Below are 72,089 nucleotides of genomic sequence, written 5' to 3' on the forward strand. Positions count from 1 at the left end.
GAGGATTTGGGCGCTGGTTGCAGATATTTATGAAGGAACATTTAAAAAGAACAGCAGGTCTGAAATATCAGAGTGCAGCTCTAACTCTAAGGTGCAGCTGGGTAGGGTCAAAAAGGCATATTTTTGATGCACTAGGTTGAATTAGGGAGCAAATATCCAAGCAGAAAGGCGCACCTTTGCAAGGCTGGCCTTGAACTTAAGGTTGCCTGAGAAGCCAGAGGAGTGTTTTTCCTCTGGAAACCAATAGCATTTAGCAAGCATCATATACTTAAAAGGAAGATTTCATTCTGGAGTCTGAAATCTGTCCTTAAAGGAGCCACTGGACCCAGAATATGCTGAGTGAAAAAGCTGTTCTTGGATCAAATCCTAACTCTCTAAAACTCTTAGGGCCTTCTGCAGGGTAGCTGTGTGTTGGAAATGCTTGCAGAGAGAACACTCCAGGAGTCCTTAATGCTCACAAAGAGCATTAGAGAACAGGATCCTTCTGGAAAGGGTGCCCCACAGCTGTGTTGTCACTCATGCCACAACAGGTCTCTTGCTCATGGTAACTCTCATCAAACAACCAGGAAAAGCTATGTGCACAAGTCTCAAAGCTGAAATCTACCTGCAATAATAGGAAATATCTCCCAAGGGTTCCTGCATCACTCCTGTGAATGGAAATACCTTTCCATGGCATCATGGAAAGTTGTGGAGACCAAAAGCTGACCTGCTTTGGTGGGAGAAGTGGCATTCCAGCCGTGGGACTGCCAGTCTATTGCTGCTCTGTTATGTAACGTGCACCAGCTTTGGCACGAGGGGTCTGACACTGCAAGAGCACAGATTTCCCACTCTGCCAGGGCTGCAACCCCATCTTGTCTTCCCTGTCTTGATCTTCACAGGGAACTTACACAAAATTTGCTGGCTGGATTTTTAAGCTTCTTGGGTGTTACTAGGTTTTCACTTTATGTGTGTCGATGTTTTGTGCTCTCCAGACACACTTATTTTCTTTCCGTTAGCCTTCACTAGTTTACCCATCTCTGTTGGGGTTCTCTCTGGGATTTTTATTCCTAATCTACAATCAGCCCTCTGGCACACTACATACCATATTTCTGAAGAAATAGGAATAGATATTGTTCTGCTTAGTTTATACCTCTGCTCTTTTGAAGCATGATGTAAAAGCCCTTTGCAAAACTATGAACACTGATTGGAATGATTGTCATTTTTTGGATTTCTGGAGAGTCTCACACTGACAGCTGTTATTTCTGCTGCCAATCCCACCTCCATGTAATAAAACACTTCTCTGTATTATCTCACTGCACAAGTATGATAAATACTTTGTCACAGGCATTTACTTACATCCTAGCCCTCCAGTGATGGTGAGACACAGGTGTTAGCTCAGCTTCTGTGCCTGCATTGTAAATAGCATTAGACTAACTAAGTGATGATATCACGACAATATTTTGCATTTCCATAGAAATATCTCCCTTTTTTTTTTTTTTTTTGAGCATAGACTGTAAAAAAATGCAAAGGGCATCTATCTCATGTTTCCAGAAACACTGAAATACTCGGATGTCCTGTAGCACAAGTTCCTGCCCAAAGCAGGGACGACGATTAATTCAGACCCAGTATGCTTGTTCAGTTGGGTCTTGAAAATATGCAAAGAAAAAAAAAATCCTGGAAACTCTCTGGGCAACCTGTTCAATTCCCTTTGAGTGAAACACTTTTTTCCTTAGTCAGAATCTCCCAGACTTCAAGCAGCAGTGATCTTCCCAGCCAGTCCTTGCCCAGCCATTACTATGGCAAGGTGAATATCTTGCACTGGTCCAGCCCAAGCTGTGATTGTACAGGAATGCTGAAAATGTTGGACCTGCAGTTTCTGGGCTCATCCTTCTTGAAGCTAAGGGAAAAACCATGTGAAAGACATGCAAACAGCTCAGATTACAGTTTCCACCATGTCTCTGAAGCAATTGTTGTTTTTTTGAAAGGATTCTAGGCTGAGGTAGCAGCTTCCAATGAAAACTAAAAAAAAAGGGGGAAAAGAAAGCAAATATAATGTTTAAAGATGTATGGAGGGAGGTTGATTGAAAAGAATAAAGTTTTAATTGTACAAAGAAAACCGAATCAGGCATTTCAAATGCCACTTAATTATAAGCCAAGTCATGCAGTAACTAGGGAAAGAAACAAATTATGTAAGGTAGGTAGAGGATCTTCAGTATTTAGATTTGTTTACGCTAAGCAAAACATTGAATAGAAAAAGCCTCTGTTCCAGGGGACAGTGAGCAGGTTGTTCCTCTGTTTGAAAAAGGCTCTTTGGGTAATCTGGTGTATTTTACAACACTAAGATTTATTTAGGTACATTGGTTGCCTGAATAATTAAAATGGAAACCACTGCAAGAATAACCAACATGAACAAAGAAGTTCCTGCCTCACTCATCTCTCAGAGTTTTTTGAACATGCTAATAAGTGGTAGACAGAGAAGGTCTTGAATATAACCTGACTGAGAAATTTCTGTATTCCTAAGAATATCACATGTCAAGAGATATCATCCACTGGTGCATGAGTTTCCCAAGGATTTTGTCCCCTCACTTTCTGTTTTCATCAGAGAAGGAATCCAGACATGGAAAAAAATGTTATGTGAAAGTATTTATGTAAAGAACACTTGTGCATTTAAACAGCTCTTCCATCAATGGGTTTTACCTCATTTAGGATTTTTATCACATATTATTTTGGCTGTAAGTTGGCTTTGGCAAGTTTAGTAGAAAACTATTGCAGCTCAAGGAGTTTCAACAAGAACTGGCAAAACATTTGAATACAAAAGCTTTTGAAAATCTGATGTATTTGCAGCATCTCACCAACAAGTGCTCCATTATAATTAAAATGATGCCATTAGTCATGAATATTTGCAATCAAGGGCAGATCTGCTGAGGTGGAAGTAACACAAAGGTCATTTTTTGCCTACCATGCACTTTTCTTGCCTCATCTTACCATTACATCTGTACCTCCAATTGATTTTTCCAGATATCTGTTTCAGAACCAGAAAAACAAAGCACAAGTACAAAAGATTATGCGGGAGGGGGTGTAGTTTGAATTTATCACACCAAATCACACACGCAACAAGGAGAAGCAGCCCTTTGCAATGCTTCTTTCTTTGCTCAGTGTATGCACACGGGGCCTGAAATGTTCAATAATTAAGTTTACTGACCCAAAACAACTGTGACAACACTTCCAAGAGTTCAGTGGCAGTGGCTTCCTTTAGTTTAAATTCAATGAACCAAATTTTCCTGGGTGGTTCTTGAAAGCAGACTGCCAGGGTGTTGGGGATTTTTATTGGTACAATTTTAAACAGATCCTTGTGTAAGGTTCCACTGCTCTATGCCAGTGATCTCAAAAGGAGAATCTGGCCTACAGATCAAATTCCCCAGCTCCCAGCTTTCTGTTTTGAGAGGCAAGCAAGCATTCCCTAGTAAAGACAGTTCTTTAAATGCTGTAGAGGCAGGGTGCAGAGCAGGAAGCTCAGCCTCAGCAAAGGAAGTTTTTTATTAAATCCTGGTATCTGATGTGAGTGTATTGACATCATCAATAGACTCACAATGTTCAAAACCACACAAGTTTAAATTTAATAAAAGGTCTGTAAGTTGTGTCCCTGAGGAGCTGGTGACATTTTAGGGAGGCCATAGGTTTCTAAGACATTCCCTCTAACTCTTATAGATATAAATTCTAGAACTTAGGGTTTAAGTGATGTTTGGCTTAGGGACCTTCTTTTTGATGGTTGTTTCTTTTGATAACATCTACAATAAAAGTTACAAGCATCCCATGTACTACCAGCAAGAATAGGGGTTTACTTGCTGGGGAAATGAGAAAGAATGGTGAGAATCTTGAGGGGAAATTGCTTATCAGCTTTACATGGGTATGCTTCAATTCTTGAATATATTAGAAAGACATTTTTCTATTACTGCTGCCCTCTCCTGGGCACAGGGGACCAGCAGGTGCACAATGAATAGGTTTGCTTCTGCTACTGAAACTAGTAACACTGGGTTCCTTATTCACGTCGTTGAGAAACAAATCTCTCACATTTGTGAGAAGAAAACAGATATCCCAAAACCCTGTTCCGAAGAAAAAAAGAACCAGAACAATTTGCTCAAATGATACAGTCTATAGAATTATAGAATCATAGTATGGATTGGGTTGGAAGGGACTTTTAAAGGTCTCTAATCCAAGAGCCCAGCCAAGGACAGTGACACCTTCCACTCGATCAGGTTGCTCTGTGCCCATCCAGCCCGGCCCTGAGCACTTCCAGGGATGGGGCAGCACCAGCTTCTCTGGGCAACCTGTGCCAGTGCCCCACCACCCTCACAGGAAGGAATTTCTTCCTAATACCCAATCAAAACCTGCCCTTTTTCAGTTTGAAGCCATTCCCTGTGTCCTGTAAATAACCTTTCCCCATCTTTCTTGCAGGCTCCCTTCAGGTACTGGCAGGCTGCAGGGAGATCCCCCCAAAGCCTTCTCTTCTCCAGACTGAACAATCCCAATTCTCCCAGCCTTCCCTCACAGGAGAGATGCTCCATCTCTCTGATGGCCTTGGAGGCCTCTCTCTGGACAGGCTCCAGCAGGTCCATGTCCCTGCAGTGCTGGGACCCCAGAGCTGGATGCAGCCCTGCAGGTGGGGGCACTCACTCAGCTCTGCCCACGCTGCTTTTGGTGCAGCCCAGGTGTGACAGAGCCTTTCCTCAGTCACTGTGATAACAAAGAGAAACCAGGCCAAGTTCACCCTGCAGCAATCCTGGTGAAGTCAATGAGCTGTGGTTGCACAAAGGCTCAGTCTGGACTGTGATGTGGATCATTTCTTGTTCAGTTGAAGGGTTGACAGGTGAACTCCTATGGATTTAGAAAGAATGCTTTAGGATGTTACCATCTTCCTGTTGACTTCTCCTCCCAGCTGGGTCACTACCACCAATACTGAGCTGCACAAATCAGGCATAGGAGCATTTCTAATCAGCTGCAGAGCAAAGATTCCTGGACAGAGAAAACCAGCAGAAACTGGGCCTATATGTATTTCTAATCAGCTGCAGAGCAAAGACTGACAGATTCCTGGACAGAGAAAACCAGCAGAAACTGGGCCTATATGACAAATTTCCTAAGTATTTGAGAGAAATCAGATGTAAGAAGCAAGATGCAGTGGTAGTGGTTCACACAGCACCTTACACAATAGCACTTCCATCAGTATTCTGATGCAGTAGTGGGTCTTAACCTCAGAAATCAGCAATCTCCAAAGATCTGTTCAGTCTGGAAACAGACTGTGCCAAACTGTTCCTAAATCAGAACTGTCACATGGTTTTTGTGAAAATATAACTTTTGATACTTTTAAAGTATGCAATTAACAAGCTTTTGAAAATGTTTTTCCTCCACTTTCTTAGGACCTGAGCTATCTAATTTGATCCAATGTAGAAGACTTGAGAGCCACTGATCTATATTAAAGTAATTTTCCCACTTTCTTCTTTATTCCTTTTTAGTTCCAGTATAACAACCATCCCCTAAAACCCAAGGCATGCAGAAAACAAATACCCTGACAGCTTTTTGTTTCCCAATAAGAATAAAATTTTAGTTGCATATCTTTATGCTGGTTTCAGCTGGGGTGGAGTTAATTTTCTTTGCAGTGGCTGCTGTGGGGCTGTGTTTGGATTTGTGCTGAACACAGGGTTGACAATGTATGTTTCTGTTGCTGTTGTTGCACAGAGCCAAGGCCTTCTCTGCTTTTTGTGAGCTCTGCTGCTGAGGGAGCTGGGGGTGCCTGGGAGGGGGCAGGGGACACAGCCAGGACAGGTGACCCCGCTGACCAAAGGGACATTCCAGACCATGCGGTGTCATGGAAAGTGGGGGGAAGAAGGGGGAAAAGGGGAACATTTGGGGTGATGGTGTTTGTCCTTCCCAAGCCACCTTTACTCATGACAGAGTCTTGATCTCCTGGAGAAGGCTGAACTGAACTCCTGCCTGTCCTTGGGAAGCAGGAAATTAATTCCCTGTTTTGCTTTGCTTGTGTGCATGGCTGTTGTTTTCCCCGTTAAACTGTCCTTATCTCAGCCCATGAGTTTTGTAGCTTTTACCCTTCTGATTTCCCCCCACCCAGTCCCACTGGTGTGGGAGTGAGAAAGGAGCTGTGTGGGGCTGGGCTGCCAGCTGGCGTGAAACCACGACAAACTTTTATGTTGATTTCCCTGTGGAGAGCCACATATATCCTCAAGGATATAATTTGATCCCTAGAAAAATCACAGAGTGTCCTGGGTTGGAATGGACGGTAAAGATGATCCAGTTCCCTCCTGTCTGCCATGACCAGGAACATCTTCCACTGGATCAGGTTGCTCAGAGCCCCATCCAGCCTGGTCTTGAACATTTCCAGGGATGAGGCAGCACCAACTTCTCTGGGCTGCCTGTGCCAGTGCCTCACTGCCCCCCCAGCAAGGAATTTCTTTGCAATATGTAATCTAAACCTACTCTCTTTCAGTTTGAAGCCACCCCACCTTGTTCTGTCACCACGTGCTCTTGAAATATTCCCTTGCAATGTCTTGTACTGGAGATCCTTGCTTTCAGTGATCTTCCGGTATCCTTAGAGGTGAGAATATCCTTCAAACCTGGAATTATCCTTCAAGCAGATTTCAACTGCCATCCCAGAAAAGGCTTAAATCTCCTGCAACGTTCAAAGGTAATTTTGTTCTCTGCTGGAATTACAAGGAGTGGGAACAAGTGCATGTTGTGCCGTTTTGTCAGGTGACGTTTGTTCCTAGCACAGGAAGTTAAATCCAGCGTAGCCACATGTCGAGCTACATCTTCAATCCTCTGCAGGTGCTGTGAGCAGGTCACAGCATTTCCAGGCACAAAACCTAAAAGAAAAAGAAATCCATGACCGCTTAGATCTTATCCTCCTTAGCATACTCTTTGGAAGCACTAGCAGTACAAAGTGTAAGGAGTATTTAATAATCAAATTAAGACCTTTTCTACCTTAGGATTACTACGTTACTTTGTGATTGCAGAAAAGGAGATACTGACATCCCAGAGGATGGAAACAAGAGGATCAATAATTCATCCCCCTGGTTTAGAGAAATCTTCAAAACCACCGAGAATTGCTGCATCAGTATCAGTGAGAACACTAAACTTATAAAGCAGACTGTAATGCCATAAAATGTATATCTAAGGCATCTCTGCACAGCTAGGTGAAGCTGCAAAAGCAATTAAAGCTTAATTAAATAATCCAGCTGCTTAATAAAAGAAGCATGGTGAAGGCCTGGTGGCATGAGCCTGACAGCTAAAAAAAAAAAAAAGCTCTCTTCAGATGTTCTTATTGATGCCAGTATGTCTTGAGCCAATCATCTCCAGCTGCTGTGGATGAACCTATCAAGCTGAAATGGCCCTTTCTCTGCCTGGATAGCTGTAGGTAACTGGCTAGTTGCAAACCTCAAACAGCATTGTTTGAGAGGGTTTGTCAATTTGGGAATATTTATTAAAAGTATATTGAACATAATTCTGAAAGCCCCTAGAATTCTGAAGGAAAACCTAATTACCTAAGGGATTGATTGGTATGGTATTGATTATGCTACAGTTTATGTTATTTGCCTCTAGATGGTGCTCTCACTTTGAGATGAAACAGCTTTTTATCACAACTCTCAAAATTAATGACTAATAGCTAAACATTTCTCTCAAAGTCAAAATTGTCAACATTTTCAAAAGAGCAAGGAAAAAAACTTGCTGGATTGCGTACGAGTGTGCCATATGGTAGTTTCAGATAACTGTTGTCCCCCAGACGGCTTGAGGAAGGGATTTTAATTCTAGGAAAATCAGCACTGAAGCTACACAATACTTCAAAAAAGGTAAAAATGCTAAAAAAATTTAAAGCATTTGTCAAATACCTTTATGGTTAAATAACATCATTCCAAATGGGTGATCATCCAGCATTACAAACTGGAAAACAAAGGCAAAGGGATTTAGCAGTGAAGCTCAATGTTTTACTGTAAGGACAAGCCCCACTCTTCCCTGGGTGGTTTGTGCATATTTCTACTCAACAGTCTCCTTCACATGATGCAAGCATTATGCCAGAAGTGATTTATGTGTCTCAGAGATTTCTCACCATGTCCATTGTGCTTGGGCAGGAGGCAAGTTTTTACATCATTTATAAATGATGTGAATTCTTCTGGACCCTTTTCCATTTTCAACAAGCAAGTCACCTTACTCTTACACATTCCTTTCCAGGTGTCCTTCACCAGTAAGAGACTCTCTCAGTCCCACTGTTTGTTCCCTAATTCCTCTGCCACGTGTAGCTGTGACACACACAGGAGCATTTTGGTTAACAGTGAAACAGAGGAACATTTTAGAGACCAGCGCTGTGTGTCTGGTAAGTCTGAAATTGAAATTGACTCTTACAGTGTGAATAGCTCTGCCTACTTTTTGTAGTTACTTAATATCCATCCTAAACTTTTTTTTCCCCCTCTCAGCCCTGTAGAGACAATTGTGCAGGGTTCCTCTGGTTCCTTTCCTTGCAGATTTCATCTGGTTCCTTTCCTTCTAGGCTCCGGTTAGACTGAGCCCTATTGAGAAACACCACTCTTTATTCCTTTCCTTCTTTTCCTGGAGTTTAAGCTGCTGTTCATACCAGCTGTTCCAGTTCTAGGTAAAATGGAACACCCAATTGCTCATGATGAAGACCAGGATGTGGCTGTCACTGTTCCCACACATAAAGAGTCTATTTGTTTTCAGGCAGCACAAGATCAGAGCTGTAAATTATACAAAGCTGGCATTTACTGTGCCCTTTACCTTCAACACACAAATGCATTGAACAAAAGCAACAGTGACTCCAGGCTGTGCTAACCCTGGTTAATAAAGAAAAGAAAGATGAAACCGGGGGATTGTGAGAGATTCTAGAAAAAACTGTATGAAGTGTCATTTCCTTTGTGAAAATTCCAGGCTCAGGAGCTGCTCTTCTTACTCAGGATGGCACTGCTGGTGAATAAAGCTGTACAGAGAGAACACTCAAGAATATTTGTTCCCTATGGCTCTAGGATTTAATTTTTTTCCTAAGTGACTTGATCTTAGGAATAATTTAATTTCTGTTCTGCAGAATCTGCTCCACTAGCCATTTTTCAAATCAATCACTTTACAGAAAATCGTGGAATTATTGTAGGATATCCTGAGCTGGATCAAGATCATCAAGTTCAACCTCTGGGCTTTTGCCTGAAATAATTCAAAACACTAAATCACCTCAACACAGCAGAATTGTAAAAGCATTCCCAGCAAAGCCCCAGACAAAGTTCTGGTGCAAGAAAAAGCTCTATGCTTCTTACAAAGGCAAAAGACATCTTAAATCAACACACCAAATCTTTTTCATCTTTCAGAATTCAAAGGCATCAGGAAAGCGGTGCACACAGAATTGTGAGAATCCATGCTCCAATATTCATATTCAGTAGTGACTTTGCTGCTGGAGCAGCTACTATCCTGAATTCTTTGTTTAAATAGAAAAATCAAATGGAAGGTACAAGTCTATTGAAACATTTCCACTCCTCATATAGACTTATCTGTAGAATTATAGATCTAATTAACTAAGAAGTATTTTTTTTTTATATAAAACTTCTCTAGGAATAAGGGGTACAGATTAGATTTTTTTTTTTTTAATAGGGTTACAATATCCTCCATAACAGAAATTGTCTTTCTCTTTCAGAAATGGTTCAATAGCTTTCTCTACATGTCAAACTGAGGTGGCAGATGCCACTTCTGTGCCGACATTGTGCAGGGGCAGAGAGCAGGGAGAAAGGGAGCAGAGGTGAGAGTGGAATGACAGGAGCAGTCTGAGTGTGCAGCTGCCCTTGCTCTCTCCATTCGCACTGCAGGTAGGAGCTGTGATCCCCTCCCTGTGGCACGGGCGTGGAGCCAGCCCAGAGCTCACACAGACAGGGCGATTAGTGACTTGCAGGTTGAAGTTGCAGCACGCACGGGGTCTGTGCACCCCTGCCACACACGGGCAGAGAGCATTGATGAGCAAAGCTCCGCTGGAGCAGCTCCTTGCCTCGAGGGATCACGTTGTGCAAAATGCGCACCTTTCTCTAGGTCAGGGCGCTGTGCTTGGTGCTGCCAGGGGCAGCTCCTGCTGCTTGGTGCTCTTAGGCTAATGAGGTGGTTTGAAGGCAGTGGGAACGAAGGAGCTGAGGCCTGTAAACCATGTCAAGAGTTGCATGAACATGCTTTATGACATGCATAGTCATTTTCTGAGTCAGCTTTGTGGATTGAAAGATATTTCTTTCCTCCTTTCTAAGAATGAGCTTCATCATTTTCTTGAGAAGCATAACCTTAGTTTAGCATGACTCTGACAAATATTCCTGCATCCATTTCAGTGGATTCTGTTTTCTCGGGTCAGTGCATAGTACAGAGCATCCTTGATCATCATAAACACTGAATCCTTCATCAGTAACAACCCCACACCAACACTTTGCTCTGCTTGTGGGTAGCTATCATGAATAAGACATGACATTCCCTTATGTGGATGGCTTTATTAGGTATACAACTTCTTGCCCACAATAAATTGGATGGAGCAAAATGAATTAAAGAAAACATTTCAGCTACTTTTCTGCCCTCTGGACAAAACCTGGCCAGCACTGTCACTGTTTGCTGAGAGACAGTAAATGTTTTCAAAAAAGAGTCACCTTTCAGATTGAGGAAAACAAAAAATACATGTTTTGTGTGAGAGGACACAAGGTCAGTTTTGATCCCACAGAGCAGAACTAACTCAAGTGCCCCACTATCTCTACAAAAGAGTCCTTAAACTGCTACAATTCTTGAATAAGGATGCTACACACATTACTTTTTTCTAAATGCAACTTCTCTCCAAGGCTGTAGGACTTCCAGCTGCAGCCTTTCCATGTTTTCAGCTCTTCAGGATTCATGGCTACATTTGCCGAAGTCTTTAGGTAAACCTAATGCTATAATATTTTTATATGTAGGACAGAGTCAGATTCAGTTTGGCTTAGAAAGAAGAGCAGCAGCTGTGGGTTTAGCATCCTGAATCTTATTCTTCCCAGGCTGCTTAGTCTTCACCTGTGAAATTTTCTGTACCTTGGCTTCACCACCAGTAAAACTGAAATATGGACCTCATCTTGTTGAGTCCAAGGAACCTAACCTACCAGAAAGGATAAAGATTTGCAAGCAGGTATGTGCTGGCCATTGCAACGAAGTACACTCTCCTCAACCTGTGATCCTCTCTCAGCACGGAGGAGTCCAGCCCATTCCTGCAATGTGAGCAAACCAGTATCCTCAGAAAACGAATTTCATGCTTTTTCACTTGTCTTCTAGTGAGTATTCACTCTTTACTACTGAATGAGCAGAGATGGCAAGTGGGATTGTACATAAACACGAACACACACACATCTGTGGCTGTGGCCTTGTTTGTATCAGCCAGTGCCATGGCACAACAGAAAGGGGTCTGTGAGCAAAAGGGCTCATTCTGGTTTCATTTTATGTGTCTTGGGAATGTAAAAGTCACATGTCATCAGCCTCCAAGTTATGAAATTATGTCTGCAGTTCTTATTAAGAAAATGGGCTTGTAGGCATGAGAAAGCACAGAGCTGAGTTCTAGCACACTGTGAGCAAATCTTAGTGAAGCTCCAAATGCGCAGTTGGCTCTTCAGTTCAGACTGCAACACGGCTTTGGATGAGGCATAGAGGATCCTTTCTGACTCAGATCTGATATTTATCTTTTTCTTCCTGGCAGAAGTAGTCAGCTTACTCGTATTTTCTAACATTTCAAGTCTGCCAGGAAAACAAGGATCTGAGTCCTCCTTAACATTGTCACTTCTTCCCTCACAGAAGGGCTTAAACACAGAGGAAACCTTCTGTGAACCAAAAACTGCCTTATCCGCATAGAACAACTAGAAATACCTAAAAAACCACAAGTTCCAGCAACTTTGTGGGCTCTGTTACTCTTTAGAGCTTTCTGTATCAATTGTTCTCCCCAGAGCACTCTGTGGCAAAGTTACATTTGTACACCTTCCTTCTGTACCTGGCAACACTGAGAATTTCTCTCTAAGTTTTCTTCCTCACACCTACAGGTAACTTCTCTGGATTTCCCTCAGAGTGGACTGTGCTGATTTCATCACACAACCCTTAGCAAGAAAATGCATCCTGACCCACGACATTTTCCTAAGGTCTCCATGGATTTTACAAGAAAATTAGATCAGCTATTTTATTGAGCTTTTTCTTTTGTTTGTTAAGAATTACTAATGAAATGTTTTCCTTCTAGAGAACTCCACTCTGCAGTGATGAATTTTCTTCTGTGTTTTGTGAGATATTTCTATCAGCAAAATTACCTGTTTCACCCAAAATTATCTCTTTAATATTTACCAAAGTGCGCCAAGTAACAACTTTCTGAGGCATCTGTCACATTCAAAGAACAAGATTCTCTGTTTCAAGGCAGTAGTGCTTTATTTAACATCAGCAGCCATCTGCAGTATACCAACAACAATTTTACACTTTCAAATCAAATTTTCACTATTACAATCAGTTTCAAACCACAGCATTTTCATTTCACCCAGGTGAGCCATCACTGTCAAAGTTTTGAAAGAAGAAATCAGAGTAAATATGATCCAGATGGGAGTTTTCTAGACACAATTTTAACAAATGGAGGAATCAGCATAAATGCTTCTCTAATGCATTTTAAAATGTCAGGGAACAAATGAATATTTTATTGCTTGAAATATGAACTCTCCAGCATACAGCTGGGATTTTATAACTTTAAATTGCATCCAAAAACAAGTCTTCCACCTCTGCCTAAGCAGTAGAAAGAGGGGGTAAGAGGGAAAGGCCCTGAATCCCAGAAGCACCCTATTGCCCATCATGAGGAAACCGCAATCAGAAAGGGTTCAGGACCTGCAAATGAAGTGGGTTTATAAACAACACAGTATTGTGGAGAAAGCTCTGCAATAAGCAGCCTCCAGTATGCAAGATTCTGTGAAATTCAGACAGACCCAGCTCTGGAATGACACACCATCCCAGAGAAAGTGGGGATTGCAGCTCAGGAAAGAGCAGAGGATGGTGATGGGTGTGGTGGGATTATTCCAGAGACTGCAGTAAATGAAGTTGTGAGGGTCGGTCATTTGGGTAACCTGGGAAATGCTGCCAAGTGAGGCTGACTTGGTACTAAGGGGCAACTCTGCACTAATCAAACCCAGCAGTATAAAACTCCTAATGCACCAGGACTAACCAAAAGGGTGATTACAGCCGGGCCCAGCAAGGCAGTCCTTCTAAAATGAATGCTCTGCAACAGGGTAAACCCTTACAGAACTTCAAAACCAAATGCATTTGATGAAGAAATAAGCTGTGGCCCTAAACATAAATTATAAACAAGATTAGCCTGCCCAAAAATAACACAATGACAACAAGCAATAGCACCTTAGACTGGATGGCAACACGGAGCACTCATGAAGAAATACTGTGATGGCTGGGATAAAGAGCAACTGCAAGTTGTCCCAAAAGGAGATTAAAGAGCTCCATGAAAGAGAAGATGGATAAAACTGTATGTTGCATATGATAGGTGAAAGCCAAAATGAAAAAAAACCCTAACCAACGCACAAACATTTTTCAGCCTGATGAAGCTGAAGTCATCTAACAGAAACTCAGTATGTTTTGCATTAGAGCAGGGTTAAAAACAAGCTCTATCATGTTGAAAAGATGGTGTCACATGTTTAAATAAGGGAAGAAGAATAAACACAGGTTTTCTCTCTATATCATTGTACAAATTTTGGGTACATGAGACTAGAAATAGGCTTTCATAACTGTTCTGGGCAACAAAAATTAGTCAAAAAATTTAGAAAGAACTGATACACAGGAATGAAAATGTTAAAAAACACATGAGGAAAAAGCCAAGGAGATTATTTCAGAAGTCTTGAAGGTGTGCACTGTGGTGGAGCTCTGAGCTCCTGCCCACTAACTGCACAGACAGAGAAGCTAAAGAGAGCTGCAGTCTCACATCTCTGCTGGTGAGCCCAAAGGCATTCCCATCTACACATGGATGGGAATACTGAAGAGCAGCCAAACCCTCCAGCAGTTTGACCACTGGGGAAAGCTTAGCACTGTTCCTTAGCTCCAGTATGACTAAACTCTTCTTACCTGATTTTTTTTTCTAGATTCTGTCATATTGAAGAGAAAATGCAACTTTGTCTGGAGCACAGGCTTTCAACTCTTGATTGTTTCTGCTGCAGCATTTACAATTAAAAGACAGACCAAAGTGGTTTTTTCAGACTTCCAGAAAAAAAAAGGTGCCCCTTTGAGTTAAAAACTGTGAGGAGAGATAATTAGGCCAGCATCCCTTAGAAGGCACCTGGCTGTGTGTGCTGCAGAGTCTGAGCTATCAGATAGCCCGGCCAGCTGCGCTAACCCCGGGACCGGAGTCGGTGTCGCTGCACCTCGTGGCACTGCACTCAAACTAATTAGCTGGGCGATGAGAGATGGGGCTTCTTCAGCTTGCCAGGTGGTCTAGAACTTATTGCAGCTTAAGCTGCTCTGCTCTGCTCTCTCCTGAGCCTTTCCCCTGCTGGAGCCTGCCCGGGGGTCTCTGTGCGCTGCCTGCCGTGGGTGCAGCCAGGCCCTGAGCAGGCACCACAGGGACAGGGACAGGGACAGGGACAGGGACAGGGACAGGGACAGTCCTGGAGTGGGCAAAGGGCTCTGAGGGGAAGGGCAAGAAGAGCACAGCTCTGCCTGGGCCTCAGGCTGGAGGCACAGTTCCATTTAGTGATATTCCTAAGGGGAAGAAGGGCATTGCTGTGCCTGTGGCTCCCCACACAGCTGGCTGATGCTGCCCTAACTCTGACAAGCATTTGACCCTGGCAACAAAGCCACCAGGTCAGTGCTGCTGTCATGCTTTGAGAACTGGCTGCAGCCTTATCCTCCTCCCATCAGTGATGTAACAGACAGGCATTTCGTGCTACACCATGGAACTTAACCAGACATCCCAAATCCTGAAGTGACTTTACTGCCACTCCCCTGATTTCTGCCTGGTGTCACCACTGACAGACAGAGCTATGTTGCTCCATCCTGACATAGATTGTTTTTTTCTATTTTTCTGAGCTTTCTTGTTTTGTAATGCTTGGATCGAGTATCCATTTCAATATCTCTGTAATACATTTTGTCCTGAATTAGTGCTGCATGCTCTTACCTACATTGTAACATAGGGCTTAGAAATTCCAGAGCCCACAGTGGTGTGGATGTACACGAGCCTGTGCTCACAGAAGCTCATCAGAACTCACCACCTACACACTGAGGCAAAGAACAAAACGAAACACTCAGGCTCTGTGCTTGCAGTGTGCCTAGTTAATGCCCAAACAACTACAGCTCCTCTCTCATGCATTAACATTTACAGAAACAAGAGATGGGATCAGTATAAATCAGAGTAGCAGAAGGAGGGGGGTTTGCAGCCAGAGAAAACAGATTTTTTGAAGTTGGTCAAACCTTGGGGTCGCTTCTGCTTTCCCTGGGGGGGGTCAGACCAGATGAGGTTCCTTCCAATTAAATTTTGTCTGTGATTTTAAAAGATTCCAAAAGGTTGTAGCACCCAGTTTAGTAAGACAAAGAGAAGGGAATGAAGAAATAGGAATGACACATGGAGGAAATGAAAGAAAACCTTCAGCTTTTTTAAGACAATAATCAGACTTGATTTATTTCACATTCTATCTACGAAATGGACTGCTGCTCTTCAGGTAAAATCAGTGAAAGCTATAGCTTTCATTTCTGTGAAACTCTAAGAAATATGAAGATGTTTGTTATGGATATGATGGTAGAATATGATTGTTAGAATAATATAATATAAAGCTTTAAAATCACACCAATCGGGACTGTATATCGGTCGCGAATAAATTTTATCTTTTTATTTTTATTAAAATTGGCTGGATCAATTTTTACCTATAACAATGTTTAACTAATGGAAATAGTTAAGCTAAATGCAGCTGATATCCTGTCACTGAAACCAGGATTTGACAGAAAAAAACAAGTACAAAATAATATTTTATGCCATAAGAGTTTTGGAAAAAAACTGTCCTGAGTTAAGCAGCAATAAAGAAAAAGGAAAAAAAAATCCAGCATGGCCAAAGACCAGAGATCCTGACCCACTGTTGAATAAGAGCAGCTATTAAAGTGTCTCGCAGAAGAAATGCCCAGTTTGATTTCTTCTGCTGCCGATCTGCAAAGCTCACCAAATCGATCTGAATGAGATTTACAGAAGTGTTGCCTTTCAGGCATCTGCCTGCCTCAGCTCCTGACTGCAAGCCCTGCCTCTCTAAGCAATGCACTCAGCTTTAATTCCACCGGCTGGTCCTGCCAAGAGCAGAGATAAACGTAATTGACACCCCAAAGAGCAGAAAGGTGCTTTTCTCCTTGGGAGAGTGGGATTGGTTTTCTCCCCTAGGGGAGAAGGAGAGAAGTGTTTTCTACTCCACATTCCGTCTCTCATCCACATCCCTGCTCTGAAGAATTTATTATAGAGAGCCAAACAAAGAGGTTCCAGAAGCTGGCACTCCGGGTGCATGGCAGCCTACTGTCAAGATCCCTCCCATGCACAATGGGACAAAGAATTAGCACTAAAGCCACTCATCATCCCGACTGAGGACTGAAATCAGGTCTGTCAACACCCCTGTTGGCACTTTAATCACCAGATTACTGGATATTTAGGCTGCTCCAAAATGAGATCATAGCTCAGAGTTACTGCTGAGTCCTTCTCTTGGAGTAAGGACTCTTGCATTTGGGCTGATATTTTAGGTGGGAGATCTTTGGATGCTGTATATAACCACTGAATTGGTGCTTAAACAGAGAGCCTGGCACACTCAGGCTGCAGTACACAACCGCTATGTATTCTTCATGGGCAAACCATTTTTTTTTCTAACTCTAGCACATGGAGGTTGCTGGGTTGTTGAGCATTTGCAAGCGATAGCTGCAGTGAAAGCATGTTAGATTTGACTCTTCTGGGAAGTGCCACAGCTACTGTGGGTTTGTTACAGTGTTCGGGATTTCTGAACACCCTGCTGTCTGCTTAGGACTGAATGCTGGGAGCAGAAACACTTGACAGATGTCCAATATGTCCTTAAATTCTGCCCCAAAAGGTTGTATCCTGGGACCCTGAAGACCTGATAGCTCTGCCTTAGTTGTCAAGCCCCATTGGAGGTTGCAGCAATATTGTAGTGACATTACAGCTGTTATTCAATCACAGACTGTAAATTCAAGTGTCTTAAAAAAATAATTTCATGGCAGTGAGTGCTACAACAGTGCACTTGGCAGAGTTTAAATTTACTGTGTGGCCAAGAATATTATTTTCTGTTCTAATAGGGATAATTCTAAGGTAAATTTAAGCAGCTCTCTAATAGTGGTTCAGCTGAGTGCAACCTATCTGAATAAAGTATTTTTCAGTGCTGGAATTGATACATACATACATACATATATATATATATATATATATATATATAATTAGTGCTGTTCAGAATATGAAATAAATATAGGTTATGCTGTTTTAGAAGGAATATGTGAGATCAAGAGACTGAGGACCATCAGAGAATTGCCTCCAAATGCGGCTATTGCTGTCTGCCCAGAATTGTATTGTAAAACACTACCCGAAGGAAGGAACAACATGCATATGCCCGACCTGTGTTCCTGTCGAGACTATATATGGGTCACAAATGAATCTTATTTTTATTTTTATTAAATTGGCTGTATTGATTTTACCTATAACAGATTTCATATAGTTCATTTGTTGATGAGATACTAATCTTGTCTGGGGTGTCTTGACATCAGTGGCATCTTGCAACCATGCCCCATAAACAGAGTACGTTGCTCAACCTTTGCAGATCTCCTCAGAGATATTAGTGAAGATAATGACTGCCAAATGAGCCAATGTTTTCTTTTCTCAATAGTACCCTAAGTGTGGCCAATAGCAGATGCTTAAGGAAGCAGAGTTTAAGAAACAAAAACAGGGTGTTGCTCTCCTTGATATCCAACTTCTGTCTTCCAGTGCTACTCACGTCACCAATAAATTATCTGGAAACTGCAAATGGCACTAAGGTTGATGGCTCTAAATCAATGTCAAATATTTATTGGAACTGCTGTAGCATCTTAAACCACGTGTGGTCCCTGCTCTGTACAACCAATGGCATAAAGTAAAATGCCACATATGAGTTAATTACAGATACTAATTCTGTTTGTGGGCCTTCACTGTTTTGTTATGCTGTGGCTGGCCTATAGGTCTCTTTAAGTAAATAAGTTACTTAGATGAAGATCCAGAGTTTCTGAGCATAATCTTTCTCCTACTGCTACAACTATTTTACTAATTTTAGATTTCAAATCACATCCCAGGTTATATCCCTCAATGGCTCACATGAGATTCTAGATAATAAATAAAGTAAATAAAGGAAAATAATCTCAGAATGGGTCCTGGGACTGTGCCTAAGAACCAGAAGATAAGCATACACCAGACTGATCCTTCCTTCTTTGTGCTGCTCTCTCTGCTGCACATTTTTAGGGACAGTTTCCAGGCTCTGGCCAGAGATGCTAGCAGAGTCACCTCTCCACAGGCACAGTAGGAATCACATCAGCACAACACTTGCTTTGTCATGATGTAGTTTCCTAAGGCAGGATTTGCATTTTTCCATACTTCAACATTTGTTACAACCAGGTGTCTTCAGCAGGGATCTTGTTCTCATTCACCTTCGAAGCTGCAATTTGCTACGAATGTGAGGCTGTTTCTTACGGGCTGTTTGTGCTATGGCAGCCTGGAAACCTTGATGAAGAATAACAAAACTTTGTTCTGTAGATAACTACATCAATTGATGTTGACAGTGCAGCTATGAAAGATGTATTTTTTCCTTATCCATTCAAGGATTCACACTCAAAATAAAGGAAAGTTTACATGATTCTCCATTTCCATGTCTGTGGGTTTTCTAAACTCTGTCTCCAAAGTCCAAAAAGTCAAAGGCACATCACAAATTGTTTTGAGTCAAGTGTCATTTTTACAACTCCATTTGCTGTTGATGGCCAGTCTTCAGCTATTCCTCATCCACCTACACATCTTTGTGTCTGAAATCCTTCCCTGCCCTACTTTCTGTTGCCTTTCCCCCCTCTCTTTTTTAATTACTTCTCTTTCTTAGCTTTTTATCTACTTGCTTTTGTTATGTTGAGCTATCTTTCCAAGTTCAGAAAACAGAAAAACACAGAAAACTGTGCAAGAGATTTGTCTTTAACTTTCTCCTCACCACAACCATGATCAGCAGCTCCTTGCAACGCCTTAGTAAAACCAAATTAAGTGTAACGCTTTTTGAAATTACTCTAGGTTGGAAAGCATGGGGCAATTAGAAACAGCATGGGGCAACTAGTTCAAGGCTGTGGAGAGGTAACGTTCCTGATGACAAAAGAATGGCTCTCTGAGCTATCCCAGCAGGCAGGGCTCACACAGGCCATAGCATTGCATGAGCAAACTGGTGGCCAGCAATCACAATACACCTTGTCTGCACTCAAAGGCCGCACTCACTCTGTCCCTGGGCTCAGCTGAACAAGCAGGAGTTTCTTCTTCACCCACTTTTCATTCAATGCAGGCTACAAAAAATAAGTGGTCCCAATTCTCTGCTCTCTTTCTCCTTTGCTGGTGTCTCAGATTCTGTATTGCTCTGCTACAGGCATGCACAGGAGGCTTCTAAGCAGTTTCTTGGGTCACTGTGCCAGCCCTGGCACGAAGGTAACTTATCACTGTGACATGGATCATCATCTTCAGAACCTCAGCCCTCTCATCTGATGAAGGCCCACATAACTCTGTGCCAGTTTTTTCAGTACTGCTCCCCATCCTCGAGAGCACGGTCACTGTGGGGATGGAGACCCCAGGCAACAGAACTGTGCCCTGTTCTCACTTGTGCATCTTCTTTGCTGAGGAGGGCCCTCACCACTGACTGCTTCAGGCTTCTGATCTACCACTGTCACACCAAGCTGCCATGAATATAATGCAACATCACCAAAAGGATAAACAGTACAATAACCACCAACAAACTGCAAACTTTTGAAACAGTGATTATGTCTGAAGAAGGGACTGTTTCACATGAAAGCATGGAATGGCTTCCTTTGAACACAGCAAACATGAGAAATACATTAATAAGTCTGAACCCATGAAATCAACAGCTCAAGAGAAAGTCTTTGGAGAAAACACCATTGAGGCAGGATGTTCTGCTTATATGAAAGTATATTATGAAACAGTTTAATAGAACATCAGGAAACATTGTGAAGCAATCACCATGAGCAATAACAAGCTTGTAAAGTTTATGTAGTCACCCAGAGGGAGAAATGATCACCCTTGTTTTTGGGAGCCAGGTGTGATTGTGTGTCATCTTGAGGTGCTGGAGGATAAATCATGCAAATTAGGCAAGAAAAGAGTAACTAAAACAGAAATAGAAGGGAAAGCTGATCATGAACTCAAAAGAATCAGAACTTGGAGTATGTTATGTACTTACTAAGCATAAGAAAGAAGCAGCTTCCAACATTTTGATATGGAAAACTAATACATAGAAAAAAGAGACAAAGTGAAGCATGAAATGAGCTGACATAAAAGGAAATAGCTACAAGTAATGTTGGTGTTGGATACATGATCAGGAAAATTCACTGATAAAGTGAAGAAACACTTGTAACACAAATAATTAACGACTACCAATTAGAATTAATACTAAAAGAAGCTATAGCCTAGACTCTTAGAAATTAGAAGAAATTTTGTTTATATACAAACGTGCAATTTTCTGCTTGGGAACAAATAGCACCACTATATGCTGGAACCTCAGTTTGACATGACAGAAGAGGAACCCAAAATATACTCTTCAAAATCACACTTTTTGTGAACTGCTGGCATGAGGCAGCTATGCCAAAAACAAATATAAGCCCAAGTTGCCATCAAGAGATCTGATTTCAGTAGAGGTATGAAAATATTTTTTGCCATGTAAGATGTCGGTGAAAGTTTATCTGGAATATTGTATAAAATTACAAATTTAATCAGAAAAACATGCAAAGATGGGCACCTGGAATAGATAAGAAAGAGATTCTCTACACAAGAGAAAACCTGCAGATCACGATTCTTCTAGCCCTATAAAATGAAAGCTGAAATGGGATAACATTGCTCCCTACAAATATATCACTGCAGGAGTGGTTTGTTGGCTAAAAAGGCAAGTGCTGGCAGGGAAACAAAGGTGTGTGTTGGCAAACGCATTTAGGCTGCAAACTGAAGGACAATTAAAAGAAGGTTAGAGGCAGCAGAGCACAGCTGTGTTAAAAATCACACACGGTCATTTTACAAAGGGGCTCCTGTGAGCCCGTGCCTGGGGCAGCTGAGCACCACGAGCCCATTCAGTTCCCTTTAATCCTCTGCTCCTCACAGAGATACCTGGCTAATTTTTTTTTCAGCCAGTCTGCTGAAAATAATTGAGCAACAACTTTTGTATCTTCAATACCTCTGAAGGTTCTTTCAAGAAGTCTGTCCTGTACAAAAGTTTGTTCTTTATAAACAAATTTTTGTTCTCTGTTTTATTTTAGTCATATGACCCAGCGAGCCTCATTTTTTAAATTAATTGATGAGCCAAGCCTCACATGATCAAGTTATAACTAAACCTCTGTCATTCCTCTGAAGGATCCCTTCCCCCTGCAGCACTCCTGATGGATGTCAGCCTTTCCTAGCAACTGTTTCTATCACCCACACATTTATCAATATACTCAGTGTACTAAACTATAATTAAGTATATTGATATGCCAAAAGGCAATGAAAAAGAGAGGAAATACCAAACATAAATATCATTCATATTAGGCTGGCAGGGCTTGGCACAGTGGCCAGTACATTTAAGAGGTGTTTTCATTAGTTTTTTCAAAATAAGAAGAATGAAATGAAGTTTCATATTCAGATCTCATGGCAGGTATTTCTGCTGCTTTTAAGTGACGTGGCAAGGACGCAGAAGTAGAAATAATGTTTGTGTTTAGTCATGCAGGAAAAGATAACAATCAGCCATCAGGAAACTTGTAAAGTTCAACAAAGGAAATGCAAAGCCCTGCACTGGGGAGGAAAACCCCAATGCACTGGTACAGACTGGGGATGAAGTGGGTGAAAGCAGCTTTGTGGAAAGGTCCTGGGGATGCAGGTGGGCAGCACACTGACTGAGCTGTGTGAGTAAATACCTGGGCAGGGGACAGCAGAGACACACTTTTCTCAGTAGTGTCCAGTGATAGGAGAGGAGGCTACAAACAGAAATACGTAAATTCCACTTAAACAAAAGAAAACCCTTTTTCTATTATTGCAAAGGAGGTCAAACACTGGCACAGGTTGCCCAGAGTGGGTGTAGAGTTTCTGTCTTTGGATGCTCAATGCCCAGCTGGACACAGCTCTGATGAACCTGCTCCAGGAGGGCAGGGAGGGTGGGCTAGACAATCTGCAGAGGTCCATTCCATTCTGATTCAGTAATCTTTACTGAATGTACATCATAATCCTAACAGCTGTTCCCAAACCCCAAAGAATTAGCACATTACGATGGAAAGCATAGAAAAGGTAGCAGAATGCATTTGATTGTAAATAAGATATTTGTTACCCATCCTGTTTGTACACTGATATCTAACAAGGAGTATATTCAGGGTAGAATTTAAAACCCACTCAGATCACTAAATAAATATCCTCAATCAGTTAATTCATTAGTAAAAGACAAAAGAGGCACTTGACAAAAAACTGTATCAACTCTTTGGGGAGTAAAATCACAAATTTCCTCTCATAAAGTGTTTGTCCTGTTTTGAATGCAAAGATATCTTTAAATGCACTAACTAGCTTTAATCCGCAGCTGAAAATAAGTTCCTGCACTTTTCCTAAACTGGTTTAACTAGTTTTGGTCAGACCCTTATCTTTGAACCACAGTAGCTCAAATTAGAAAACGAACAAGCTTTAACTGTGTTAGTTACTGTTCATACTGAAGCAGGTCCTGAGCTTCTGTAGGACTGTTCCTTTCTCACCTCATCCTGTACAGCAGCAAGTTTGCAAGTTCCAGCCTGTATTACTGTGCCTGGAATGCACTGCAGCTTGAGGACAAGAGCCTGTTAATGCTCATTACACCACAAATGCATCCTCTATAAACCCCTTCTTTCCATGTGGCTCTTAGCCCCTTCCAGTGTGAGCACAAATGAAGCATTACAGGAGTCGAAGCTTGCTGAACAGAACCTGCCTGTGCCCTTTCTTCTGGCAGCACAGAAAGTGACATTTCTCTTGACTAATCTTTTAATTAAATGGGTTGCATTTAGCAGGGAATTGAAGTGAACATCCCTATGGCCTTCACAAGTAGCTAGACCATGGTAAACACGTGCCTTGGTTTATGCAAAACACTTCATGGTGCGTCCACTGGTGACTGAAACAAAGCAACAGGACTGCAGTTTGCATAAAACCAGCTCTGTTCCTGAGGTATACAGTGTATATATAGGCACTTAGTGCATATATTTGTAAAAAGTGAAGTTATGCACAGAGAAACAAAGTTTCCATATGAAGACTGTGCCCCTGTAGCGTGGCTGCAGGTCCAGCTGATGGTGGCTTCTGTCTGGCGCTGATCCTCTCACACCTCTCAGCGCCCAAAGAAAGGACACTGGGGAACCTTGTCCAGTCAGGGGTGCAAAATTAAACGTTTCTATGAGCTGGTGAACAAAAGACACAAAATTGTTACAACTGTTGGCCTTTAAAATTGGAGAGGTCTAATAAAGCAGTCTGCAAAGCTCTGAAAGGTTCCTGTGAATTGAGTAACTTGCTAGCATTGCTTAGAGAAGTGGATCAATTTAAAGATACAATCCAAATCTCTTTTTTTCCCCCTGATAGTGAACGTTTAGGTGTTTGTCTCGCTCTCATGGGTAACAAACCAAGATTTTGCCTTGCAAGCCCTTGCAGTTATTTACCTATGGATTCCCACAACCTTGTGTCACGCTATCTCTGTGCTGGGTAATAGAGTTTCAAATACGGTTGGGTTGGGTGTTTTTTTTAATAATTTATTCAGTGTTCCCAGACTAGGCCACATTGGTGTTGATAACTTCTCTTTCCTCCAATGAAAAATTCACAATGCTACCTTGAATAACCAGTTTGGTAGGTTCTTCGAAAAGTAACCATATGTTACTACACTAAAATGCAAATAAATCATGATGCAATGTCATTATGATGTTTTTCTGATGATAAATAATTTAGGAGGAATAAATGAATTGTGACTTTAAAAGAGTAATCTTGAAAAAATCTGATTTGCTTTATTATTATTATTATTATTATTATTATTATTGATCATTTATACTGTCACTGCATTATAATTTATTAATGGATTACAGTGATCAGAGGATATGGTATTTCTTACAGATAAAGCTTAAACCACCACCATTTTTTAGCTGATTTCAAAAACCAGACTGTTAGCCTCTTCCACTGTTGTTCCCACACTGAAATATTGCTGGGATATTCCCCATGACTTTCATTTGGTGTCACAGACACATTTTACTGAATTACTTCTGAAAAATGTGCCTAAATTTAACTGCTGTAGTAATCTGAGAAACTTTAATTTGCATATACCAACTAGAGTCTTTAATTTTTTTTTTCTTAAGAGCTCATGTGCACTGACTGCAATTCTGTGCTGCAATGGACTCATCTTTTTTTCAGAATCTGAAATTTAAAAGCCTCATCCCACAGTCTGTAGGGCTGCCTACCACAGGTGAAGGTTTCCATACAGCAAAAAAAGGAACCCTTGGTAGCAGGGTACAACAAAATGCTAAAACTTTTTATCAGGACTGTGGGAGATTCAGACTCCAATCTTTGTCTGCCTGAGTTAGTTTTCCTGTGGTTGAATGATTGGATGATGTCCCAGCTTCAGTGAGCAGGTGTTTTCGAAGGGACAGTCTGTGAAAAACTGTCCACTAGACAGTAATGATAAGGAGTTTGCAGTTATGTGATTCTTAGTACTCTGTCAAGAAGTACCTAGGTACCAGGTGTCATTACTACAGAGTGAAAAAATCATGAGACTACATATCTAAAAATAAGTATAAAATAATCATCGAGTTGCTGTAGAGGATGTGAGCAGAGCTCCCATTCTTGTGGCCTGGGTCAAGCACAAACCATTCCAAAAAACCAACCTGCCCTTGCACAAGCCAAGACTGTGCTTACAACAATTATCATATAATACCTTATTTGTACAGTAATCTGAATAATACAGATTGCACAAGTTTCTATAGGGTGTTTCCTAACTTTTAAATACCTCTTCTTTTTTTTGTGTTCAGCTGATGCATGTCCATCTATGCAATATTTAGTTGTGAAACCAATGGCATATGGTGGCAGAGCATGGCAACATGGCAGCGCAGCACCAGGACATCACGTTGCGCTGTTTGGTAACTGTTGGTGAGGCAAGTGGAGCACAGCGACTTTTGCACACAAACACGGTGCCTATCAATAGCAATCTGATGATATCAAAATCGAGCTCAGCGCTTTGGGGGTTGCAGCGCGGGACCGGCGGCTGGGCTTGGTGCTCTCGAAGGTCTCTTCCAGCCTTGGCGGTTCCACGGCTCTAGGATTGTCTGCCACCGGCACGGGCCCTGCCGCCTTTGCTCCGCGGGCTCGGGCTGCCCCGGGGCCGCGGGGCTGCTGCTGCGGCCCGCTGGCTCCGTGCTCTGAGGGCCGGCGTCGCTTCTCCCAGAGCCTCAGCCGGCCTTGGAGCTCCGGGCTGGAGCTTCGGAGCCGGGTTTGGACCCGCTCTGGTGTGTGATGGCAGCGTCCAGCGTTTGGGACAGGGACACACACAGGGGCAGCCAGGGACACTGCGGGGACACACGGGGACACTGCGGGGCCCCTCACGGAACAGCAGCTCTGCACCGCGGAGCCGCGAGCCGGGGGTCTGTGTGTGTGTGTGTGAGGTGTGTGTGTCTGTGTGTGCTCTGTCTGTGTGTCCATGTGTCCGTGTGTCTGTGTGTGTCCGTGTGTCTGTGTGTGCTCTGTGTATGCGACCCTCGGTGTGTGTCTGTGTGTGTGTCTGTGTGTGCTCTGTCTGTGTGTCCATGTGTCCGTGTGTCTGTGTGTATCCGTGTGTCTGTGTGTGCTCTGTGTATGCGACCCTCGGTGTGTGTCTGTGTGTGTCCATGTGTCTGTGTGTGTGACTCTCAGTGTGTGTCTGTGTGTGTCCGTGTGTGCTCTGTCCGTGTGTCTGTCTATGACCCTCGCCGTGTGTGGGTGTGAGGGGGGAGCGCGCGGCCCCCCGCGCGCGGCGCCGCTGGGGGCGGGGCCGACGGGCTCCGGCCAATCCGCGCCGCCCCCGTCCCGCGAGCGGCGGCGCGAGCGGCCAATGGGCGAGCGGGGAGCGCGCGCGCAGCGGCCAACGGGAGCGGCGGTGCGGGGCCGCCGTGCGGGACCCTCGGCCCGGCGGCTCCCCTCGGGCACAGCCCGTGCCGCGGGGCCGGCGCACGGAGCGGGCTCGCAGGGAAGGCCACGAGTTCCTCTGGCGCTCGGAGCAGCGAGCGAGTGCGGGGAGAGCCGGGATGGGCCGTGCCCGCAGCCCCGGCCCCGCGGGTCCGTGCGCCCGGAGCGCTCCATCGGGAGCGGGAGAGCCCTTCCTCCGCCTGTGCCCCGGGGGAGGCTCCCGGTCCTCCTTGGAGCGGGAGCCGCTGGCTCCTCCAGAGCGCTTCTCTGAGTGAAGTTTAAAGTGTGGCTGATTGCAGGGATGCAGTGGTTGGTAGCGAGCTTGTGATCGAAACCAGCTTGATTCCCATGAAAATAGAAACCTTTAATTTCATTTAACCTACTTCAATGCTTTAGCAACTGAAACTTTTAAAAATATTTTAATAACTCTTTCGGTAATAATTAAGAAGTGGAGCCATGTAGGAGTTCTACTATCTGTGGCATCCATCTGTACTGGAGCAGGCTAGAATTTCTTGATCCCCAATTTGTGTATCGTGTCTGTGCTTCTTAAGTGAGATACCATTATTTCAGCAATTTGGAAATTATATACTAAGTGTACAGTAGATTTTTAGGATCTTCACCCTTCAGCTTCTCTACACTGTTTTTTACCCTCCACTCACATATAGATGCCTTAAAATTCAGCCATTTCCCCGTCAAAAACCTATAGATGGATAGGAAAAATTAATTTTACGGGTTATGTTTTTATGGGATTTTTTTTACCTCTACCTGTTGCAGAGCTATAAAGTAATGACAAATTTAGATCTCTAAATTTTGTAACTGCAAGTACTTGGTCTTTATCGCTGGACGGTAGGTATAGTGAAGCTTTACTAGACACAATTTTAACAATGAAAGCACATTGGGGGAGTTGTTCTAAATTAAATGTGCCTGTAGGTTTTGGACAGGATAACTTTTTTTTTCTTACAGTTCCAGAATAATCCAGCCTGTCCACATCTTAGTTATCTATAGCAGCTGATACTTGTCGATAAAATTTAACATCGAAAGCAAAACTGTAACCATCCATACCACCTCTTAGCTCCTGCAAGGCCACACCGAATCTCCTTCTGGCTGCTACAAAGTGAAAGGTTCACTGTCATCTTCCTGTTTCTCAGTTCTAGCTCTTGGAGGAGCTCCCAGTTCCTCACAAGGGCTGTTGTTTCCGGTGCTAGGAGGGGGATGCACGACAAACTGAAATGGTTATACAGCCATTTGGAAGGTTTAAGTGAGTGCCTGACAAGGTCCTGGATGTTGCTGAAGACATGAGTTGTTGCAGTGGCTGCAGGCTTGGTTGGCTTCTTCAGCCAGAAATTGTGTGTGTTTGGTTTTTTGTCACAAAATATTCAGTGTTTGAGGAAGTTCCCTGTAGTTCGCTTGTTACTTGTGTGCAGGAAGAAGAGCTGCAGAGTGGCAAACTGAAAATTCTGAAAAGGAGCCAATATCAGCAAGAACTGTGCTTGGCTAGTTTGGTACGTGTTGTGGAGGACTTGCATCATGTAAGCATTGGGTGCGTGGGCATGGTTAGTACCATCATGCACATCCATGGTGTTTCTCCCTGCTGCTGATCCAAGCCTTGCAGTAATAAGTCTTATTAGAATACACTAGGCATTCCTTTTTTTTTTTTTTCATTTTATTTTTTTTTTTGTCTTGCGAGTGTTTTGTAGTGAGCACTGTTCTTCTGCTGAGCTCTCTCCAGCGGCGGGGGCCCCAGGGGTGCACCCTGTCACTTTGTGCCCTCGCTGTGGTGACAAAGGCTGTGCTTTTAGCAGATGTTGCTGCTGGTTGGTGTTGATATCTGTGTGTGCACAGGACCTCACACCTTTCCCTGCCGGTGTTCAGCGTGATGTTTGTAAATGTGTAGAGCTCCTTGTGCAAGAGGCGTAATTGATAGATCCGGAGAGGACATCCATTAGCATAAATAGGGGTTAAGATTGGAGCCCTTGGCACTACACACGATCAGTATCTGCCATCCTGCCGAATAAGTAACTCTTCTCCTGAGCAGGAGGAGGAGGAGGGAGGCTCCAGCATCCTGTCTGAAAGGCAGGTAGGCAATCTCGGTACAACTTTCTTTGGGTATCTGGTTAACTCACTTTTAAAGATAAGAAAATTGTGGAAATGGGCTTTTATTTTTTTGGCTGTAGTTTGTTGTCGGTGTATTGGAAGAAAGGAAAGGTAAGCCAGTGTGGGTTTTTTTCTTTAGAAGGTTTCAAATACTACTTGGTAGAGCACTTGTCAGATGAATGAGTAATTTGTAGGTTTCAAAAGAATTATTGTGAATTTCTGTAGGAACGTAATAGAAGAGAAAAATACCATTTAACTGTAAGAGATTTGGGGAAGTATGGGAGGAATCTGGAAGTGTTGATTCCTAGGACTTTAAATTAATCGTGTAATGTCTATTGTAAAATGTGATTCAGGCCTTCTATGTAATTTAAAACATGAGAAGAATACGCTGGGCTTTTTGTTCTTGATTAAGTATTCCAATTGTAATTGCTTTGTGAATAATAAGTTTGAACAGAACGTAATTGCAGGTACAGTTTTTCGGTAGTTTTCCTTGTCTTGTCTGATCAATATGAAAAAGGTGAATCTGGGTTTTAATTACCAAGATTAAAAGAGCTAAACCTGAAACTTAAAGTAGAGACTGAAAGTCTCTTATTCCCGAAACTTGACTAACTGATGGGCACTTGAATATTGTGTGTTTCCCCACCCCCTCTATTTACTTGATTTTTGGCTCTCCCCTCCCAGCAAAAAGACAGTATCACAGTAGTAACTGCAGCAATAATCCTGCTGCTGCTAAAGCTTTCCCTGGCGATAATCAGGGCTGGATATCAGCAGGTTCCTGTGAAGGCTGAAGTGATGCCTTTGGCCTGTTCTCCTAAGGCTGTGAATGACAACTGAGTGATGGCGAGTCAGCTGCGAGTGCTGCTCTGCTCATTGTGTTGTAGATGTGTCCTTCACACACGTTCTGTTCTCCTTTCGGGTTAGCTCAAGAGTAATGACTTATGCAAAGTCAAAGCCATGATTTATGCAACTACCCTGGTAAACAGTGAGGCTTTATCTTGTAATCCTTTTCATAACCGAAAGTGCAAATGAGATTTCTAATGCAGATTTCCAATTAAATTAGATAAAATTATCTGGAACTCAGCTTCTGTTCAGCAAATCTTGAATCTGCCTGCCTCTGCATGTGTGTTAAACATGTTTTCACGTTAACTGGAGATGGAGTACAGTTAATGTTCTTATGTGGGTTATGCTTTCCTGGGATAGCTTAATTTCTGACCTGATCTCTGCCTTCCGTGCGATTTTGAGATATAAGCTTAACTGTGCCAAAAGAAACTTTTCCCCCCTTCACTGTGCACTTGATGACTAGGCTCAAACAGTAAGCAGTTTAGAAAAAGTCAACTTATAACCTAATTAGAAAGGGATTGTAAAAAACCTCCTGCTTTGTTCCAATTAATTTTTGGAGGAGGGACTGTCTGTAAAAGAAACGTTTTTACAGCAAAGCAAGGGACTTCCCTAGTATGTACTTTCAAACAGATCACTTACTAAGAAGTAATTACAAAGTCATCTGGTACAGAATCCCTCTGAGTAGAGGCAGAAGTAAGTGGAAATTTGTAGTAAAATCAGAACTTTGGCTGAAGGAAGGTGTGTGAACACATGCTGAAGAAATATCTATGTAACCACATGCATTAAATAGCTCTAATGACAGAGTTCTGCTGAGATCAACTCAACAGTGGCCCACTTTGAAATCAGGTTCTGCTCCATAAGACTAAAGGATTAAAAGAGGCTAAATACCCTATGATTGTGAGGACAGCCCTCATTGCAGAGCATCTTATTTCACAAGGGTGTCTTCAGTGAAGTAGTTGATGAGTTGGGCTGAATTCTGCTAGTAAGTTATTGTGTGGCCATGGGTTGGTTGGTCCCAATTCACCATGTCCCAAAGCAATTGAGTGAATACTGTACTTGGGTTTTGTCTTTGTCATCTAAAAGAAAGTGACAGAACTACTTCTGTGTCTGGTTACAATCTGAATTTTGATATTAATGTGCTGTAGTGTTGTTAAAGAGATCCTATGCAGTAGGATCTAAGTCTCACCTAAATCAATTTAATAGTACTCCTTACCTTGAATGCATGTGCTGCCAGAGGTAGTAATATATCCAGGAAGAATGTAGCTTGAGGAGCACACACTCTAGGGCATGCTTTCAGTATCTAGCATATTTCAGTGGTTAAGAATAGTGAGGAGAACTGTTTGAAAAGCAAGTCTACTTTATTTTTGTACACAGAGCTATACACTCAGCTATGTAAACTTTGACCTAACTAGATTGGTTACTCAAACTGGTATTGTGTTTCATTAGATAAATGATTTAAAGAGGACAAATCTCTTCATTGGTAGTTTCTTTCTAGTCTTCAATCCTGAATATGTTCAACTAGTTTGAAATGCCTTGTTATTTTCCAGAAATTCTCTTAAATCACTGAGTGTCAGCCAGTTTGCCGTAGTCTTTGCATTAGAGTTTTGGGACTTCTGGTGGCATTTACCCCTGTTGCAGTTGTGGGCTTGGTCCTTCAGATTGATTTAGTTTTGTTGTATTTCACATGTAGAGAACACAGTATTACCCTGAATCCATCCCCATTATTGTGTGGAAAGTGTGCAGTGAGGCAGTTGAAGTCTGGCATATTACCTGGGCCAAGCCAAAGACTGGCTAGTTGATGTTGGATTAGTGGGCCCATTTTGATAATTCTTCAAAACTTAGTTGTTCTAATTAGATTTCAAGCCTGCAAGTATGTTTTCCAGCTCCTGGAGGTGTGTTACATTTCCTTGGTCCCTGGCTTGCAGCTAGTGAAGAAAATGAACTTGCAGAGAGTAGATAAGAATGCTGGTAAAATCTAAAACATGGATAAGCCTGTCTTTCTGCTAGCTGAGGGAAGAATCCCAAATCTTCCACGTGATTGGGAGGTTTGGAATAGGTACGCTTTAAGGTTAACTTGCACCCAAAACAGTTTACAGTCTCTACTCATCTTTTAAAGCAGTATCTTTCACAGATAAGGTTTCCCAATGGATATAACCTTGGACCACAAAGACAAACAGACTGTATCCTTTGGAGATACGCTGGCCAGGTATTGGCCACATAGGGTAGGTCATTGGCCCTTGCGGTGCTTGAAAATGTGGGCATTCTGCTGATAGCATTCATTGATTTGCTTTTGTGGAAACAAGGCACAGATGAAATGAGACATGATGATACGATATAATATGACATGACCCAGACTTGTCTTTCTGGCAGTAGCCTTGTTTAGATGAGTTAAATATTATTTCCTTTGTTGCCTGAGTCTCTCCAATCTCTCCAGTTCTCAGAGATTTTTTTTTCTTGGCTTGTGATGGTGTCCTTGCAATGTGGCTATTGGAGCTCTGTATGAGGGACTTCTGTAACCATTTTTGTCTGGTGTGGGTGCAGTGGGGAGGGTGTGTGGTGTTTAAACACTCTTGGTGTGCTCAGATTTGATGTCTGGGCAAATTTCATCTTCTGAATATACCTAAACAAAATGCTCCTTCATCTTACTTACTGCTTTGTACTCCTGCTAGTGCTGGTTTCAAGCTGTCAGAGGTGAGGGGGAAATTGATTTGTTGGGCTGTGTTTTTGCAGAACTTTGTGGTTTGTTGCTGATGTTTGAGAGGTTGGGAAATGCACATTTTCCATTTCCTGTGATGAGCAATAATCTTGATAGGATTGAATTTGGAGGGAGCGTGCTGTTGACCTAATGTTTGTCAGTGATAAACTAGAAGACAGCATTTAATCTCTAACAAGGACACACATGCACACTCTCTAGCTGCTGGATTTAGCATTTAAACATTCAGTGGAACAGCAGCAGGCTTTCCTGGCACTTCGAAAGCACATCTTTAAGCATCTTGATCTGTGTTTGGACAAATCTGGGAACTGATCATTTTCCTGTTAAAAACAGAATTGTCCTTGTTTTGAGAGTCAGAGCCCTCTGAAGCTGTGAGTTAAATATTGCTGCAGTAGCTCTGGAGGCAAACAGAGCTGCTGTTGTTTGCTCCATAATAGCACTTGCTCAGCTTGGACACGAGAATTTTTTGCAAGATGGGGAATGTTGGCTAGGATCCTGGAGTGTTGGTTTGCTGGTGGTTTTTCTTTTTTTTTCCTGAAGTGCTTATGAACTCTTGACTTATTAGAGGACAGCGCCCTTCACACAGGCATATCTTCACGAAGTGTCACCGTGGGCTTAGCCCTGAACCTGTGAATTCAGAAGGATCCCAGCAGCAGCTGCTCTGTAGCAGCTTCATGTAAGATTCCTCTAGCAAAGTCTGTTTATACCTATGGGTAATGTGGGAATTTTGAGCATTTCTGTTCTAGAGTGAGAATTCTTTACAGAGCGCTTATTAAGCCTTTCAGCTGTCAGATTTTTTTATTCTAGACTGTTATTGCTTATTAGCTCAGAAAGATGTCTGTGATACAGTATTTTAGATATCCCACAATGTGCATTAGACAGTTTTGTGTTTGGTAGGAGTTCTCTGTGTGTTTGAAGAGGTAGCTGTTAACAGATGATTGGCTAACTGGTGACAATATGTATTGCTGGTCAACAGCTATTGTAAACATACAACATGTACTCTAAACCAGATAGATCAAGTGATTGCTGACACTTAACAACCTTAACATGTTAAATTTGGTTTTGCTGTGCTGTCTTGCAAGGTAGATTTTTTTTCCTTGCACCTGCACCAGCTTGTTATGTGTTAGAAACTAAACTAAATTTCTGTTAAGAACTACATTCCTACTACATTCCTACTATTCCTATATTTCTTGACAGTTTTATTTAAAAACAGAATTATAAAATAGTACTTCCAACCCTTCCAATTTTGTGTTTCTTCAGTAATTTGCTGCTGTAAAGAACTTTAAAGAGTAATATATTATACCTGTGAGGTAAGAGCCTTCTGAGTTTGAGAGGAGGAGTTGCCAGCAGTGCAATGTTAACTGGCATGTGGACTTGCATTCTCGGAGAAGGCAGGGAAAGGTAGGTGGAGAATGGGAACATTCTTTCCTTTCCCTGTGCTTGAAATAATCTTTCTTTCTAACAGAGCAAAGCATAGGCTGCTGGATTCAGACTTTTATCATTCACACCTAGATTCCATGCATGGTTTTTACCCTTTAAATCAAATTGGTGCTTTTAGGCAGTTCCCTCACAATCCCTGTGTTTATTGCTGTAATGTTGACAGCAATGTGTACTTCTGAAAAAGTCACCAATTATGTTTTCTAGCTGAAATCTTCCAGAGTAATGGAAGTAGAAGACAATCTCAGTGTGGGAAGTTGCTATGAATAAGATCTACCAAAGTCTGGTTATTGGAGAACAGGGTAAAGAGAAATGGGATTGAGAGTTTCTTAAAGGAAACATTTCTCATTCCTTAAAAAAAAAAAAAAAGATAAAATATTAGCCTGCAAAAGTATAAATGTTGCTGCCTCCCAGGTGTGAATGTGAGTGTTTGTGGATGTTCCTGGTTTTTCTTAATTGAACCCATTTCACCATTGTGGTTCATCATAGCTCTGGATGTCGATGTTTTGTAGGTCTGGTATTCTGATTTCAGCCTCCTACACAAAGGAATATGATTAGGAGTGACTGAGGCAGGAAACTTTGATCTATTTTGTGCCAGTTGTCTTTACATCACATGAGCCTAAATATTGTCAGATTTTGCAGTCACTTGAAAAGCTGGACTACAGCAACACAGGTATTTCCACTGACAGCATAACTTCTCATTGCTTTAGCTTTCAGAAACAGATGTTGGACCATAGCCATGTACTGGGTGTTGTCCAAGGTGTGGATGCACCAAAGACTGTCCATGTGAGCAGGTTTGCAGGCTGAGGTTGTGGCGTTGTGTCAGAAGCAGGATTAAACCTTTCTTTGAGGAAAGACAGGTGAATGGATAGTATTAAATACTCTCATAGTCTCAAAGTATAAAAAATAGAAATTATGGCTAGTTAGGTAAATTAGTAAGAAGGGCATGTAGGAACCATGACAAAACTGAATCTTAGTGACAAAATTGCTGCAGTAATGATTGCATGAGCTTTTGTCTCCCTCTTTGAGAAAACTGAAATCCTGTCCTATATGTGAGAGCGTTCATGCAGATCTTTAGGAGCAAGTGAATGGTGTACACAACGATCAGGAAAATAAAAGTTACGGGGAAGACATACCTGAAGAGCATGAACTGTGACTTTGAGCCATGGTAAAGACAGCAGGCCTGTATCTTAACTGAACAGGGAAAAGTGACTCATAAGCATGCTGTGTCTTGCACTCCATGCTTTATGGCAGGAGCTGTGCTTTCAAATTTGCATTAAGTCTCTTAACTGTGTGGTGAAAGTGGTTTAATGTCTCTTGACCTTCAAAGAAACAATTCTGAATGATGGACTGTGGTCAGTGGAAATAGTAGTGCTTGTTCTGCTCTAAACTTGCTGCTATATCCTACTGTCTGTTGTTAGATGCTTCACTTCTCAAAAAAGGGAGTCAAAATAAGGATTTGGAGGATCTGACATAGCACTTGGTACCCAGACTTGTGAAAGCAGGACTTGTGCAGGTAGCAACTTATTTCTAGCAAGTAATCATTTGGAACTTGTTCAGAGACTGGTAGGATATGAGCATATGGAAAACAGAGCACAATTGCTTTGATATGGTGGGTACCTGACAAATAGGTGTTCCAAAAATATTTACTTACTTTTCAGACAAAAAGGAACAAATCAGCTGTTCACTCCTAACATACATTCTGTGCATTCCCTGCTAAGTCCGTGCTTGCAACATCTTGCTGTCTTGAAAGAACTGAGGGTATTTAGAAGTTGCACCTTTATTCCTGGGTGGCAGGTGAAGAAAGGTTCTCACCCTGTTAAGGTATTCAGTGTTGTAATCCTTATTTGCCTAAGAAGCATTCCATCTGTGTTTAAAGATTCTCAATTCTGTCAGGTTTGGTTTTTTTTTTTTTTTTTTAGTACAATGGTTTTATGGATTCTATCCTTGAGATGAGCTCAGTTGGTCAGAGCGTGATGCTGATAACACCAAGGCAGTGGGGTCAATCCCCTTATGGGCCATTCACTTGAGAGCTGGATGATTCTTGTGGGTCCCTTCCAGCTCAGAACATTCTGTGACTCTCTGTGGTCCCTTTTTGGGAGTGTTTTGGTCATAGCAGTTTGTGTGGAACTGCCATAGAGGACTATAATTAGACATTCGCTACATCAGCTCAGCATTTTTATGAGTCTAATCAGAAAGATTGGTAAAATGTGGTGGAAGTGTATCCACAATGCTACAATCTTACCTAGTGAAAGTAAGCTGGTTAAGGGTCACAGTAAAGATGTTGCTATAGCTGACTTAAAAGAATGGCAGCTCTGGATGATGTACTGTGATTGAGTCTTGGAATCCTAAAGGCCCTGTTCTCACTTTATTGTGAGGCATACCATATTTGTCCTTAAAGAGAGAGTCAGTTTCTCTTAGCAAGAATGACATCACTTCCAAGAGGTTGATGAAGGGAGGGGAAAAGAATCATGATTCTCAAGGTCAACTTACTAACTGAAGCAAAACCTACAGCGCTTCCTAGCTTTGTGCTGAATTTGAGTAATAATCCCTTACCCTTCATTTTGTTAGGTGTATTTGTGGCTAACTCAAATCTTAGTTTGTTGAGAATTCTAACAACTTAATTGTTTGGTTTTTTTTCCTCCCAAATGACTTAATGGATGAAGCAGTTGGAAAACTCTTATCTGTGGATCTGTAAGGGTTTTTTGTAATCAGTGTAAAGCTGTCAGATCCCATGCCAAACAACTAACTCAAACTTCTCTCTTTCTTCTCTGAACTAACTTAAATTAGTTTAATTGGTAGGGAGGCTCATCCTAACAGTGACAGGGGGCTCTGCTGGCACAGTCAAAATTCCAGGGCCAGCAATTGGGATACTTGGCTCCCTGTCTTCTATCAGTGGGTTTGAAGAATCCACTTGTGATTACATTTTAATGATACAACCTCTAGTTCACATGGAGCAGTCCCTTGGAGTGGAAAAGGACTGTGCCCTCAGAGGCAAAACCAGACGGAAGTTGGGCTATTTTCCTGGCTGAGTGGGTGTCTCAGTCCTTAAAACACTGTTAACAGGGGCAGTTCCAAGTAGATCTGGAATGTCTGTAGTGACTCTGTGGGAGTCTTTCAGAATGTTCAGAAAAAATACAGCTTCAGGTACTGGTTATAGGTAAAAAAAAATCCGTTAAGCATTTCTTTCAGGTATAAATGGCACAGATATAATTATTCAATCTTCTGCAAATCTGGACTCTGTAAGTTCTCTAACATTTTGTTTTTATCTTTTGTGAAGGTCACAATGGTTTCCATTCCTGAATACTATGAAGGAAAAAACATCCTCCTGACAGGAGCTACAGGCTTTGTGGGAAAAGTGCTTTTGGAAAAGCTGCTCAGATCCTGTCCTAAAGTAAAAGCAGTGTATGTGCTGGTAAGAAAAAAAGCAAAGCAGACACCTGAAGCACGAATAGAAGAAATTACTAGCTGTAAGGTATGTATACTATGCTCACAAAGTTCATTTTTGTCCTTCATTATGATGTTCTTATTTCATTTTGAGAACAGCTTCAGTTTGTCTAAAGTTGTTGTTTTGTGTTTGTGTTGTTTTTTTTTGTTGTTGTTGTTTTTTTTTGGATTTTTTTTTTTTTTTTTAAACAGAAATACAAAATCTAAGACCTGGCAGTGCTTTTATAGCTGCTTCAAGATGTTAGTCTCTAGCAAAGCCAGTAGTTGAAAATTATCCTGTATTTAATGCAGGAGGAGGATGTTCAGCTGTACTGCAGAAATGAGAAGTAAAAATCTGCGTTAGGGAGAATATAAAATCAAGTACAAGAGGTAGCGGACTGGGAGTTGTAAGATGGATTGAGACTGTTAAAGATCTGAAGCAAGTTACTTTTTCACTTTGTGCCTTCTGTTTTTTTCTGGAATGTGCTACTGGATCTAGCAGTAAATAAGAATGTGTCATCTCTTCAGGAGTGTACTTTTGTAAGTGGAACAGAAATGTTTGGCTTAGCAGATTGTTACAGATTTCTGTTGGTCAGCCTGTGACAGCTAGAAAGTCTGTGCTGTGGAATTATCCAAGTGGCTCTCAAAATAATTTTCTGTGCATGCTGGCTCAAATACTTTGCTCCTGAAGAGACTCATTGCCTTGATATTCTGGTAAGCTAGGTGGGCCATTCTTACTAAGTGTAGAATTATCCATCTCCCTTGCCCATCTTCCTCCTTAGAGAGTATCCTGTTCATGATGGGAAGGATGAACAGGATGAGGAGAGATTTCTAGCATGAACTTTGCTAAAGCAGAGTTTGTTTATTTCTATCTAGGCCTTTCTCTTATGAAACACAGGTGTCAGCAGTTTAATTTTTTCATTGAGATGCAATGTAGTCTGTACAAAGTTTGTTCTTAGAAGGTGCTAGAGGGGAATCAATAAGGAGCTATGAATGCACTTAGGGGTAAGTTGTTTAAAGTACAGCAGTGGATTTCTATAACTGACTAGCTGGGATTATAGCAGATATGAGGATGGCTGAGGATGGCTGTTCCCTAGTTAATTATTTTCTGTAACCAGTCAAAAAACTGTATCTCATTGCTCAGAAAACATCTTCCTATAGTCTTGTGGAATGTCATAAAACACAAAAGAATGAGTTACAGTGGGGTTCTATCTTAAAATTCAGTTGCATGTTCTCTCTACATCAAATCCTCAGTTTGTCACTGCCCTGGATCTCCAGACTAGGCTCAGAAATGCAAAATGAAAAATTTCTCAATCCACTTTTTGTATACACTGTTACCCAAAGAAAGGTGGGGGAGTATTTGAGCAGAGAGGGAAGTAGCACTAGTGTGGCCTGACTTAAACTTTGGTAAGCTGTAAGGCTCAGTATGACTTTTAGAAAACCTGTTGTAAAAGGCTTTTAAATTTGAGTCAAAGTCTGCTTGTACCAGCTCCTGTGGAGATAAAAATCTGATGTGATTTGAGTCTTGGTGAGCACTTATTGCTGGAGCAGGTTCACAGCAGAAGTCCTGGTAAGCAGAGTTACTGTTTGAGGCAGGAACCTGCAGGGATGGAGTTGCTCACCTATGCAGAGATGTAGAGTAGGCCCAGATGTTTGTTCTGTCTTCATCAAATGATCAGACAAGATTGAAACTCCATTGTTTAAATGGCTTTAATGTCATCAAGATTGTTCCAAAAGTCTATGAAAACTTTAATAGGATCTATTGTCTTAAGCTGTCCAGTTACAAGGGCACTGCCAGTAATTCCTCACAATTTAGATGGACTCCTTAAGTGTTATGCAACTGTTTCCACGTTCTGTTTCTTGGAGTTTGAAATCTAAATGGGTGAATGTGGTAATAAATAAAATAAATGTGAAATAAACTGAGCTACAAATAGCAAAACAGAGTTGAGGTTTCTGCTTTCTTTGGACTTCAGGTATCTAATTCCTCTGCCGATTTGCCATATGTATTGCATGCAGTCCAGGTATTTCTTCTCCTTAGTACTGGTGTCAGTGCTAGTGAGAGGTGTGTGGGAATAGTGCTTGACTATGGATGTGAAAGGGGGTATAACAGATGTGATGGATGTATGAAAAATAAAAACTGGCTCTTGAAGAGCTCATCCATGGTACTGCTTTTCTGTTACTATGCGATATCACACATTAATATGGTCAACAGGCAGTTGCTTCAGCTCCCTGGAGGAAGGTGCCATCATTCCAAACAAAACCATAGCAGGCTTATTTTTCAAAATTACACAAAGTTTCTGCCCTTGGGTAAGAACTGTTTGCTGTACCCATAAGAGTTGCAGAGACTTTAAATGGTGTCTTGGCAGCTTTGTCTTATAAAGTGAAGCTTCACGTTTGCAAAGTCCAGTCAGGGCCTTGAAAAGTGGAGATGTCCCATGTTCTCACTTAGAATTAGCACTGCTGCTTCAAGTGGCCATACAATGAGCTGCATTAGCTCATGTCTGGGCTGAAAAAACATCTCTAGATGAAAAAACATCTCTAGGAAAAGAGCTGAACCTTTTTTAGGTCACACAGCTCTGGGGCTTCTTGCTCTTGCCACTGTCAGAAAAGCAACAGGAATAAAGAAATTAGAAGGACCAGTCTCTGTGGTAGAAATGCAAACTTACATTGCCTGAAGTGTTGTGAAACTGCGCCTTTAGGTGCCTTAATTTATAGTTTAAAATTAATGAACATCATTCTGTAAGGAAATGCCTTTGACTATTTGTGTTTGGTATAACCACATGCTTGGGAATGAAAAAGAAAGCCGTGATTTTAATACAATATAATTGACTGGTGTTGAAGCAGTTGCACGATATTGGCCCCTGGACAGTAAAGAAGGGTCTGCTCTTCTGCAACTTTCAAGGGTGTTTTATTGCCACAGTACTGTGTGGCTCAGGAAAACTTACATACTGATGAGTGTAAGTAAGATGAGGCAAGAATTTTGATCTGTGTGTTAAGCCACCTGGTTAGAACCCAGCTATTTATGAGAAGAATTCTTGATGGAATATAATTTTGGTGACTTTTTTTCAGGGGGAACTGTTGGACACCAATTTGATAAAAATTAATCAGATGTTCTAATGTAGTATGCCTTTTTTCTTTTAACTAGCCATAGAAACTATTTCTTTGGGTTTGGTTGTTTTTTTTTTTGGTTTTTTTTTTTTTTTTTGATAATCTGGAAGTTATCCAAGACTGGCATAATTATAATTTGAGGATAGCATTTCTTAAATCAATGGAAATTTGTCAATCTTAATGCAAGATTTCTAAACCCAAAGTCCAACATGACTTATATAAGAATTTGAATAGCTATTATCAAGCTTGGGAAGTGGGTAGACTGTTCCCTTTTCTTATGTTGGGAAAAAAAAAATAGTTTATGAAAGTCTGTAACGTGTTCTTATGGTATTGCTAACACACTGTTCTAACTTCCTGATGATCTTGAGATGTTAGGAGGTGTAGACAAAGAATGTGGGATTTTTCTTCACTTAAGTGGAATGTTTCTCTTACCTTCACTGAGTTTACAGTCCTGTTATTTTTGACAGCTCTTTGACAGGTTGAGAGAAGAGCAGCCAGACTTCAAAGAAAAAATAATAGTAGTTGTGAGTGAACTTACACAGCCTGAACTGGATCTTAGTGAACCAATCAAGGAAGAACTTATAGAATGCATTAATATTATATTTCATTGTGCTGCTACAGTCAGATTCAATGAAACACTAAGGTGAGTCTAAAATTCTGTTTACCCTGGTCTGGCAAACCAATGGTGCTCAAAGGGAGGGGGTGAATGAGGTGTCTGTCCAATATTGCAGATATGGGTAGAAAAACTACAAATAAGCTGTAGCACCTACTGTGCTCCCTAGTAATGTCAGGTTTTCTCCTGGTGTATGTAGGGGTAAGCACAAACTATTCCTTTGGCCTGCCTTGTTAGAAAGGGAATACACATTTTCAGAGGATAGAGATTTGTGAGAAAAGCGTGTGGGAGGTTCCAGTGCTTTCTCTGTTAACTGATAAGAAAAACAGGAGAATACAGCTCAGCTTTTCTTCCTGTTTTTCAAAAGTCCCTTAATAATAATGGAGGTTTGCATTGGAAGAAGTAGAGTAGGGGAGAAGTAGATGCACAGGGAGAGAGATGAAAACAGGAGGTGGAAAAAGCGGTACACACAGCTGGGATTATGAGCTCCTTTGACTCGTTGAAAGAGATAGCAAACTCTGCCTAATATCAATTAGCTACCATTGATATTAATTGCTTTGGGATAATGCTCCCCTCTCCTGTCCCCCACTTCAGTAACAATGTGAGATAGAGCATTCTGGAACTTAGGGAGTCTTTGAGGGAATACCGATTTTGTTGTTGTTAATGTAACAGTTCTGTTGCAAAGACTTTGAAGTGTTGCTTAGCTGTACTCTTGAAACTTGATAGTACATTGTGTACAAGGAAACTGGTGCCCACAGCAAGTCTGTAGGCTGGAGAGAAGATGTAAACTATAAAATAATCATAGGAGTTGGTCAGCAAGCTGTTATCTGCTGGGAGCTGTAGAGAGACACCTACTCTGCTGTAGTGTCCTTAAACACAGTAATGAGCAGCGCTGGAGTGGAGGTGTGGTTCTTGGTGGTTTCCCTTTTTTCCCCTTCCTTCCATCCTGTATGGAGCCTTTTACTATCCTAAAAGAAGACGCCAGTCTGCCACTTACTGGCCCACTAAACCTCCAAGTTGTTGACCTAACTCAACATGAACTTGGAAGTTCAGAGGTGCATCTTATGGAAGCTTGGTGTTGTTGCATTTTTTCCTTTGTTTTATGGAAAACATACAGTTGGGATTTAGATTGAGGAAATTAAAGGATGCTGGTAAGAAAAGGAGAATTATCCTTTGAGAATTATCAATTAACATGGAGGGGTGTTCTAGATTAGGACTGTGGTATGTTATTCTAAGCAGAAAATTAGGGCAGTCTCCATGCTGCTTTTTTGAGGATGGTTGGAGAATTGAGGGATACTTTACATGCCCAGCACTGAGGCATTTAGGAATGAATTTCTTTTTGCTTGTTTTTGTCTTGCTTTCTACTAATGACATTTCTGTTGAATCAATAGAGATGCTGTGCAGTTAAATGTGGTTGCCACACAACAGCTCCTCTCCTTGGCACAGCGAATGAAGAACCTGGAGGTGTTCATGCACGTTTCCACCGCCTATGCGTACTGCAATCGGAAACAGATTGAGGAAGTTGTGTACCCACCTCCTGTGGATCCCAAGAAACTGATAGATTCCCTTGAGTATGTGTTATGTTTTATGAATTTACTTGGGTAATCTGTATCCTTTTTCTTCCTGCTGTTGAAGCACCAAAACCCAGTTAGGAGTTGTGAAGATGAAGAGTTATCTTATGCTGTCCCATAGGTCTGATAGCATGTCTGACACTTCCCTTCTCTGTAAGGAACATGGGTTAAGGTTTATGGTTTCTTTAAGCTGAGCTGGGTGTGGAGGGGTACTGAAGGAGAGGGATGCTCATATCTACTCATGATGCCTCCTCTGTGCTGAGAGTGCCAGTCTTTCATCTGTATGATTGGCTGAATCAGGAGATGCTGGTAACCTGTGCTGGCACCAGCATTGTGAAGGAAAGGATAAAACTGAGGTGCCTTGAACAGCTGCCTCTACTACATCCACCTAAATGCCATTGCAAGATGAGACTGAAATGCTCAAATAATATTACTTATTGTAGAAGTGGTTCTGTTAGGTATGCTGAGAGCCCAGACATTAAAAATCTGTTTTCTGTAGCTTTAAGTCTTGAATTAGGCATTATGGTTTGGAAAAATGACTCGTTTTCTTTTTTTGGTGTATATTAACTGTCCTGAGATCTTACTTAATAGCTGTCAAACTTTGAAACAGGTGACAATGTAGGATAAGTGTAATGTAACTTTACATCAGTCTCTTCCTTCTTACCTATTGTAAAAAATGTCACCTCTTGGAAGAGAAGCATGAAACTGAAAAAAACTAATTAAAAATTAAAATACCTACTTTAACTTGTTATTTTAGGTGGAAGAATGCTAACATTAAAACCAAGTGAGCTACCACCTAGAACGCATGTTGAGCCAACCCTTTTTTATAACGTTGTCTTTAAATACTCTTAAAAAAGGAGGGATTGCAAAAGGGTCCTGTTTTTGAATACCTGACTTGTGAAGAGACAAATGTAACTTAAGCTGTTTGGTGTGGGTTGAGACAGCTGTGTGTACTTAAGAACTCCTGAGGGGAGGCTTTTGTAAAATTATGAAAGAGTGATCTCTAGCCTTTGCTATTCTTCTTCCTACCCTGTTCTTATCATGAAAGGAGTTCAGTGTGTGTCCACTTTGTAACATGACATTGGTGAAAAACAATAAATTCCATTTCTGTGACTGAGAGACCAAAGCAAATAAAATTCAAGTCCTGCTTTGCAGTGAAGATCACCAAAGTAGCAATAGTTGCAGAGGCACATCTTTCTCACTTGTGTGCTATGACTGAAGGTTATGTTTTTAATATGAACTGGGAAGCAAGACAAAACTGCAAGATTTAATTAATTTAAAGGGAGAAACACTGTGACCAGCTTGTTTCAGTGGTGGTTGTGATTGCTCACCACCACAAAGGTGGAGGGGATGCTGGTAATGCAGCTGGGACTCCATTGCAGTGGTATCACTTCGTAGATCATAATGCAGTGAGCCCGTGTTCCAAAGACTAATTTGTGTGTCTGCACTCCATCTTTGAGAGCTTGGTTGGCAGAAGTTGGATTATTGTGTGTGTACTGCTTGCTCTGTGGTTGGTGTGTTATGAATGAATTTCCAGGGCAAAAAATAAATGCCAGTATGCTTCTTTTGATGGATACTGAAGGTGCAATCCTTCATTTTTCTGAGAAACTTGTTTTTGTTTAGGTCTTTTCTTTAAATGAGAAAAAAATAGTCATGGTAAGTTCACCATTTCATACCCCACCTCCCCAGTGAAGCAGCATGCAGTAATTTACACTTGCCTCTTGTTTTGTTTCTTTAGGTGGATGGATGATGACCTAGTGAATGATATTACTCCTAAACTGTTAGGCAAAAGACCTAATACCTACACATACACAAAAGCCTTAGCTGAATCCGTGGTGCAGCAGGAAGGTGCAAATTTAAACATTGCCATTGTAAGGCCATCCATCATTGGTGCCAGCTGGAAGGAGCCTTTTCCTGTAAGTCCCTGAGTTGTCACCTGACCTCTTACTGTAGAGGAAAATCTCTTGAACCATGAAGTTGTGTCTTGGTTACTTCTGGATGACTGATAACAGTATATAGAGTCTAAATACTGTCATCAAAGCTGAGCAAGAATTGTGTGTGGGAGGTTCTAGTGCTTTCTCTCTTACCTGATAAGAAAAACAGGAGAATACAACTCAGCTTATTTTGGTTGAAAAATGAAAAACACCTGAGTTGCTAGTCTAAAAATACTTGTAAACTTGAATACTTTGAACATAAACGTATTTTTATGGACAACTGCAGTTCATTCACTAAGAAATAAATAAGCTCTCTCTAAGGAACCATGGTGTCCTATGTGTAGATCTCTTGTCTGAGTCATAGAAACTTGTTACATCAGCAGAATTTGCTATGGAAAAACTTTATTTAGCAACATGGAATTAAAAATCTTTCTCCTCTTTGGTCTCCTTTTCCTCCACCCCTTACACATGTAGTTTCTACATGTGTAAGGGGTGGAGAAAATGTACCAACTCAAGCTGTCTGTGCTGAGGCTTTTGGTTTCACTTGAAGCTGCTGACTTCAGTATGCTCTAACCAAATCCTTTCCCTCCCCCCCTTCCTAATAGGGCTGGATTGATAACTTCAATGGACCTAGTGGTATCTTCATTGCTGTAAGTAATGAATATACTTAGTTTTCCCCCTCCTTTTAGAAGGCAGAAAAGCTTCCTATGTTTCACTGCTGGGTCTTCTGTCTCTCTTTGTTGTTTTGTTCTTCAAGGCAGGAAAAGGAATTCTTCGAACCATGAGAGCTTCCAACGATGCATTAGCAGATCTTGTCCCAATAGATGTTGTTGTCAATACCACACTTGCTGCAGCCTGGTATTCTGCAATTAATAGGTATAAATGGTGACAAAAGAGAGTACTGAATATTTGGAAATGATATTGTGTATTTAGTAAACCAGTCTTGTATTGAAATCCTCATCAATGTCCTGCTGTTCCCTCAGGACAAAGGAATCTAAGGTTCTGACAGGTTAGTCTCTCAAAGGATAACTTGCTTATGCCAGAGGAAGACATCACCTACTGATATTGTGAAGCTGTATGTGAAAATTCTTTCCTGGGTCTTTGTAATCAATACACCTGCAGTAGGGTAGGTGATGCCTTCCCTGAAATAAAAAATAGAGAAAAATACTGCGAGATGCTAAAGCAAAAAATCGACCATGAGACTGATGCTTTCTGCTTTATATGAATGATGCTGTTGAGGGAAAGGATAACTTTGGGCATCTCTTCTGTTGTCTGTGTTTGAAGAGGTTGTTTTTCTTCTAATTTGCTCTCTTATCTTTTTTCCCTCAGACCAAGAAAAGTCATGGTGTATAACTGTACAACAGGTGGCACCAATCCTTTCCACTGGAGCGAAGTTGGTATGCCATGTTTCTTTTTTCTCATCAGCCTTAATACAAAAGGAAAATCAAACAGGTTATAATCAGTAAACCGTAATGCATTTTTATTTTTGAAACCGGTATTTTAGCCATACCTCCCAATTTTGCAGTGAATTGTGCTTTCTCATTAGCTTCCACTGTTAATTCTCTTCCCTCTTCCCCTGCAGCATTACCTCCATTTTGTTTGGTTCTTATTGGTGTTTTTGTTTGTTACTCTTATTCCGTTATTAACTTAAACTATGGGAGAGCTGATTTTTCTCTTTGCTGCTGCCATGGCCTAATCCACAGAGAGTAGGTAGTGTGTGGAGAGAAGTGTTGCTCAGAGGAGCAGTAATGATGCTGGGTGTAATGCCAACATCAATAAATACATATGAAAAAACATATGAATAAGCAGCTCACAATTAAATGTTTTGTACATCTGCATAATTGAGAGGTCTGGTAATAGTTTTGCCCTTGTGTAGCTCTGTGTTTGGCTTAAGTTGATTGTTGGTTGAGGTGGCTTTTTTTAATATTCAGATTGTTGCATGACACTTGAAGAATTCATGTACAGGGAAGAGTAGCCTTCAAGGAAATATGAATACTTATTTGCAAATCTAAGATATCCTGACTAAGATGTAACCCACAGGCCAACAGCTTTGTAATAGTTAATGTTGTAAAGAACAATACAAGCTGTTTGGCATAGTAAAACCATTTATTAGTTTTCAGGTTTTTTAGAAATTGAGTTCTGAAACTCAGATTTATTTTTTCTTTCAGCTAACCTCAAAACTTAAATGTATTTTACTTGCTTTTGCCCATTTTACGTGGATTTGTAGTTGCAAATATTATTGCTTCAATTAAACTTGGCAAATTGCTGACTTCACTTATATCCCAGTTTGAATCAGGGTATTTAAGTGCTGTCTATAAACAACAGTATAAAGTTATAAGAGAAGATTTAAAGGAGAGGTGGGTGAATTTCCACATAACTTTTAAAGACCCTGATCCTGCAATATCTGTACTGAATTTACAGGTGTTACCAGGAATTGCTTTTTTCTTAATGCCTAAATTTGGATAAATTGGTTGAAAATGTCATTTGAAATCACTTCAGATGACTGCAGGGTCTTCAATCTGTTCTAAAATTCTTCACACAAGTGATCAGAATAACCCTCTTCATGAAATATAGATGACTATTTAAATAGATTTACTTGCTTTATAAACTGAAATTGTTGTCAGTGTTTGAAACCACCAACTTCTAAGGGAGGGAACAGAAAGAGAGAAGCTACAATGAAATATGGTACTGAAGATGAAGGCACAAACCACCTCTTGATTATAATGAGAACCAGTTCAACAGTAGTTTAATTAAAAGCTTCTAACGGTTTTAATTTCTGTGCATTGTAGAAGAGTTAGGGTGGTTATTTACATAAGACCCTGCTGTTGATGCTGTACCCTGTAATGTACTTTGAAAAGCATTACATTTTACATGGTGATTATCGAAGCTATTGTGCAACTTTTCTTTCTCAGAATACCATGTAATTTCCACTTTCAAGAGGAACCCTCTCGAACAGGCCTTCAGACGGCCCAATGTAAATCTAACTTCCAATCACCTTTTATATCATTACTGGATTGCTGTGAGCCATAAGGCCCCAGCATTCCTGTATGATACCTACCTCAGGATTACTGGAAGAAGCCCAAGGTAATGGTGACTGTCTCTGCCTTGTTTGTTCCTCTGACTTTTAAATAAAGCTATGCTTACACTGTGTTGTATGTTGATTTTAATTTTTTTCTTTCCCTGAATGTTTTTTGACTAAAACTCAACCTTTTTTTCCTGAGAACAGGTCCTGGAATTCAAAGTGACTTTGAACATTCTAGCAAAAATGAGAATGTTTTTTGTTGGATAATCTGGGGGTTTGAGTCGTCAATAGAATTAAAAGATATAGAAGTGATGTTTGTTCTTAGATAATAAATACTAAAAATATGTTGATCCTTATTTTTTCCTACAGAAAACTGCATGACTAAGAATTACGAGACTTATCCATTAGAAAAAGTAGCAAGAATACCTGAGTTTACATTCTCCTACAACCCCCTCTTGTATTACTGCCGGTGTGCAGAGAACTTTATAGTGTTTCTCTTCTTTGATCTTTTGCTCATGTTGACAGGTCGGAAACCATGGTAAGAGGCACAGGGCTAAAAATATACTGCCCATAAGGTGGTGGAGACTTGTAAAGAAGACATGGCCTGGGCACTATCTAGGTTTACTAACTAAGCAATAAGAATCCAGTGGCTGCATTTTGAAGAGTTCAATGACTGTCCTAACAATGCTGTCCAAGGGATGGATCAGAATCCTAGTCAGTCATTAAACTCTACGAGGTGGCTTGTGTTAAGGTTGTTGTTGCTTTTATAAACTGAAAATGGAATGGGGGACTGATCTTTTAATTGCAGATTATTCCTGTAGATGATACAAATTGACCCGGTACGTTGGTTTGTATCATCTCGGCATTCCATTCAGTTTATAATGTTTAGGCTAGTATTTGGCTAACTAAAGTGGTGAAAATAATAGGCTAAACTAAATCATGTAGAAGGTATATAAGGTACCACTTCAATTTGTGTCATATTTGCCAAGCCACATGGCCTAAACTCATTGCTTATGTTACATCTTCACAAGCATTTGCCTTCAGACTATAAAACCTCCACTGTGGTGACAGTGTATTGACACAAACGATATTAATTTGTTGTCCTGTAGTCTAGGTCTGTCTTACAAGGAGGGTGAAAGCTCTGTAGCACAGCAGTGGATGAGTAGAAAGGAGCTGTGTAAATGGTTTGTAGGGGAAAACCTCTCAGCTGGAACAGTAATACCTAGAGCAGCAGCAGTGGCAGTCAGCTGTGCCTGTGTAATAATCTTCCTACATGGAAAAGCTTTTAAGACTTTCAACTCTAAAGAAGGTATTGTATATAAAACATCCTAGCTTCCAGGTTCTCTTGCATTTTGAAGTTATTTTCAATAAAAATTGATAGAAATTCCCTGACAGATATGAAAACTTCATCCATCATTAAAATAGTTATGGTATAAATGCTGATGCCCTGTCTTCCACATGGCTGGGAAGGAGAGCTGCCAGAATCTTGTCAGGCTTTGAAAGGCAGCTGGTCTGCTGAGTATTTGACCAGTGGGAGTAAAATGAGGCTGTGAATAATCATGCAGTTCAGAATATTTAGCTTAGTTTTATATTCTAACACTGGCAATGTTGAATCTTATTTTTACTTTTCCCGGAGTTCTTACTTGATGTCTAAAGATGGAATTTAGGACTTTCATCACTACTGGTACAATTGGTGGCATTAATACTTTACAGAATAAAAAAGTTATTTACTGATATGAATATTCCTACTTAGCTTACTGTAACAGTGATTGGATGGGTTTCCTATGATGCACAAGATTCCAGTTTGGAGAAAAGATGGCACATTGAGCTATACCGAGCTATGGTTCAGTCACAGCTTTTAGGCTGGCTACACAGCCCACTTACAGGAATGCAGCTTTCATTAGACAGCATTCCTCTCCTTTTTTGAAGCATTTAAAAATGGGAGCCTGCAAGAGAAGCAGTAAGAGCAAATACCTAGATTTGAGGAAGATGTGCAGTGTTGAATCCTAGAGGAACAAGCTAGTGTTTAAGAATACAAGAATTTTGAGACAGATCTTTACTCTTGCACTTCTTTCTAGTACTTTGAGGTTGCTTTAACTGATGGGCTGGAGGGGTGTACTGCTGTTGCTGTGGTCATTCTGTCAGTTGATAGAATGGTATTAATTTCCAGGTAGCAAGTGCTCAGAAACTTCTAAAGACTTGGAAACACTACTGGATATTTTTAAACTCAATATAACGCTGTTCTGAGTGAAGAAGGGCTGGCATAATTAAAAATGTGACCTTTTCCACTGTGATTTAGCAGAACAAGAGTATATTAAAAATGTAATAAAATTAGCACAAGAAAATACAAATACATTGCTAACCTGTCTTTGCGTGGATGGGTGCTTGCCCTCTCTGTGCTGAGTACACTGAAGTCTCTACAAGAAAAATAAGTAATGAAATCACTCTGCAGGTTTAACTGCACTCTTGTCATACCATCAAGATGTTGTACCACAATTGAATGAAAAATTTTATCAAGTAGAAGAAAAGGAAGAAACTAGAAATAGATCAGGTCTATGATCCTTCAGAATTAAATGATTATGTTAATAATAATAAAAATTAAAAGCAAAAATCTTCCTATTTTCAAAGCACTTATCTATTGTAATCTTTCTGCAATGGGAAGCCATTTTTCTGTACCTCATTTGTGGAAGCAATGTTTTTGATAAAATGGAAATCTTTTTGCTGTTTTTGCATCTAGTTGAAGGTTCTTGAATTTAACGATTCTCTGATAGTATTAAAAGGTAAGGAAAGGGAAGGAAGAAATAACCTATGTAATATTTCTTCCAAATTTGTATAGAAAGAACATGTACAAAAAGGACTGGCATAATTAAAATTTAATATTTTATACTAAATAATGCTCTAGCATTGTGTAATTATGTAAATAGTAGTGATAAACCTTAGCATTGAAGTTTGAAGGTAGTGTTGTTGGTAGCTTGCCATAGTTACCTAGTTGCATAGCAAAGCTTTTTAGTTGTCTAGTTATCTTTAATACAAGGCATAGTTTGCTCCTGTAACTTTGCATAGTGCTTAGCATGACAAAACCATGTGTTATTTAAAAGCAGTTTGGTATATTTGAAATGTTAAAGCCTTTAGAAGTACACACCAAGCAGATCTTCCCAGCTGCTCTGAGAACGTAGCATGTGACATGAAATACTTAAAGTTGTAGTTCAGAGATTTCTGCAGCAATTCTTCTGTTACTGATTCTTACAGAGCTGAAGGAAAGGTGTGGCTGATGTATGGAGGGAGATATGAAATTAGGTCTTTTATATCTGTCATTTCAATTTAAAGCTTCTTAAAACTGGAAGCACCTTTCATGTAGTTACTGTCTTACAAACCAGAAACTAGTTAGGAGGTAATCATGAATATATTTTTATATCTTCACAGTGCTTAAATTGTGTGGTTAAAGCAACCACAGAGCTGCTGGAAAGATAAGAATTCAGTAGTGTGTCTTGCAGTTCAAAATTTACAGGCAGGTGAAAATCAGATTTTCAAAGACAAATCTAAAAGCTTGTTTTGTGTTTTTTAGAGGAGTCTTTAAAAAAATAATTATCTGTAATGCTTCTACAGAGTCTTGCAGACTGGCAGCCTGTAGATCGACTCAGGGATCAGTCTGTATTTGACATCAGGGCTGTTTTTAACTTGGAGACAATAGATTGTGTGTAAGACTTGAAATTGCAGTTGTAGCCTTAAGCCAGGTCACTTTCAATTGTCTGGTATAGAAACAAGCCCACCTAACTTATGGATAATTGAATTAGCTTGTGTAAACTTTAATTCCTGTGATGTTGTTCTCAAACTGTTGTAGTGTGCTTGGTCTTGATAGCAGTTAGGACTGCAAAAGCAGGAGGCAAAATTGTGCCTTGAATCTGGGTGAAAGTCACCCAGACTGGCTGCCTGCCACAAATGCTCAGGTCTGTGAGATGGTCAGCAGGGCTGGCTTTTTTCTGTCTTCAGCTGATGGAGAAGGTGTGAGGCAGTGCTTGGTCTGTACTGACTGGTTATATTTGGTGTTGGTGTTTATGACTCGTGTCCAGTGGCTGTCTTTGGAATAACTAACCTTCAAAACTTCACGTTGAGGGATGAAGTTCCATTGTGTGGCTTCATGTTGGGTTTTGAGTTGTGTGTGTTGCCGTTCACAGGAGGAGTGTGGTGCCATTGAAGTTAAAGCTTAGTCTGCTAGAGCTACACCAGTGTGCACTCATTGCTAGCATCTCTTAATGTCTCCAGGCTGCTTTTTTCTCCCCTCAAAGAGAAGTGTAGTTTCCTGTTGGTTTAGTGCAAAGTGTCGCAGAGAAACTTGGTGCACTTCCTCCGACTTTGTCATTGATCGAGCAGCTGAGATAATGTGGAGAATTGCATTCTTTGAGTTGGTAGAGAAAGAAACTAACACTACAAAGAAAAACAATTTTTTCCTTCATGAGTTGAATCAGCTGGTTCCATAGTCAGCTGCTAAATCCAATTTGAGTCGGAGAGAGGGAGGGAAAAAAACCCTCTTTTAGGCTTTTTTTTTTTTTTCTATAATCAGCTTAGCTTAGCTCTAAAATCATATCCATGAGCAGAGACAAAAAGAATCCCAGCAGATCTTTGCATTAGTTTAAATTTTGGTTTTCATGCTTTTCTAAAAATAAAAAAACCTATGTCAGTGTCCAGAAACAAGTTCAAAATATACACTTATCTAATCAGATATTCATTTGCTCAGTTAGTATTTTGCAGAGGCACAAGGGTTTTAAACTGTAGCAGTCAAAGCACTCTAAAATTCAGCTGCTTGTCCAGCTTAGCATAAGGACACAGACTGGGAAGGTTCAAAAGGGCAAGTCAGGTTAAATAATCTTCAGACTGTCAGTGGACAGAGCTCTGCAAAAAGGCTTAAATGCTGTTTGCACTAATTTTAGGCGTTTTAGTTCTGAGGTCTTTTTGGTTTGTCTGACCAGTGAGATCTTTGCTTTCCAAGTTTTGAGTTATTTTCCTAAATTTTTTACATAACAAACATCCCTTTTTTTGGTTCAGTTTAGTCTTGGTTGTACAGGATATGTTTTGGATGCAGAGTCTATATTCCCAATTATTTCTGCATCAGAGGAGCTCCAGTTGAACTCAGCCCTCACTGGTGCCACCTTGCCCAACTGGTGAAACTCTAAGCAGGTGTTTGAAAGCTCCTAGAGGTGCTTAGTAATAAAATCAGCTGCTGGTTTAACATTTGAAGTCAGTTCTGAATTAGTAGATATATTCCTCTGAGGTTTAAAAAAGATATTTATGCTTTTTGTGCTTTAGAGATGACATTTTCAGTAGTCTCTGTGGTTTGTGTTGCTCCATTCTGAGAGAAGAAAAAGAGGAAATTTTAATGTTTTAGATACTGAGATACCAGCTGCAATGCAATGCTAAATAGTTTCTTTACAAGAGTTTCTGGGACAATGTACTATATCCCCTCTTAGAAGTATGAGTGCATCAAGATGCATTCAAATGCATTGCAGCTTTCAGGAAAAAAAAAAAAAAAAAAAAAAGCTTTGTTTTTATTGCTTCTGTGATCTTTCTTGGCAAAATTTACTTTGAGAAAACCATTTCCTGTTAGTACTGGGTTCTGCTTTCTTTGCCTCCCCCCCTTACCATTGTGCTTGAAATGATCAGTGTCCTGCTATAAGGATCAAATTGGAAGCAGTTTTCCATTTCTGTGAGATGGAAATACCTTGAGGACCCAAAGCAGGAATTTAACAGCATTAGGCCATGTGGTACTAGTTAATACTTACTAAAATTGAGTGTCCATCTCTAGCACTGAGACACTTGAAATAATTTCCTTGTCACAAACGTGGAAGCTTTGCATCTGAGAGGCTGGATGACTCATACTTTTTTTTTTTTGACCCACTTTGGATGGTATGATCAAAAAGAAACTTGCCCAAATTGATCCTTATAACATAATTTCTCTGTATTCCAAGTGATGATTTTATAGAGTTTCTTCCTCTGCGTAATAAAGGATTATGGAAGGTATTTCTGCATATTTTGAAGTAGCATAGAACACAATCTGCTATGATCTGTGTACTTAAATATTTTCCTGCCCTTTGCTGCTGGTTGTTTTAAGCCTTGATCTCTTAGTAACTATAATGAAAACTTCTGTTCTGTTATAGAGATCTGGTCTTGCACAATGTGCAGGAAGATCAGGGCAACTTCCTCCCTTGTTTAAGGGGAGGTCCTGCACAGACATTCTGCTCTGTGCAGTTTGAGACTTCTGTCAAGTCAGACTCTTGAGTACAGCAAAATATTCCAGTGTGCTGAAGGGAAAACGGTTCCATCTCCCTGTCCCAAACTAAGAGTTACCAGCAGAAGACAACATATTGTTCCCCCTAATAAAAAAGAAAAAACTGGTAATTGACAATTCCAATGTGAAGTAGGATTAGGAAAAAAAGGACTGTGATAATTTCTGGTTTATGCAGAGATTGGATAGCTGCAGTTCACTTCAATACTATGCAGAAATATCCTATTGATGTAACATAATTTGCTTTAGGTACAGAACAAGATGGGATTTTTGGAGGTGGGGTAGGGGATTGGAGGGTAAAAAAATCTTATTGTCTGTTTCACTTGTTTGAACAAACCTTTACCCCTGTAACCTGTCCACTCCATGCCTCGGATTGCAGGATGATGAAGACAATAACACGTCTTCACAAGTCCATGATGTTTTTAGAGTACTTTACCAGCAATTCTTGGACCTGGAGCACTGAGAACATGACCATGCTGATGAACCAGCTAACTCCTGAAGACAAAAAGGCAAGTGGCTGTGTGCTGTGGCCATGGAGGCTGAGAGGGGGGCAGCAGTTCAAGGCAGAATAAGGACCTGATCTCATGTGCAGCTGACCTGGATGGAACTCAGCACTGCAGGTTCCTGAGAGCTCCTTTCAGATGTGCCAGGGCTGTGTGAAAAGCTACATCAGTGACATGAAGGGATGAAGCTGGGCAAGGAGGAGTGAAACAAGGATGACAGTTTGTTGAGGGAGAAGAAGTTGTTTCTTCCCAGGTTTAACTTTACTCCAGATTTCCCTGCCTCCTCCACCAACAATGGCTCAGGTGCCCAATTGAATTTAAACTTCCCTTCTGATATGACTTTGTTGGTTAATATTCATCAGAATAAAAATTACCAGTTATACTTCTAAAAACTCAGATTCCCTTATGCATTTGGAACAGCTTTCATTCTTAAGATGTCTTTGCTACTGAAGTGTTTTCCAGAATCAATTCAGTAGTTACGTTCCAGAAAAGCTGCCAAATTCCTAAATAAGCTGTCTAAAAGTAGGAAATAAAATAGCTTTTGGTGATTTTTGTGTGGATGGTATTTCCACCCCTTCCTGTCCTCTTGCCTCCTCCTAGCAAATTGAGTTCAGAAAAAAATTGAAAAACAAAATGCCAGACAATTTGAACTGTTAGTATTTTCAAGTTGCTGCATTTTGTTGAAATTTAAACACTGCTACTGTAGAATCTTGAGATGAAGAAATCAATACATCAGTAAAAAACTTGTGTATCAAATTCATCATAGTGATCTTCCTGCAGAAGGCATTCAAATGGTTGTATTTAAAATATAACTGTACAACTCTAAGCAAGCTAACAGCACCCTGCACTTACCAAACAGTGAACTTGGCACAGATCAGTGTTTATTTTAGAGCATATTAGAATTATTTTGTTGCTTAAAAGTAAATAACATACTAGAAAATAGTTATTTTTAGAATGGAATTCCTTATAGACAGTGGAAGTGGGGAAAACTGAGAAGTGGAGAGAAGGGTATTACTGGAAGGGAAAATAAGGCATGAAGTGATTGAAATTTGGAAGAGATTATGTCACAAGCAGGTGGTGGAATCAGAAATGGAACCTAAATCTGGGCTGTTTCTAGGATTAAGGATAGGATAACCTTCTTGTGTCAAAGGCAAATTGGATTTGTCTGGAATAAAGATATTATTTTCATTTAAATGATATATAGGTGAATTTTTAGGCAACTAACAGTGAAAGCTTTTCTCTTATGCAGACATTTAATTTTGATGTTCGACAACTACACTGGGCAGAATATATGGAAAATTACTGCCTGGGAACAAAGAAATACGTGCTGAATGAAGAAATGTCAGGCCTCCCTGCAGCCAGGAAACACTTAAATAAGTAAGTATAATCTTAATTTTTTTTTTCTTTTAAGTATAATTTTATATTTTATATGCCCTGCATTTGTCCAGGTTTTCTTTTCCATGTAATGACTTAATTGTTCTTAATAGCAACTGTTTAGGTTCTCCACAATTCTTCTGCTCCAGTCCAGTGGTGTGAAGCATTTTCTAAAGCATTTGTTGCTCCTGAGTTGCTCCCAGAATTAATAGTTACAGTATCAGTCTGGGATTACTGGTGTGGATACTGTAATCCAGGTTTTTGATTTTACCCAAGTATCTTTTAGAAGGTCAAAGGTACGTGGCTACGCAGGTCAGAATGGCTTCTTTGGGAGGTTTAATAGTGCAATAGCTGTTCTGGGAATGTGATCTTTTGAGGCAGGTAAATAAACAGGCAGAGACTCTGCACTTCAGAGTAGGGCACTTCGATGTTGCTGCTCCAGGATGACTTCCTTTAGCTTTTGCTCTGTGACTTAATTCCTGCCATTTGGATGGATTGGTGCTGTCCAGAATTTTATTAGCACAGTTGCCCTTGTTTTGTTCTTGGCTGATTCATCAAGGCAGCTGTAGTCTGTCTGATTTCTCTTTTTTAAGAGTGAAATAAAAATCATCTTGTTCTGCAATGCTACATCATGTCTGCAAGCCTGACAGCATAAAGAGAAACAATCCAGGTTGTGACTTGTGACTCCAAGTTGTTGTCGTTCTAAAGACAAGGATTTGCAGCTTTGGAGGGGTTTGGTATATGTTAAAATGACAAATACACTTTTGAAAGATAGGATCTGTAATAATTGTGGAAATAGCTAAACAAGTGTCCCTTCTGGGTTGTTTTGTTTGGGTGTTTTTTTTTTTTAATTTCTATTTAGATGCCATTAAAAAGCACATAGAAATGATCACATAGCTGCTGTTCTTTGAGCAAAGGATCATTGTGAAAATGACTCAAGAAATAATCTTGTATTGTAGCAGCCTCTGGTTGCCCCCAGCTCTAAAGTTTGTAAGTGGATTGTTTAATAAGAGGTTTAATTTCTGACTTACATTTACTCTGAGGTATTAATTTGGTCTCTTTGTTACCACCTAGTTCTTAACTCTAATCTGAACTTGGAGTCTGCTGCCTTAGTATTAACCAGATTTGGCAGCCCAGGGGGCATTTTTCTCTAGGGAACCACTGGGTAGATTTGATCCTCAAGTGGAAAAGTATTGCCTTTGTAACACACAGATTTAAACTGTTTTTCTCTGCAAATAAAATCTGTAAAGAAACCCAGCCTTACCTGTAAACAAGATAAAGGCAGTATTTCCCTAAAAACAGCTGCTTTTAAAATATAAGTTGTCATGATCTACTGAGCCAAAGAGATTGCTCCGTTTCTAAGAAATCTGAGCAAATTCTGGTTGTTTTTCTTGACATTTCCATCTCTACATGCAAGAAGATTGCTAAAAAGCACAGTTGCTCTAAAAGGTCACTTGGTTTATCCTTCCTTGAGAAGGAAGGAGTTTAAATTGCAGTGAAGAGGGTGGAAATACCTGGAAAATCTGGTGAGTTCTTACAATGGGGTGAGGTTTTTTGGTTTCTTTCGTGTTATTGTCATCAGTGGCAGTTAGAGTTACTTCTGCGTGTTTAAGAAGTTTTAAATACATGGTGGGGGAGAAGGGAAGTTCAGAGTGTTAAATATTTTTTGGTTGGCAGCCTTCTATAGGTAAGTTACCACTGTGATGTTGGCTTTAGGAGGTTTCCATCAAGCAGCTCTAAAGCAGAAGTACACGTGGTGAGCAACAGGGCTGACTCTGCTCCTTGGTTTTTCATTCTGCTTCTCAGCAGTGAAAAGCCTTCTCTGTTTGTTACTGACTTTTGTCATTACTCATTATGCATCTCGAGATGAACAGATAAACAAATTGTATTCTACACCAGAAGTTCATGTTTAGAGTGTTCTTTTTTCCTCAGAGTCTTTGTACATAGGCCCTCAGTGATTGCTGTTGTTTTTCCCCAGGTTAAGGAACATTCGCTACGGCTTCAACACGATCCTCGTGATCCTGATCTGGCGTATCTTCATCGCACGGTCACAAATGGCAAGAAACATCTGGTACTTTGTGGTCAGTCTGTGTTACAAGTTCCTCTCCTACTTCAGAGCCTCCAGCACAATGAGATACTGAGGAAGAGAATTTAGCATTAGGACATCTATGCATATGGTGGTCTAACTGCACAAACGCTGTAACATGTAGTCATCTCACATTTCGTGAAGCATAATTTCATTTTTAATTGAAGTGACAAATAAGCGATCTGGTATTTGCAACGTTAGCTGTGTAACTTCCTGGAAATGGAGCAAATAAAAAGGGCAAGTGCCACACTGAATTGGCTTAGAAAAGCATTTAGATAACTTTAACTCTTTGACCTGGGGAAGACATATTAGACCACTGACCAACATAACTGTGCAATTTGGAACGTGTTTGATTGGAATCTGCCTTAACATGATTTTTGTTCTTTTAAGTTTTACTCCACATTGAGCAAGGTAAATATTGGCATAGTAGATACTAGTTGCTGTAGACCTATTTATTTGAAATTCTTCTAAATTACGAAAGGTTTTGCAAGTTGCAAAAGTGTACAAATGACTCTGGATCTCCTAAAATAAAATAATTGAGGACTTTTGTAATTTGTCTTTAGGTTTTGCCACTTCTTCCCTTCCCCTCAAAGTAGGGATGCAACAATGGTGCCTCCTTTGCTCTAAAAAAAAAAAAGAAATTAAAAAATGAACCAACCTTCCTTATTTACTGAAAGGCCTTTTGTATATCTGGGCTTCAGAATGCACTTTGTGATTCGGTTCTGTGCTTGAACCTGGCTGTGTCCAACTTGCATTTGTGTCGGCATGAACAATTTGCTACTCTGAAAGCAGAATTGATCCTTGCATTGAGCAGATAAAAGGAAGTGTTCTCTAGAGAGGGGTAAATAAAGTCATTGACTGTCTTCTTTTTAATGATTTATTTTTTTTAATTGAGAACACAGAGCCAGCACTTCTGACTTCAAAGGGTAAATGTAATGAAAAGGAATTTATTATGCTTGGTTGCTATTTATATTGCTGGTACTAGTAGCTGGACAAGCTGTAGACTTTCATTAAGAGATACACCTGTTTTTAAGTTGTAAGCAATGTTAGCAAATACTTCAAGAATTAATAATTTTTTTTCAAAATCTCTGTTGATTTTGAGCTGTTAAATTGATGCATGGTCAACACCAATGCACAAGCACACTTTCCCATCCCTGTCCTAGTAAAACCTCATTTCACTGGGCAAGCAGAGTAAGATGCACCTTGCTCCAAAATGAAGAGATGTTAACAGTTCTTCCATCTGTCTTTTAACTTAAATTATTAGGTTTAAACCTGAAGAAATCTGGGTTTTTTCCTGCATGTTACTTTGTTTCAGTAGGGAAGACATTTGTAAAAATGTCAAGTTGTAAGAAAGGATTGAATCCTTATTTCTTTAATCCAAGGCAATACATGAAGATCCCTTTAACTTTTGGTTGCACAGATTTGAGAGCACTGTAGTGTTCCTCTAATTCATGCACTGACCAGCACCCTTGCCCAGTGTTTGTTCATTCAAATCAGTTTGTACTGATGAATTTCTTCTTGAATCTGCCTGGAAAGGCAAATAATGACTTAAGTACACAAGAACTACATTTTACTTGCCCTTGGTAGCTTTTTGTCCTATTGAATTAAATTTGTAAAGAACTTATTTTGCTATTCTTCTAAAAACTCTTACTTTCAAGAGAACACCTTTCCTGCAGGTGTATATCTCATTTTGAAAAGATAATGGCTTCCTTGTTGAAGCTAAATATTCTGTAGTAAGTAGTTAAGCTGTAATTCCTTTTTAAAATTCCTGGTGTATATATAAAGCTAGTGATGAAAAGCCTAAATGGTCCAGGACCACACCTTGTGTGAGAGACCTCTGACTGTGGCTGAAATCAATTAAGGCTTCTGTGCTTGGAGATGTTACACTTTAACAGATGCAGTAGGTGTATGACATTTTTAGCTGCCTTCCCAAGTATCTCACTAGACCTGAAAGTATGCTTAAGCATTCCTGAATTACAGATTTATTCAGAGGGGCCTCCTGTCCACTGACACCCCATTGTCCCATGTTGGCACGTGGCTGACGTTTGCTAAAGATAAGTACATCATACTCTGAAAGCTATTCTGTGAAACAATCCACTTAGGAATTTTGGTTGTTCTGACTATAAACATAATATATGAACATGATACTTCTAATGATTTGTTAATATCGAGATGAACTCTGAAGCCAATGAACCCATTACTTCTGGTGCAAGACACTGCTTAGAAATTTAGTCTTTTGGATAAATAACAAAGAGAGGGATTACTTTAAGCCTAAGCTTATTTAACCTCTACACTAAACATTTGCCAATTCAGAAATCTATTTTTTCCCCTCTTTGGAGACTGTTGTTCTGTGCCCTGTTGGTATTTTACTCCAATTCATCAGTCATCCTGTTGAACTGACAGTAGATTCAATGTTACATTTTTTCTGCTGGTTTTGTCACTTCCTGTGGTCAGTCTGTGAAATTCTACCTGGAACTATTGGATTTTTTTCCATATGGGAGCCCTGTGGTCCTGCAGTTCTTCACACCAGTGAAGAAAGGATGCACATAAAGGATGTTGGTCAGAAATATACTGGAACTATATTTTGGTCCATGAAGGCAGACTCAGTGTTTTGGCTAGCAAGTTACAGGAGGGGTATCAGCTGGTTAATAGGAAGAGAAACAGACTGAAACAACATTATCACTGAACTGTTACTGGTATTTAAATTGGGGACCAGGAAAAAAATGACATTTTCCTGTAATGTTTTTCTCTGCTGTAGGAACAGATGTTTGGAAACAAATGCTAAATCTGTGAGCTTTTATAAGACATAAACAGAAATATTGGGTGCCTTTGTTTGTAAACCAAAAATAAACAAATCCCTTGAAAGTGTTGTTACAGTGTTAATTGTATCTTTTTATGTTGGTTAGTCTAATTTGTGGAAAATACCCAGATAAATGAAATGCCATCTTAATGTACATGAACGTGCTCTTTTCCTTTGTGAGAAACTGAAAATCAAGTCGTTGAGTCATGTGAATTTTGAAAACAGCAAAACAGAAAAACTTCACAATCACAAACCAGAACATAAACCCCAGAAAGCCCACCAAACCCCCAGAATCTAAACCTTCAGCAGCTGGTATCAGAACACAGGGTGAGGTGTCCCTGGCCATGGTGACTGTTTTGTGTGTCAGCCCCTTTTCCCCTCGCTGTCATTGCTTGGGTTCATTTATACTATTAGTTTCACATTTATTTAGATAGTGTGAACCCATCTGCATTTTCATGTGGTTTAAAAAAAGGTACTGTGGTTTTGCAGAAGCTTTAGTATTAAAATTTCAAGCAACTCCAGTTATTTATGGCATCTGCATTTCGTGGTCAGGGAGGGAAAGGTAGCACTAAATTAGTGCATCACCAAAATGCTGTGAGTTTTTATTTTTTATTTGTTGGAATATTCAGTTTTCACAGATTCCTCCTTTTTTTGGTCAATAATACAACCCTAAAGAACTGCAAGCTGTGGTTTGGGGTCTGCCAGCTTTAAGCTTAACCTTTCCTTTACAACTAAAAAACAAACAGAGATGGTTTTTGTTGGTCTCAAATTCAAACTTGGAAGCAAAGAGCAAAAAGGTTTTGAGATGCTGTCCCCATGCCTTGTGCTGTTGAACATTTTGCCCTTTCTTCATAGTACAGTGTTAAATCCTGTGTTGTTGAGAAGCACAGAACAGGTTTGTAAAGTAACTTGGATTGAGAAGCACCCAGCACCGAGCTGGGAAGTAAAACTTCCCATAATTGTACATATTTCCCAGCCTGTTGAGCAGATTTGAAAACAGAAATGTAGAAAAGCCACCAAAGAATCCCTGCTCTGGAGAAATGTACTGAAGTGTATTTTTGTTTGTCAATCTCTGTGCTGAAGCACGAGCAGTTTTTGTCTGCCCTGGAGACGCTGGCTGTGTGTTTGAGTAAATCTCCAGCAGCAGTGGAGCTGCTGGCAGTTGTCAGCTCTGATTTTCACAATGTGCCCTACCATCACAAATGTAGAAGCACAGGTTGACAGGTCTCACTTAGCACTTTCAGTTCCAGGTTTCCTTCCTCTCTTGTGGAGCATTGCTCAGCCCCTCAGGCAGCTCTGGCCTCCTTTCTGCCTGCAGAGCACTTCCAGTTAAAGGTTGTGTAACCGAGCTGCTGCTCTGCCATCTCAAACTAAATTTAACCCTGCTTCACTTCCAAGATATTTATAAATGCTTTTCTCCTTCGTGTTATCCCAGTGCTTCTCTTCAGTGCAGGAGCTTTGGCTTTCCCTGCTCCACAGCTATTGTGACTCACTGATAGGTAATTAGTAATTATGCAACTGTCTCTTCTGGAATATGGAACAATGACAGCTCTGAGCAGCTTTTATTCTTACTTTGGGGAGCAGGAGGAACCGTGACTAATTGGTGAAAGCACAAGTTCCAGCACATTAATGCTGGAATGCTTGGAGCCATGGGCCCTAGGTAGGGTGAACCTCAAGTGTTGGGATTGTTACCATAAGCCTTTAATATCACTCTAATTGAACTGTTAGACCTTTAGGATTGGGATTCTGTAGCCACTCTCACTTTTGGAAAATTCGTGGCCTGACGTGGAGAAGCAAGGCCTCTTTTACTTCTTAATGGGCATATGGAAAAAAAGGAAACTTGCCATAGATCCTTAGAAGTTAAAAGATTAAAACTACCACTTAGTTGCAATGTTCTGGCATGTAGAATGAGCATTAAATCTTAAATTGCCCTTGCCCCTTATGGTAGGAGTTCCTGCTGTGTCCTTTGTGTAGAAACAGCAGCCCAGTCCACCAGCAGCTGAAAGGAGCTGTGCTATTCTTGTGTTCATCTGCAAACATCTGATTTGCCACCTCGGTGAAAACGATTCACTACTTAGATACTATTAACTTTTGTATGTCAGCCTTAATCCACATTCAAGATGGCACAATAAATTGAATTATTTTTATCTTTATGAAACTCAGCTGCTCATCCTTTCCTTCATTCCTGATCAAATTATCCCAGAACTGGATGTCCAGGACACAAATAGTTGTGCTTGCTGTTTTAGGCACCTACTTGGGTGGAATTCAAGAATCTAAAGCCAGGAGACTTGACTTCCTCTAGTATACAGCTTTCTCAGTATGATTCAGAATCATAAGGCAAATGCTTAAAATAAGCAGAGACTTTGCAAAAGTAGTCACATTGTGGGGTGGGAGAGACCTGTGGAAACAAAAGGAAATGGTTCAATTAAGGGAGGAGGAGGGTGAATATGGCTAATATTTGTTCTCATGTATTCTCCAGCTGTATGGAATCACCTTACTTGGAGAGAGACTGGTTGGGGGTTTTTTTTGCCTCTGTCTTTCAAACCCATCTTACCTTTCCTGTCTCATAAAGGCTCTCCCAGTTTAGATCAGAAACCTGCTATTTGTTGCATGATACACACAGCACATGGGTTCAGAATCTTGTGCCTAGTAACTAGGGGAAGGATTCAAGGGAACTTCAGGCCAGATTTAATGCAGGACTCACAATAATTACCTTTTTCCTCTCTGTCACTTTGCAACAGTGACAATCCAGTAGGCAGCTTCTGTGTTCAGGTCTTGGATTCCATGTCCTCTTGCTGAAGAAGCTTTTTAAAAAGGAAGACCTGAGCTCTGGATTTAAATGTGCTTCAGTAAGTCCTGGTACTGGAGTATTTTATGGAGTGAACAAACTCTTCAAAACTCTTGGCTCCTTTGTTTTCCTTCCCCACCCCAGACCCTGCTGCTGGTGCTTCTGCGCTTGCCACTCACTCAGCTGACTTGAGACAAAAAGGTTGGATGCTCTTGACTGTAAAAACTTCATTAATGCCAGGCACTGTAGGGAAAATGCCACTTTGGAGTTTTAATACTGTTAAATTCTACTTCTTGGAAAAAAAATGAAAGGCTTCTAATTTGCCTGGGCTAACACATGCACTTTTAAGGTTACTTAGCAAGCAGAGCACGCCTCACCACTTTTCAATCCAGGTATGTGGTTTGAAGTCACAGCTAATCTCTCCTTGTCAGTGATACCTGTGGTTTTCCTGTGATAAATATTTGATTTGGAAAGAAAAGCAGGCAAGGTAACTCCCACTCTTGGTGACTCTAATTGAAAACCAAGTCTATCCATTTTTAATAGGAATGTGCTGCACTTAGCCCAGTAAGTCACCTTCTGGAGAGAGCAGCTGCTGCTTTGCTGGTTCCTGCATTCCACGTGGTTTCTGCATTTCAGAGCCAGTGTGGGGGCTCAGCACCTGGACAGGAGTTCAAAGAGCAGGAAATGTGACTTGAAATTCCATGGGACATGAGGTGGCTGAAGGTACTGTAGGGACTCCTACTGCAACAGTATTATGTGAAGGCTTTTTTATAGCAGTCCTCTGGTTAGAGAGACAGAGAACAGTTCTGTGTTTGCAAGTGTTAAGTGATCTCCCTGTTTTATCAGTCTCTGCCACGACTGCAGGGAAAGTACTGACAGGAGTCAATTTGTTGGTAGAAAATACAAGTTATGTCTGAATTAATGAGCTGAAATATTTTTACTATGGCTTGGTAAAAAGAAAAGTGCTCTGAAAACTCAGAGACACAGAATATGGAAGCAGTTGTTGCTTTTCTCTTTAAAGGTTTTCCTAACACTTATCAAATAACCTTGCTTCTAATTAGAAATTAACTTTCTTAACTAAGTGCAAAAACATCTACTAGTTCTTCTTGACACTTCTTTTTTTCTTTGTTTTAAACCCATGCAGTCTTGTCACTTTAGCCATTCTGGTGGAAACTTGGGGGTTTTGTTTCCTGTCTTTTTGAAATGTTATTATCCTGGGAGTCAGCAGTGATCAGTGTTGCTGTCATGGAAAAAAACAACTTGGAAAAAGATGCTCCTTTCACTTGTGGGAGCTTTCCAGGTGCTTGGCATGCAGGTTTAGCAATGAACCCTTTTATGGCAGGCGTTTTTGGGGTTAACCTGGGAGTGTGGTGAGATGACTTGCCTGAAAGAGCCATCTCCTCAGGCACTTCAGATCCATAAAAAACATCCCAAGTGGAAAGCCAGTGTCACCTGCACACTCCCAGTAACACCCTTCATAATCCTGAGAGGTTGTTGTCAGCACACTGAAATGGTTTTTGCATTTGCTGTCATAAATCTATTAAAACGTGACAAATAAAGATGATGACTTGCATCCTGAGGGATGATTATAATCTTTAAAGCACGAAATCTTTGTACAGGTCATCTTTCTTTTAATTCCTCTTCCCACCTATGCCACATGGGCTGGCTCCTGTGTTGAGGTCGCCTTGTTATTTTTAGAAACCCAGGTGGGAGAGTTTAGAACAGGTAATTGTTAGTATGTGGTGCTGCCAAAAACACGGGTGTTGCACAGTAACTGCCTGGGGCTTTAGGGCAGAACGAGGAGGAGTTCAGCTGCTCCTCAAGTGATGCTGAAAGAAAGGGCTGCCGCCACCTGAAACTGAGGGTGTCTCCTGGTCCATTCTGGGCTTTTGAGAGCTGATGGTTGCTGCATCTTCTCAGTCACCCTTCCAGAAACTGTTGCTGGTTCCCTTCAGCAGCAGCAGTTTCACAGGATCCCTTAGGAAGTCAGGCAGAGGTGGAGATGGACACAGAATGCAGGTGGGAGATGGTAGAAGATGGGGGGAAACATTTCAGCCTTATTGCAGAAATTACCGCTTGAGACTTGTCTGAAGCCTTCTGCCCTGCTACCTTATGATAGCAGGAAATACTTTGCTTAAAAGGAATGGGAAAGTGGTAAAGAAGTGTCTGGATTTTATACAACTGGCTTAAATGAAACTTGCAGAGCTTGTTGGGAGTATTTGCACCTGACTGAAAGAAGAATGGAAAATGAAAGTTAAAAAGGAAGGTAGATGGTAAATCACTGCTCTTAAAATCTTTTTACTGCTGTCCTGTTCTTTAGGGTGGAAATTGTAATTGCCTTCGAGATTGTGTTTGGGAAGTAAACGCTTTACTAAATTATTGCCAACACTGATTTTTGCTCCTGCAGGAATTGGTTTTAGTTAAATGTAAAATTGCTGCAGGGTGACGTCTCAGGCTGTTGAATTCTCTTCTGCCAAAATGAACTATCTGAGGGAAGATAAAAGGTACAAAGGCTGTAAGTGAAATTTGATTGTGTTGCAGGTTTTGAACAACAGACTCCTGGCCACTGTCTGGGATGTCTTTGGGCTAAAATAATTTGAATACACGTGATGTGGGTTGGTAGGCTCTGCTTGGATTTAACTGCCCTAACATTTTGAGCTGTGTGTCTTATTAAGCTTACTAGAAAAGCAATATTCAGTATTCTGAAGAAGCGACATGCAATTACCCTTGATATGCACTCAGACTGTAACATTATCAGAGCAGATTTTCTGACCCTGCTGTTCTTTCACTTCTTTTTCTTTGGAGAGGAAAGACTGAAGATAAGTTGTTTGTTGGGAACTGGGAACCAGAGCCCAGGTCAGTCTCACCTGGTAATTAACTTCTTAAGCAGAGTCTCGCCTCAGGGGACTCTTTGTAAGTGCTGCCTGCTACCGGTGTTGTGCTTTAAAAGTGCTTGAGTAAATCATCTATACGGGTAATACTTTTCACATTCACTGAAGTTTAACACTTTGCAGACTATATTGGAACATTTAGCCAGGCCGAACTGGATTACAATTAAATATTTTCTAACTCATTATTAAATAGCAGATTAAAATGCTAGTGCCAACTTCCAAATAAAACCCATCCCCTCGAAATTACACGATTTTCTCTTTTTAGGGTGTAAGTTCTACACCCATATATGTGTACACACACGCCTATATATATACACAAATGTATGAGTGGCTTTCCAATGTCCATCTCTGTAGCAAAAGCTTAAATGTTGCAGTGCAAGGCGGACAAGAGGATTTGCAGTGCTCCAAGGAGCTGGAAGGTTTTTCATCTCCATTTCACCCTTACAGGTGGACTGGATGCACTTTGGAGCCTTGCAGTCCTGGGCTTGTTTAGTTACTAACAGAGAGCATCTGTTGTCAGTAAGTTCTGCTCCAGGGCAATTGAGTTGTGAATAGAAAGAATTAGCAAAGAGTGTGAAAAATGAAAAACTATGCCATATGAGCTATTTTTGTGGCTGCAGTAAGAGGTGTGGGCTGTAGTTTCTTTCCTGTTGGGGTTGAAAGCTTGAAAATGGGAAAATGATCTTGCTCACAGACAGTGTCAGAGCTTGAAAGTGCTTTTTACACATGCTTGAGTAGGTAGCAAGAAATGGAGAGGTGAAAGTACAGGAGCAGGTTCAGCTGCATTGCATGACAGGCACTTTGCTCCTGCCAGGTAATGAAAGCAGCCTGGGACCTTGTAGCTACACACATCTGAGGGGATGAAAAAAGCCCTTTAGTTTCCCTCTCCCTGCAGCTCTGCAGGAGCTGTGCTCTAGAGTTAATTTTTAAAGCCAGCTGGAATGCCGAGCTAAGCAGCGGTCGAGGGAATGTGCTGGTGCCTGTTCGTAGCAATATTGCACATGCTGTTGCTGTGGTGTGTTTTTGGAGTGACAACTCATTTGCACAGCGAGGACGAGCCAAAAGAGGAGGTACCCCCACGGTGGGGCCGGACAATGGGCACACTTTGGGCAAGCAGCGGTGGGCAGAGAGCTCTGGTGGTGGTGGCTGCTCCTGAAAATGGAATTGTGCCCTCAGACACGAGCAGGGGCTGCTGTCCCCCCCGGTCTGGCTCTCCTGGGTGCCCTGCCAGAGCTCTGATCCCTGTCCCACACCTGTTGTGGCTCCTGTGCCTCTGCTGGGCTCCGGATGAGAGGGACGGTGGGAATTCCTGGAGGCAGCTCCAAGGTGCTCACATTCCTGCGGCATCTCCCAGAGCCCCAGCTCTTCTGGAGTCTCTCAGGGTTTCCATGGTGAGCTCTGAACCTGGCTGGGTGGAATTTGGAAGAAACAGGCCAGGCCTGATCTGCTGCCGTTAATCCAAACCCGGGAGCGCGAAGGGAAGGAGTAACGGGGATCTCCTGTGGGAACAGATGTTGTGCAAGGGGAATTTGAATGGCAAAAGCAACTCCTGTCACTGATTCAAGGCCAGGCTGGGTGGGCCTTTGGGCCAGCTGCTGCAGTGGGAGGTGGCCCTGCCTGTGGAGTGGTGGAGCCACAGCTCTCTTCCAAGAGAGCAGCAGGCACAACTTCCCAAGGATATTTCCTAGGAATCCCAGCGAGAAGCCTGAGAGAAGAGAAGAGAAAACAATTCTTCTCTCTATTCTCTGCTCCTGTTGTTTTACACATGTGGAATGTGTTAGGAAGGTTGTTTACCTGAAGTGATTTTTCAGTTGGATTCTGCTGAGGATAGTTTTCATCCCTTAGCCAATCACAAAAGCTGTGCCTGATTGTCTGGAGACAGTCACGGGATTTTCTTTCTTGTGTATCTTTTGTATAGTATAGCATCTCTTTAGTATAGCTATAATATAATGTAATTCTATTAATACTATATTATAGATTATATGATATATATTATATTATAATATATATTATGTAATATAATATAGTTTTAATAAAGCAATTGTTCAGCATTCTGAATCATGGAGTCAGATGCCAACCATTCCCAGATGTGGGATCATCCCTGAGGTTCCTCTCAGTCCAAACCATTCTATCATTCTTGCGAACTATTACATTCCACATTTTGTTGGGTGTGAGGAGTGTTCTGAAAGGGAAGTTTCCTGAAAGGAAAAAGAAGTGTCTAAACAGGCAAACCACCCAGCTCAGTGCCATTTGAGCCTGGCCAATTAAAGCTGCACAGCAGCAGATGATTTAATTTAGGCTTTAATTCTAAAAGCAGCACTTTTTGCTCATAAGCTCTCTATAGGAGAGAACTTTGCACGAGTGAAGTCTGCAGAGCTTGCTGGGATGTTTGGGTGCCAACAGCAACCAAATTATGGCAAAATGGAGCTTCCTCTGGTCTCATGTGCTTGGCCAAGAAGTCAAGATCATTAAACCTCAGCTGGACTTCTCATAACTCCTCTGTAGCTCCTCAGCTGGAGTTGTACTTACTGAAGTTTTTGAGTGTCCAGATGGTCAAAAATATCTGTAAGATATGCAACAGAAGAGTGGTATCTCAGGGGTTCTGAACTGATTTTTTTTTGTTTGTTTTGTTTCTCTTGTTTTTAATTATTTCAGCCTTTCTGCTATTCTAACCTTTGCAGTGGGCACTCATGCGCTACTAATTGATACAAAATCCTAGTTTTGTTTATTTAATTGTATCACTTTAATAATAGAATCTTGTACCAGGGATTTCAGAGTGAGGAATGAATGAGTATAAACAATTTCAAGTTCAAGAGGTTTTAAGCTAAAGCGCACCTAAATTCTTTAGTTGAGGTTTTTCTACCTTTATTAAGTCCAGACAGTTGCTCTGTGTGTGTCAATTTTATGTTTAACTCAATCTGGGCAGGAGAACCTTGCCTGGACACAGCTCATGTGAAAAACGCCAATCACTTGTTTTTTAATTTTAAAAGTTTAATAGTAGTAATATAATCAGAATAATAGAGTTTGAACAATTGAGGTTAGGACAGTATAGACAATAAAAAGAAAGAGATACGGACATCCGGGTACCTTTTTCTGGGCATCACTAGCGCGAGAAAGGACCCCGGTTAACAGAGGATTAACCCTTAAAAACAATCGCCTGTTGCATATTCATACACCTCATACATGATGCATAAATTCCATTCAAACACAGGATTCTGTCTGGTCACTGTCTACTTCTTCCTCTTCATCCTCATGCCGTCTTCCTGTCTGAGCGAGGTGGGAAGAAGTTAGTTTTCTGCTGATAAGGGAGCAATAAATTCCCTTTCTCTGAAAGATTTGGGTGTCCTGTGGCATCTATCTGGTGCAAGTCCTTTCTTAACCAAATATCTTAAATAGCATAGTTTCTATTTTAACATTACATTATAACCTAAAACAGTATTTAATAGTTAATTTAATACTTAAGAAAATTAATACAGCATAACTTTCTAACATAACACATACAATATTCATTTTAATACTTGCGAAAAGCCAATCATAAAATACACATTTTTCACAGCTCACGAGTGACAAAAGCTGTGAAAGCCCAGAAAATCAGGCTGTGACCAGAACCTTCCTGTGCTCAGGGGTGAATCCTGGCCCGTGGGAGAGGCTCTGGGGCCCTGCAGCGTGTGAGTGACTCTGCTGTTTGGGGAGTGACTCACACTGAGCACACCTGGGGAGTGACCCCTCCTTTCCTGCCTGTGACAACGACAGTCTTGGGGTGAATTATTAACTCCTCGCAGTCCTAAGCCCAGCATCCTCCCTGCAGGCTCACAGAGCTCTGAAGCTGCAGGAGTGTTTTGCTTGGCTCTCCTGCTGCCTGGGAGCAGTTCAATTGCCAAAAACTCTACTAAGCACACATTGCAGGTAGAAATATTGGAATGTGGTATTTTGTTTGTGAATTTTGGGTTGGTTTTTTTTTTTTTTTTTTTGGTGGTATCTTACTCTGGAGGTGAGGATGTGCCTTCACTGAAGTTTGCTGTGCTTTTTTTTTCTATCCTACCCCATTTCCCTCATCCACCTGCCCAGACACAAATGTACCAACTCAAGCTGTCTGTGCTGAGGCTTTTGGTTTGGTTTGGTTTTTTTTTTGCATGAAAAGATACCAAAAACTACAGTTCACCCCTGACCCTTGCTCTAGAGAAAGTAGAGAGTTCCTAAACCATGAATTAGTGATGGAACCCCATACATATTACATGAGGGCAAGGAACAGTGCAGAAAGTGGTGTGTGCTAATTCAATATAAAGCAGCACAGAGTGGCACAAAACGACAGCATTCTGCAGTAGTTGTGATCTGCAGTTCTGGGAGCTTGACATGGCACTTTCCTACATAAAAAGGGTTGCATTGTGCACAAAGTTGTGAAAGAAACACTGCTGTTCAGTGTGTTTCAGCTGTTTTTTCTGCAGGGAATTAGTATTAGCTGTCTACTTTGTTGTGCGGCTGTTTTTTTGGCTTTTTGGTTTTGTCAGAACTGGCTGAAGCTCTTGCACGATCAGCACAGGGCTGCTCACCACCCCCACGGCCACGAAGTCTTGAGCTTGCACAGAGTTTGTAGTGGTGTAATTCTGCCTCCTGTTTACATCAAAATGAGAGCAAAGCTTGTCCAGTTTACCTTAACACCGTGTCTGCCTTGCTTGAATTCACGTGTCTTTGAGCCAGGAGTAAACGTGGTGGCCAATCTCCTTGTGCCACTCTGGCAGGAATGAGTGTCCTCAAGGAAGAGGGCTGGCATTAGAACTCTCTGCCTGCCTTAGGAGGACTCCATTGCAGCATTTTGCAAGGAATTCAATGGTTTCAGCTCCTGCTGGTGTGAATTCCTCACATCTGCTGATGAAAGGCAAAAGCCTTCCTGTCTCTGAGCACGGTGTGGTTTCTGTGGTTCTCTGTGACGTTCCTCACAGGCCTCCAGCTCTTGGCTAGATTGCTCAAGAGACACAACCAGGGGCACAGTTCACTTTTCCACCCACTGCAGTTTCCCACCAGCCTTGGAACTCCTTTAAATCCATTTTCTTAAGCTTTTAAGCCTCTTCTGTGATTGTTTTGTTGCAGTGTGCTGCTGGGAGCTGGCTCTGCCCTGTCACGGCAGGCCTGGCAGGAGGAACCTGCACCCTTCAGCTCTGTCAGCTTTGCCAAATGTTGCTGAGACAGCTGAAATTTGTCCCTCCCAAAGCAGGCGTGTGGTGGGCTGGCTGTGCATCCATGACTCTGCTTCACAGCTTGCATGATCGTATTTCTTACAAACTAACTAAGGGTGTTTTAGGCTTTTTTTGTAGCTCCACTATTTAGCATTTTTGCTTTCACTCTTTTTGCCTCTTCCCAATTATTTTTTCAGTTGCATTTGCACCTTCAAAGTACTGAATATTTTTAAGGCAGAGTTCTCATTTCCTCCTCATTATTTATAGCTACACCAACAGTTGCAGAGACAGGGAATCCCCTTGGTTTCAAGACCTAAGTTTTCTACTTCCCCTCACTCCTCCTGCTGTGGTATTCACTGTTGCACAAAGTCTGTTCCCTAAAGGAAAAAAACCAGAGTTTCGTTGCTGGTAATACCTGAGCCACGAGTCTCCTGTGGCAGCAGCTGTTGCAGGTGGTTGCAGTGGTAGAAGCTGCTTGGGAGCAGGAGTCTGGTTATGAAAGTAAAAAAACAGGAATATGAATCCAGCTGGAGAATTCTAAGCTGTCCACAGCTTAAACCCAGATGACTTTGTGTCAGTGATCCTGCTCGGGTTTGCTGTGGGGCAGAAAGGGTTTGCAAATTCCTGCCCCTTGTACCCTCAGCATTGAGAATGATCACAAAACCAAAAACCCTGCAGCAAGATCTGTGCTGGCTGCATGTCGCTGACGTGCATCAGGAGGCTCCTCGTCATGGGCACAGAACTTTGCAGATGCCTCAGTTTTCCTTGAGCTTTTTCTGCAACCACGAAAAGCAGAATGAAATTAATTAATTAATTACTGAGTAATTATTTAATTACTGAGTCTTGAAAGGATGGTGAACCAAACCTCTTGATATGGCTTTAAACACCTCACTGTGTCTGAATGAGTTTTGCCTTTTCGGTGCCAAGGAAAAGGATTCATGCTGCATTTTACAGCTGACTGTTCATACACCAGACCATGGGAAGTCAATCCACCCACCTCGGTGGCAGAGCTGGTGCTGTTCTGCCATCTG

General features: G+C 41.0%; 1 protein-coding gene across 1 annotated transcript; it reads left to right on the top strand.

The window, feature by feature from the left end:
* Positions 1 to 36,772: 36,772 nt before the first annotated feature.
* Positions 36,773 to 60,273, top strand: FAR1 (fatty acyl-CoA reductase 1). The gene is made up of 11 exons (XM_041423230.1): positions 36,773 to 36,963; positions 40,490 to 40,665; positions 42,027 to 42,206; positions 43,945 to 44,122; positions 44,746 to 44,790; positions 44,898 to 45,016; positions 45,470 to 45,537; positions 47,053 to 47,224; positions 53,822 to 53,951; positions 55,195 to 55,322; positions 57,298 to 60,273. Exons 1-11 carry the CDS (start codon positions 36,775 to 36,777, stop codon positions 57,458 to 57,460), a joined length of 1,548 nt encoding a protein of 515 aa, XP_041279164.1. The 5' UTR covers positions 36,773 to 36,774; the 3' UTR covers positions 57,461 to 60,273.
* The last annotated feature ends 11,816 nt before the right edge of the window (positions 60,274 to 72,089 follow it).

This window comes from Onychostruthus taczanowskii, unplaced genomic scaffold (genome assembly GCF_017590055.1).
Source record: "Onychostruthus taczanowskii isolate IOZ18803 unplaced genomic scaffold, ASM1759005v1 scaffold76, whole genome shotgun sequence".
NCBI lineage: Eukaryota > Metazoa > Chordata > Aves > Passeriformes > Passeridae > Onychostruthus > Onychostruthus taczanowskii.

Bases quoted from the DNA above. Each gene is read 5' to 3' on its own strand.
- FAR1 (XM_041423230.1), top strand. From the start codon at position 36,775: ATGGTTTCCATTCCTGAATACTATGAAGGAAAAAACATCCTCCTGACA. The intron at 44,791-44,897 runs GTAAGTAATGAA...TTGTTCTTCAAG, and splicing joins CTAGTGGTATCTTCATTGCT to GCAGGAAAAGGAATTCTTCG. The intron at 45,538-47,052 runs GTATGCCATGTT...TTTCTTTCTCAG, and splicing joins TTTCCACTGGAGCGAAGTTG to AATACCATGTAATTTCCACT.